This window comes from Sturnus vulgaris, chromosome W, assembly GCF_052056855.1.
Source record: "Sturnus vulgaris isolate bStuVul1 chromosome W, bStuVul1.hap1, whole genome shotgun sequence".
Taxonomy (NCBI): domain Eukaryota; kingdom Metazoa; phylum Chordata; class Aves; order Passeriformes; family Sturnidae; genus Sturnus; species Sturnus vulgaris.
Genome location: NC_142282.1, coordinates 28,125,167 through 28,197,255, shown reverse-complemented (window position 1 = coordinate 28,197,255; position 72,089 = coordinate 28,125,167). Strand labels below are relative to the sequence as shown.

Sequence of the window (72,089 nt, the reverse complement as noted above, 5' to 3'; positions counted from 1 at the left end):
GATCTGGCATGTCCCAGCAGGGAGTAGAGGTGGCCATCAACAGTGGGTGCTGTAGCTGAAACCCAGGAAGGCTGATTGAGGTCCCTGCTGTTCCCCCTCTTCCCCCTTTCCAGTGCAGCTGCTGCTGTTTCTAGCTTGGGTCAGCCCCTTTCAGTGTGACCAGAGTGTTCTGAAATCCTGGCACAGCTCCAGCATTGGCCACAGCATTGTAAGATTTTAACTCTTTTAATGCTCAAATAAGACTTTCAATCCTCCCCTGAGTTAGAGGGAAAACGAAGAAAAGAGCTAAGTTTCTTTAGATGGAAGAAGAATGAAAAGATGCTATCAAGGTTGGCTGAAAATCCTTTTTTACGTTGTAGGGATGAACTGATATTGCACTGAATATTCCTATAAACCATGGAGAAAGACATGGGGGGGGGGGGGGGGGGGGTTTGGACTGTTCAATTTAATAGACTGTTGACCAAAACGACCTGTGTTGAGAATCCTTCGCCCCGAGGAGAAAAGGGGATCTCTGTTTCTAGAGATGAAGCATGAACAGAAAGAAAAATAGATGAATAAAATTTTTGTTTTGGAACAGTTCACTCTTAAAAGTAAATACTCCATGAGTTTAACATGGCCCATAAGCACAGCTTTGGGAAAGCTGTGAAAATGGGAAAAGCTTCATGACTTGCAAGTTTTCCTGGGCGGATGCGAATAGTGAAAGTAAAGCCACAAGAGAACTGGTTTTTTCCTTCCTTGTGGAGAAGTCCCTATGGCCTGACAAGAGGAAACTTCTCTCTCTGAAGTGAACTAAAAAGGACTATTTAAGTTAAAAACTGACTGAAGTAATTTTTTGTATGTTTGTTTTGTTGTTAAAAAGGTTGAGAAAGGGAAGGAGAGAGTAGTATAAAGATCTTATTCTGAATTTGTTATTTTCTTTCTTTGTGTAGTTAATAAAGTTTTTTATACCCTTTTAAAGTTTTAGGCCTGCCTTGCTTTTGCTCCTAGTTCTGTCTCACAATAGAAAATGAGTTTATTTAATTTGGCAAATCAAAACTATAACAACTTTCTAACTTTAAAGTGCTAGAGATTCTTTTTGTCCATCACAGCTGAGTATCGGTATTAGGCAAAGATTCTTAACACAGGTGCTCTTTAGTCAAATCATCTATTAAATGGAACATTTCCATTCCCTCATGTCTTTTTACAAATTTATAGGAATATTCAGTACATCAGTTCATCCCTACAGTTTTACAAAAAGATCTTCAGCCATTTCAGCATCTTCTCATTCTCCTTCCATCTAAAAAACTTAGTTCTTACTTCACTGACTTCAGAAATCTTCTTATTCCCTTTCATATTCGAAGAAAAGGCCGGAAGTTTTGCAAATCTTATCTGAGCACTAAAGAGTTAAAGTTTAACACAACTACAAAAGTTGGGCCAGGCTCAGGCCACGCTGGGGGGGGCGGCTGAGGTGTCAATCAGCCTTTCTGGGGCTGGGCTGCAGCCCAGACTACTCATGGTCACCCCTGCTCCCCAGACAGGGCCCAACTGCCTCCCCCAGACCTTGTGGGGGCTGGGCAGGCCAGGCCCTTCTGACAGCAGCTGGAACCGGGCCCCCCACCCCAGAGCCGCAAGCCTGTGGAGGAGGAAGCCGTGAAGGTCTTATCAAGGAGCCTTTCCTCTTCCCGGCCATCGGGTCCCCCCTCATTTGCAAACAGGGCCCAAGCGGCCTCCCAAGCCTCCCCCCCGCCTGGGGGGGGGAAACTCGGGTTGATGTTACCTGCTCAGCCGCTGGAAAGACAAAGAGCCTCAGTTCCGGATTACCTCCTTCAAAATGTGTGTTCACAGAGCGAACTAACTTTCTCTAATTGGCTGTTTAAGGTGTCCCAACCCCCACAGAGGAAGTTCCTTTAGAAAGAACTTCTCTCTGAGTTTCTTCTTCCCAAGTCAACCTATCACAGGGGGGAAGTGTTCAACTTGGTAGACCATGAGCAAAAGCACCTGTGTTGAGGACCCTTTGCCCCGAGGGAAGAAGGGGATCTCTGTTCCTGGGGGTGAAGCGTGAACAGATAGAAAGAGAGATGAAGAGAACCTTTGCTTTTGAACAGTTCATTGCTAAAAATAAATACCCCATGAGTTTAACATGGCCCATAAGCACAGGTCTGGAAAGGCTGTGAAGATGGGAGGAGTTTCATGATTGCAAATTCCCGGGTGGCTGCTGTTCGTGGAAAGTGAAACCACAAGAGAACTGTTTTTCCTTCTTGTGGAGAAGTCCCTATAGCCTGACAAGGGGACACTCCTTTCCCTAGAGTGAACTGAAAAAGATTATTTTTAAGTTGGTAACTGACTGAAGTGTTTCTGTATGTTGTGTTTAAAAGGGAGAAGAAGGTGTGGAAGAGAGGAGGGGGGTCTGAAGGTTTTATTCTGAATTTATTTATGTTGTTAATAAAGTTTTCTTCATACCCTTTAAGTTTTAGGCCTGCCTTGCTTTTGCTCCTAATCCTATCTCACAGCAGAAAATGAGTATATTGAATTTGGCAAATCTAAACCACTACACTAAACTGGTGTTTCTGCCTGGTTTCCAACTGAAACCAGGACACTTTTGTAGTAATAATTATGTGCATTGATTAGCTCATCCTTTTGTGATCCTTTGAGGTTTTGCATTACAGTAAATGACACTATTCCTTAAGTTGGTGTCTGTGTCTTTGGTGTTGATCCTACCCAAAACAACGTGAGAGGCAGCTGTCCTGTCTTAGATGTCATAAACCATCAAAAATTCTTGAAGGGCCCCCTGACTCATTTCAAAGGCCTTCCACCAGAGGACTGCACGATAGTCCTCCCCCTGGGGAGGTACCTGGGTGTTCCACCTAAACCTAAATGTATATTAACCAATTGAACTCCGTGTTTTTGTCCTGGGATGATCAATAATGTTACTGTGTTCCATATCTATCAGTGCCCAAAAATTGTTACTGTATCTTTAAAACCCTGCAGCCAGGGACTTTTTGTGTGTGTACTGTCATGGGTGTTTTAAAATTGGTGCTGCCAGGCAGCTTTGAGGTCTTTGCTGCATGGTATTTGCTTCAACGACTGCTTGATCATTCCTCAGACAAAGGGTTTTTTGTACCCTTTTTGAGTTCTCCTTTTAGTTTTCTTGGGATTTTTTCCTCATCTTGGAGAGATTGCAGTTAGTGGTTTTGAGCTGCCTTAAGGTGAATTCCACAGCTGCCTGTTCACAGCCAGGGGCATTGCGCTGACAGTAGCAGATTTGCCCTGGCTCCAGGTCACCATCAGTAGCACTCAGTCAAAGAGAGCACCGAGTGGCCCCAGCCCAGCTCCTTTGCCTGGCCATGCCTGCTCTGCTGTGCCTTGCTGTGGGGACGATGTTGACCCTGGATGAGTTGTTGGTGAAGCTCCTGCCTTCCTGAGAAGGATCTGATGCCATCTTGTCCCTTTGTCTTCTAAGCCTGAGGCCACCCGTGTTGGGGGCACTGTCTTAAAAAAGGTGTTTCCTGCACTTTGGGTTTCTCTTTGTTCCCATGGAGGTGGAGGCATGAGTTTTTAGCAGTTGGATATCTAGCAGTTATTTACTTTTTTTTCTTGCCTGGTGACATTCTGTTTGTCAGTAAACTTGTTATTTTTTCGCTTGTATCTACTCGTATGTCATTCCTTAATGGTGGGAAAGGGATTGGCTGGAATCAAGGGGGAGGTTAAGCATTTCAAGTGCTCACCTCTTTAAACTGTCTCAAACCAAGACAGTTTTTTGGGCTTCCTCAACCACCGATGGGTCAAGACAGTAACCATCATGTTATAAATTACAATGTAGTTGTTGGCTTTCGCTATTTTATATTAGCTTTTGCAAATTATTATTAATAACAACGATTTTGATGTAGTAGTTTGTAATCACTTTTTAACTGCTTTTGATATAGTATAATTTGTCAGCTTTTGAGGCCAATGCCCTGGTCATGTGTAGCTTATATATATATTAGTGTGATAAACACATATTGTAATTTAGGCTTTTGCAAAATATTAAAATAGAGACTATGTAATATTAACTTTTGCAAAATGCTTTTTTTTTTTTTGTAACTAACAGACAATAGTGAGAATAACTTAGATAAGTTTGTGGAAATAGCCAAAACTGTCTGTATGATTAGATAACATTGAAGGAACCACACAGACAACATGAAAAGAAAGTATGTGAAAGACTTCTGTCACTCAATCTGCGGCTATCAATAATTTCCCGTTTCTCGTTGGGAGGAAATAACATACATGACTCCCAAAAAACAAATCTACATTATTGCACAATGGGTCAGGAGTTGAACAAAGCTGAAGAATTCCCAGAACATATAACAGAACTCCAAAGAATGTTTAAATATGTATAATCTTAATTAATGTGCATCTGATCAGTACAATGAAAAAGTGTATAAGGAAAGTAGTAATAGCTAGCAGACATCCTTTTGGCAATTTGCCAAGAACCCCCTGCACTGGATATTGTCCCTTCTATCCCCGTATAAAACTTTTTAAAAATTTAAAAAGTGAGCCTTGTTTCTCATACATCACTTAGACCTAAATTGCAACAATCAAGAATCAGCAAAGGATTCACAGGTTGTGAAAACTTTCTACTCTTACCCTTTCTTTCTTTTTCTCTTTCTTTCTTTCTTTCTTTCTTTCTTTCTTTCTTTCTTTCTTTCTTTCTTTCTTTCTTTCTTTCTTTCTTTCTTTCTGTACTGGTTTGAAAGTAAAACCAGTGAGAGACTCCAAGTCAGTAATGGAATTTAATAGGAAAAAAAGAGAAAAAAATACATGCAATAATACAAAAGAAAACCACTGAGAGTCAGAATACAACCTGACACCCTGTCAGTCAGGGTGTTGGTAGCAATCCAATTAAATGGTAGCTGCAGTCCTCCTGGATGACAGATGTGGTTCAGTTGAAGCAGTGCTCCTGTAGAAGGTGCAGTTTTCCTCCGAAGGTCCAGTGATGATGGGGAAAAGGTCCGACTTCCCTCTGGGATCCAGTGGAAAGGGCTGCTTTGGTGTTCCAAATATCAGTTTTTATCTGGGTCAGAAAGGCTTGGCTCCTGCCCCTGACTGGAGCATCTCCCAATGGGATGATGTTATCTTATCAGTCATATAGTAGGACTTAATGGCCCATTAACAGAATATATCTTCTGGAGGAAGGATGGGTTTGTGAAAAGATAAAGATGACCACCCCCCTGATTTTATCAGATGGCACATCAGCAGAGGATATCTCCACAGAGATAAGGATCACCATCCCTCCCCTTTTCAACAGATGGTGATAGAATACACATTTTTGCATTGTAACCCAGGACATAATCCACCCCTTATTCTATTACCATCTACATCATACCCAAACCAATACCCTCTTACAGATATATATATATATATAAAATACAGACGTACACACAGTTCTCACTTAAAAGTAGGTCTCCTTGCCATACACAAGGGGTTTCCCCATCTTTCTGCATTACCCACCAAGTGTAACCAGGTCCTTGAGCAAAATAATCCCACGAATTGGTTTGCCTTTGCCTGCAGTGGGATTAATCCAAACAGTCTTTCCTAAAATACCTTTCATGCGTACCACAGGGACCTTGTCCCCATCCACTGTGTGCAGGGGTTCAGAGTGGGCAGGACCAGCTCGATTGATGGACCCTCGGGTGTTAACCATCCAGGTGGCTTTGGCCAAGTTCATTTCCCAATTTCTGAAGGTTCCCCCACCTAGTGCTTTCAAGGTAGTCTTAAGGAGTCCATTACACCATTCAACTTTCCCGGCAGCTGGCGCATGGTAAGGGATATGATATATCCATTCAATACCATGTTCTTTGGCCCAGGTGTTGATAAGGCCATTCTTGAAATGGGTTCCGTTGTCTGACTCAGTTCTCTCAGAGGTACCATGCCTCCAAAGGACTTGTTTTTCTAGGCCCAAGATGGTGTTCCAGGCACTAGCATGAGGCACAGGGTAGGTTTCTAAACATCCAGTGGTTGCTTCCACCATGGTCAGTATGTAGTGCTTGCCTTGGCGGGTTTGGGGAAGGGTGATGTAGTCAATTATCCAGGCTTCCCCATACCTGCACTTCGACCATCGTCCACCTTACCACAGAGGCTTCACCCGCTTGGCCTGTTTGATTGCGGCACAGGGCTCGCAGTCGTGGATGACCTGTGAGATGCTGTCCATGGTAAGGTCCACCCCTCGGTCACGGGCCCATCGGTACGTTGCATCTCTCCCCTGATGACCAGAGGCATCATGGGCCCAACGAGCTAGGAATGATTCTCCCTTGTGCTGCCAGTCTAGATCCACCTGTGATACTTTCACCTTGGCAGCTCAGTCCACCTGCTCATTGTTGTGATGTTCTTCATTAGCCCGACTTTTGGGTAAGTGCACATCCATGTGTCGAACCTTCATGGTCAGTCTCTCTACTTGGGCAGCAATGTCCTACTGAATCTCAGCGGCACAGATGGGTTTTCCCCTGCGCTGCCAGTTGGCCTTTTTCCAGCGAGCCAGTCATCCACACAGAGCATTAGCTACCATCCATGAGTCAGTGTAGAGATAGAGCCTTGGCCACTTCTCTCTCTCAGCAATATCCAAAGCCAGCTAGACGGCTTTTAGCTCTGTGACCTGACTCGATCCAACTTGTCCCTCGGTAGCTTGCGCAACTTGTCGTGTGGGGCTCCATACTGCAGCTTTCCATTTCCGGTTAATGCCTACAATTCGGCAGGAACCATCAGTGAAGAGGGCATATCGTCTTTCAGTCTCCGGTAGCTCATTATATGGTTGGGCTTCCTCGGCATGTGCCACTTGCTCCAATTCTTCTTCAGAAGACAATCCAAAAGTCTCACCTTCAGGCCAGTTTGTAATTATTTCCAGAATCCCAGGGCGATTCCGATTTCCAATACAGGCGTGCTGAGTGATGAGGGCAATCCACTTGCTCCATGTGGTGTCAGTGGCGCGATGTGTGGAAGGCACCTTTCCCTTGAACATCCAGCCCAGTACAGGCAGTCAAGGTGCCAGAAGCAGCTGCATTTCGGTGCCAATAACTTCAGAGGCTACTTGAACTCCTTCATAGGCAGCCAAGATTTCCTTTTCTGTGGGAGTGTAGGTGGCTTCAGATCCTTTGTAGCTTCTGCTCCAGAATCCCAGTGGTCGGCCTTGCGTCTCACCAGGCACCTTCTGCCACAGGCTCCAGGACAAACCATGGCTCCCAGCTGCAGAGTAGAGCACGTTCTTCACATCTGGTCCCGTCCTGACTGGGCCAAGGGCTACTGCATGAGCAATCACCTGCTTGATCTGGGCGAAGGATTGCTGTTGTTCAGGGCCCCAATGGAAATCGTTCTTCTTGCGAGTAACCAGGTAGAGAGGGCTCACAATATGGCTGTATTCAGGAATGTGCATTCTCCAAAAGCCTATGGCACCTAGGAAGGCTTGTGTTTCCTTCTTGTTGGTAGGTGGGGACATAGCAGTGATCTTGTTAATGACCTCTGTTGGGATCTGACGATGTCCATCTTGCCCCTTGACTCCTAGAAACTGAATTTCCTGAGCCGGTCCCTTAACCTTATTTCACCCTTACCTCACCCTTCAACAGCCCCATCTGGCCTGTGCGTAAATCTGAAGGAGAATGGAGATTAACTGCGGACTATCATGCATTGAATGAAGTGACTCCACTACTGAGCACTGCTGTGCCGGACATGCTGGAACTCCAGTATGAGCTGGAGTCCAAGGCAGCAAAGTGGTACGCCACCACTGACATCGTCAATGTATTTTTCTCTATTCCTCTGGCGGTAGAGTGCAGGACTCAGTTTGCTTTCACATGGAGGGGTGGATCTAACCATGGACAGTATTTCTCATGTTATCCATGACTGTGAGACGTGCGCTGCCATCAAGCAAGCCAAGCGGGTGAAGCCCCTCTGGTATGGGGGGTGATGGTCCAAATATAAGTATGGAGAGGCCTGGAAGATTGACTACATCACACTGCCTCTAACCCGCCAGGGGAAGCGCTATGTACTGACCATGGTGGAAGCCACCACTGGATGGTTGGAGACCTACCCTGTGCCTCATGCCACTGCTCGGAACACCATCTTGGGCCTGGAAAAACAAGTTCTTTGGAGGCATGGTACCCCTGAGAGAATTGAGTCAGACAATGGGACTCATTTCAAGAACAGCCTTATAAACACCTGGGCTAGAGAACACGGCATTGAGTGGGTGTACCATATCCCCTACCATGCACCAGCTGCAGGGAAAGTTGAATGGTGCAATGGCCTGCTTAAAACCAAATTGAAGGCACTGGGTGGGGGAACTTTCAAGAACTGGGAGATTAATCTACCAAAGGCCACCTGGTTAGTGAACACCCGAGGTTCCACTAACCGAGCAGGCCCTGCCCAATCTGAGCCCTTGGGAATATCAGATGGAGATAAGGTTCCAGCGGTACACATGAGAGGTATGCTAGGAAAAACTGTTTGGGTGAATCCTGCCTCCAGCCAAGACAATCCCATCCGTGGAGTTGTATTCGCTCAAGGACCAGGTTGCACCTCGTGGGTGATGCAAAAGAATGGAGAGACCCGATGCATACCCCAAGGAGACCTTGTTTTAGGGTGAAATACCTATAGGACTGTGCCTATATCTCTAGCTGCATGTATGTATATATATGTTACGGTTTAATTTGATATAGCATATTAGTATGGGGGAATTTCAGGGGTGGATAATGTCAGGGGTTGAATGCTTTCCTTTTCTTTCTGTGGAATTTCTCCCATTGTTATGCTAAGTCGTTGTGGCTACACCTTAGGAACGATAAATGTTCTCTCGCAGGGTGGTGGGTGGAGTGGGGAGGGGGAGACCGGAAAGGGAAAGTGGGGAGAGGGGTCTGGAGTGCACTCCCTGGCTCTCTCACTTGGCTCGTGGAGGGACGGGACGCCCCGCTGCTCCGATCTGGCATCTCCCTGCCATCCCAGCGCTGAGATCCACACTCCCAGCCATTGGGCATCGCTCTGCTGCTTTCCCACCTCATCCTGCTACCTCCGGACACTCTGCCAAGCACCACGACCGACACCGTGCGGGGGGAGTCGCTCCTTCATCCCTCTCACCCCTGGGCCGCTGCCGTCATCACCCAGCCCTCTTTGACTGCATGGGACCTGCCCTGCCCCCAGAGCACCGGTAACTGAGCACAGGGAGAAAGGGCCTTGGCCAAAAGGGACTGGAACTGAGCTATACTGTTCTGTTTTGTTGTCAATTTTTACAGCTGTTGTTGTTTCTGCTATTTTGCCTTGTTAGATATCAGTAAAGAACTGTTATTCCTATCCCCATGTCTCCTGCCTGACAGCCTCTGATTTGAAAGTAAAATAATTAAAAGGGAGGGGGTTGCACTCTGCATCTCAGGAAAGGGGTTCTCGCCTTTCCTTAGAAGATACCTGTCTCTCAAACGGAGGCACTCTCGTTTTTCTCTTTTAATTTCTTTCTTTCTTTTTTACTTTTTAACTTTGTTTTTGGAGCATGCGTCTTAGCTCTTTGGGCACATTTCAGACTTTCAGATTCGTTTTTGCTGGTTTAGTGTTTTGGATTTATCACTTATCACTGGTAGCTTTGCACCCCTTATCCTGTTCGCAAGTTTTGGCTTTATTTATTATGAATCAGTCTGCCTCTTCTCCCGATTTTTGCAAGTATAGTAAATGTTGGGCATTTTTTATTGTCTTCGTTTTTTATGAACTCTATCTTACTTTTTAATTCTCTGTTTTGTTTCTGCCCTTATCTGAAAAATTTAAAGTAAATTTTTTTACTTGCTATAAGAATTTTTTATTTAGGTAATTGTTACGATAGGTGTTTTTAAATGTTTTTTCATGTTCTTTTGGCCATTAGGTTAAAATTTTTATATGTTTTTAAATTATGTAATTATAAATACATATTATAATAGATACTACAAAGTTTATACTAACTAGAACTAATAATTATAGGGTGTAGTAATGTGTTTAAAATTTTCGTTGTGGTTGGTGACTATTTAGAAATGTATCTTACTAGTGATGACTTATATTTTGTTTTAGTTTTTGTATAACTTTGTATAGTTTTTTTGTGTTATGATAAACAGTAACTCGGTTTTTTGATTATTTTTTATTTTTTAAAAGATTTTATTTAGGTGTTGATGTTTGGTTAATTGTTTTATTATTGTAAGATTTATTTTAATTGTTGTAGGTAATAATTGGTGATATATTGTGTAATTAGATTTTATTAGTTGGTGGGATAGAACAGGTGTAAAATATGAGAAGTTATATTTAATAATTTTAGTAAAGTGACAGACACGAAAATTAGAGTTATTTTTATTAGATTAAGTTATATAATAGTTATTATTTATTTTTATAAAAGTACAAGCACTTTTTAGGTATACACAGCTTTGGTCAATATATATAACTGTAATTTTTTGACTTGTATTTGGATGAATTTTAAAGTGATAGATTTTTTGTTTTGTGTTTAGACATATATTTTGGACATTAATTGTATTATTTTTGTAAATAAATTTTTGTTGTTTTCGGGTAATACAGGATTTTAGGTTTATAGTTTTTTATTTTTTATTTATTTTTTGGGCTTATATTTTATGTTTGAAGGGGTAGAGCACTGTTTTTTTATGGTTTAATTTTAGTGTGATAATGGGGTGAATGGTATGAATTGTGGCATTACGGATATTAAGTACAAAGGGAGTGGTTGCATTAGTAATGAGATTATAGGTGAAATTTATTAGGGTTTATTATGACTGGATTTTTTTTAAATTTGTGGCATTATTTTAAACTGTCGAATTTTAATTGTGAAAGTTTTTAAATTTTTTATGATTAAAGATTTTATTGATTGTATTTATAACTGTGTTACCGTATGGACTAGAAATCCTGAATATTAGAATATAAAGTGTATAAACCATAATAGTAGTAGTAATGCTAAGGCTTGAAGACTGCAGTCCCCAGAGTAGGCCCTGGGAAACTAACTTAAGAATGTGCTGTGCTGAGAGCATGCAGAACCGTTAGTGATAAGGTTAAAGTCTAAACATAAATAAAGTACTGGTGGTGGGCAGTGGCATAAGAGAGAGATTGAGGGGGAGAACACTATAGTCCTGAGGCAGTGGCGCCAGAGAGAGATTGAGGAGGAGAACACTATAGTCCTAAGATAAGCAACCATGTAGGATTTATGACGCCAAAATGCTATCTTCAAGGTGAATGTATCTACAGAAGAATGTGTACTTCTGCACATAAACCATTTGTAAAAAGGGTATAAAAAACCCTCTAAAAAGGGAACCAGCGGGATCCTGACTTGGGACGCGAGTCCGCAGGTCCCCGGGCCCTGAATAAAGCACCGCATAAACTGACACTCTGTTAGTTTGTGTTTTACTTGGGGTTTCGGGCAGCAGTTTTGGCGACCGCGGCAGGACTCCGGAGGCGGCAGGGGCGGTTCGCGAGCTGATCTATTCCACGCCGGCACCAGGTGATTTCTGGGGAGACATCAACCCGTGCCCGACCCCGCGCCTGACGGACGACTGTGAGGTAAGCCCGCAAGGTGCTTTATTCTTTATTGAAAGGGAAAGCCCGCCGATTAAGACGGGACGGTGATCCCGCACCGGGGGCAAAGGACGTCTTAAAGGTTGTGGAAAAGGAAGCCTAGGCGCTGGTCGTCAGACGCAACAGTGATTGCGCAGATCCAGCACTTGCCACTCGCGGCGACGAGAAAGGCAAGAATTGTGGTAAAGGGTGTGTGAGTGTGGAAATAATAGTAAAGTGTGTGAGTGTGAGTGTTATGATGCCTTTTAAAACCTTTAAAGTTCTGGCTAGTTCGGGGATGGAAATTCCGAATGATTCACCCTTGGGCTGTTTGTTGCAACATTGGAAGGTGGGGAAATTTGGTCAAGAACTGAATAAAAAGAAATTGATTGATTTTTGTAATCATGTGTGGCCCCAATACGAACCTGAGGGTATGCAATGGCCCCGAAATGGTACTCTAAATCCTGATATTATAACTCCTCTTATGCATTTCTTACAAAATAATGAGAAATGGGAAGAAATCCCGTATCTTGATTTGTTTTATTATTTGAAAAATAAGCCAGAGTGGCAGAAGGAGTGTGGCATCATGGTCTTAAAAACAGCAACAGATGGTTGTGCGGGCTGCAAAGGGTGGCAGAAAGGGAAGGAGTATTCTGTTAAGTTGTCAGACCCTGAGGAGGATGTTTCTCTGTTGGTAGCACCTAGTGCACCCCCCCCCCGGAAGAGAGTGAATCGAGTGAGTCGGACGAAGAGGTGAATGAGGAAGAAAAAGGGGGGGATTTAGAGAAAGGAAAAGTCGTTGATAAGCCGCGTACTCCTCTATGTGAAAGGACCCGTAGCGGGCGGGAGAAGAAGGGAAAAAGGGATGCACAATTGATGGCTCCGTTGCGGGAAGCGGTCGGACCCCACGGGGAACGAGTAATGGTGAAAGTTCCTTTTTCTCCTAATGATTTGTTAATTTGGAAGCAGTCTGTGGGGGCTTATCGGGAGGATCCTGAACGGGCGGCAAGGGTAGTGAAAATGGTGATTAAAACACAGAATCCAGACTGGAATGATTTACAGGTTTTACTGGATACAATAATGGACTCTACTGAGAAAGAGATGGTGTTTAGAGCTATGAGGGAAAAGGCACGAGAAATGATTAGGTTGCAAATAGCGGATGGTACATTAAACGATTTGGTGCCGCGGGAGGATCCAGAGTGGAATGTTAATTCAACAGGGGGTTACCATAGACTTAAGGCTTATCAAGAATTGTTGATAGAAGGAATACGGAGCGGGATACCTAAGACGTTAAACTGGTCCAAGCTGTATTCAGTAAAGCAGGAGAAAAATGAGTCCCCGTCAGCTTTCTTAGAAAGGCTTAAGGAAACTGCTCGAAAATATACCAGTTTGGAAATTGAAGGGGAATCAGGGAAATTGCAGCTAGCTTTAATTTTTATGGGACAATCCCAAGAGGATATTCGGAAAAAGTTGCAGAAATTAGAAGGGGAAGATACACGGAATTTGGATAAACTTTTAGAAGTTGCGTGGAAGGTATATAATAATAGGGAAAAAGAGACTGCTAAGAAGCAACAAGCTAGTATGTTGGCAGTACTACAGCAGATAACGGGGAATGGTATGTGGGGAGGTGGCCGGGGGCGCGGACGGGGGCGAGGAATGGCTAGGGGAGGAATTTCGATGGGTGGAAGGGGATTCCCAAACCAATTACAAATGGGACAAGGAAGAATGAGATTGGGATTGGATCAGTGTGCCTTGTGCAAGAACAGAGGACACTAGAAAAACGAATGTCCACTTAATCAAGGTATGGGATTCGGGCTGAATAGCGGGGAGGGGTTGATAAATAATTCACGTGCAGTTCGTGGAGGGCCACAAGGTGTCGCCCAAGCCTTTATGATGGGAAGCTACCAGAATCAAAGCTGACTAGATCGGGATCTGAAGGTAGTCTTAGAAGTAGACGGGGAACCATTGGAATTTAGAGTAGATACGGGGGCTACATATTCTGCTATTAACACCAAATTAGGACCTCTAAGTGATTCTACCATTCGGGTGGTAGGGGTTACAGGACAGGTGGAAGAAAGGGCATTTTTACGTCCGTTGGATATAAAGTTTGGGGGGAAAGAATTTGATCATCAATTTTTATATATGCCAAATAGCCCAGAATCATTAATAGGGAGGGATTTGTTATCAATGTTAGAGGCAAAAATAATCTTTGAAAAAGGAAGAGTAAAATTAGAAATTCCAGAAGATAATATAGCCAAATTATTTACGGTGAAAGAAGTAGAGGCAACAGAAATCCCCACAGAAATAGAACAGGCTGTGGTACCATGGGTATGGGAAATAGGGATTCCTGGAAAATCAAAAGCAGCACAACCGGTAGTTGTGGAATTGAAGGAAGGAGCACAACCCGTACGGATAAGGCAGTACCCTCTGAAACTGGAGGCTCGGAAAGGAGTAGCACCCTTAATAGATCAGTTTGTCAGTTTAGGGATATTACAGGAATGTGAATCAGAATTCAATACCCCCATATTTCCGGTAAAGAAGTCCAATGGTAAGTACAGGTTAGTTCAAGATCTGAGGGCAATTAATAATATAACAAAGGATATTCATCCAGTAGTAGCAAATCCATATACATTGCTAACAGCTGTCTCGAAGATATTTAAATGGTTCACAGTAATTGACTTGAAAGATGCATTCTTCTGTATCCCTTTGGCATTTGAAAGTAGGAAAATTTTTGCTTTCGAATGGGAAAATCCTGCTACAGGACGGAAAAGACAGCTCACCTGGACACGCTTACCACAAGGATTCAAGAATTCTCCAACCATCTTCGGAAACCAATTAGCCCGGGAACTAGAAGAATGGAGACTAACTCAGGTAAAGGAGTCACCTTCCTCATTTATTCTTTTACAGTACGTAGATGATATTTTTCTAGCCTCAACAGAAGAAGACATCTGTCGCAAACTCAGCATTGAACTCCTCAACATGCTCGGACAAGCTGGATACCGAGTGTCAAAAGAAAAGGCCCAGCTGGTAAGAACACAAGTCATTTATTTGGGATGCGAGATATCACAAGGAGTTCGGAAATTAGGGGTGAACCGGATCCAGGCCATATGTGCTATACCAACACCTCGAAATTCACAAGAGTTAAGGTCCTTTTTAGGAATGGCAGGGTGGTGTCGGTTGTGGATTCCAGAATTTGGACTAAAAGCAAAACCTCTGTATGAGGCAGTCAAGAATCCTGAATTTAAATGGAATAAAATACAAGAAAAGGCATTTCAGAACTTGAAGCAAGCCCTAAAAGAGGCACCTGCATTAAGGTTGCCAGATCTCACAAAACCCTTTCAGCTATATGTAAATGAGAGGCAAAGACTGGGGATTGGGGTGTTGACACAAAAATTGGGAACATGGAAGCGCCCGGTGGGGTACTTCTCAAAACAACTGGATCCAGTAAGCGCTGGATGGCCTGGCTGCCTTAGAGCTGTTGCTGCAACAGTGCTTCTGATACAAGAAGCTAGAAAACTAACTATGGGGCAGAAAATGGAAGTGTTTGTCCCACATATGGTAATAGCAGTGTTGGAACAAAAAGGGGGGCATTGGCTCTCCTCCAGCCGTATGCTGCAATACCAGGCAATCCTTAGGGAACATGATGATGTTGAAATGAAGGTAACTAACCATCTCAATCCAGCCGAATTTCTTAGAGCCACCCAAGAAGAAGGCAACCTGGTACACGACTGTGTGGAGACCATCGAACAGGTATACGCTACCCGCAAGGATCTAAAGGATGAGCCCTTAGACGAACCTGAATGGGAGCTGTATACCGATGGATCTAGTTTCGTGGAGAATGGAACCAGGTACGCCGGGTATGCAGTGGTAACTCTAAGACAGGTTATAGAAGCCAGAGCCTTGGCTCCCGGAACATCAGCACAACAAGCTGAAATCCAAGCCCTCATCCGAGCCTTGGAATTGAGTCAAGGGAAAAGAGTAAATATTTGGACTGATTCTAAATATGCATTTGGGGTAATACATGTACATGGGGCATTATGGAAGGAGAGAGGACTATTAAATTCACAGGGTTCGTCAATCAAACACCGAGAACAAATTGTGCAACTACTGGAAGCAGTACATAAGCCCCAGGCGGTAGCAGTAATGCATGTAAAAGGACACCAGCAGGGAGAAGAAAGAGCATTCCAGGGAAATCGTCTGGCTGACAGAGCAGCCAGACAGGCTGCTCGCGAGGTATGGACCCAAATGGCGTTGCTACCAGCACGTACCAACCCTGCGGAAGCTTTCATGGACGAAGTACCAGTATACCTACCAGAAGACGAAAAATTAGCACGGCTAGTACAAGCTAAGAAGAATGCGGCTGGATGGTATGTAACTGCCGTAGGACAAGTGATATTGCCAACAAAAATAATGAGAATGATATTAGAAATTGAACATAACAAATGCCATTGGGGAGCAGAAGCTTTAGTGCAATTTCTAAAACAAGAAATAATCTCCAATCAGATGTTAACAATGGCCAAAAGGATCAATGCAATGTGTCCAGTTTGTATTAAGAACAACCCAATGACACGTAGGCAAGTGCAAATGGGAAAATTGCAAATAGGCCCACAGCCAGGAGATTATTGGCAGATAGATTTTTCAGAATTACCAAAAGCACAGGGGTATAAGTATGTTTTAGTCTATGTATGTACCTTCTCAGGCTGGCCAGAGGCATTCCCATGTAGAACAAACCAAGCAAAAGAAGTGATTAAAACTTTACTTCGAGAAATCATCCCTAGGTTTGGAATCCCACTAGGGATGTCCTCTGATAGGGGACCTCATTTTGTGGCAGGAATAGTGCAAGAAGTGGCTAAGGTACTTGGGATAACATGGAATCTCCATACACCTTGGAGACCTCAGTCTAGTGGACAAGTGGAAAAATGAATCAGACACTAAAAGGCCAAATTAAGAAAATCTGCCAAGAAGCAAAGATACAATGGCCTCAAGCATTACCTTTAGCTCTGTTAAGGGTCAGAATCAAACCTAGAGACAAGGTAGGAGTAAGTCCGTATGAAATTTTATACGGCAAACCCTATCATGCTGCAACTTACAAAGGGGACCCTAATGTGGTGGGAGATCAGGTACTAGTAAATTACATTTTGTCTCTCAATAAGACTCTTACAGCACTACGGGGGGCGTTGCAGTGGAATCGATCTTTGCCTCTAGAGAATCCCGTCCACGATATACAGCCTGGAGACCAAGTCTACATTAAAAACTGGAATGTGGAACCACTAAAAGAAACATGGGACGGCCCCCGACAAGTGATTATGACTACATACACAGCCGTAAAGGTCCAAGGGATCGACAATTGGATACACTACACCCGAATCAAGAAAGTCCCGTCACGATGGGAAGTCCAACCTCTAACCGACACAAAACTCGTGTTCAGGGCAAGGCCTTAATTGCGATGTTAATGTTGAGCATTGCTCGTATCGGAGATGCCTTTGTTAAAGTTACTGTCCCTAAACCAACAGTGATTGTACCACAAGGGGCAAATGTAAATCTAACCTGTTTGTTTTCTGATAACCAGGGAGCTGGATTCGATGAAGTAAAGACGAAATGGAAATTGATCACTACAAATAAGGTATTTTCAGAAGAAATTGTGACAATTTGGGATATGAAACAGCAGAAAGGTAATACTACCCTAATGATCTCACACTTGCAAAAAGCCCAAGTTGGTCAATTTTCATACATGGTATGGATTAGGGAAAGTTTCGATTATGGGAACTTAAATGTAAAAATTTTGGTGGAGGGTTTTAAGACAGAAGGGCATTCTTATCCAATACAAGTAACACCCACAAGTATGAGAATTGACATGTGGGATGGTCCTTCATTGAGAATCAATTGTACTCTTAAATTAGGGAATCTTTGCAGGATGAGAAAAACTAAAATGGTCCAACAAGCAAAAGAAATGGAAAATGAGAAACAGGAATTGGGGCAAGAGAATTTGGTAGTGGGATTAATTAGGGATTTTGGGAAAATGCAAAATGTAACAGCGATAACAGCGTGTTTGCCCTTGCCAAAGGCAGCAAGTGACCCTATACCGTGGGGAATCATCCCATTAGGAGAAATGCCCCCAAAAATAGTAAATGGAACGAGGAAATGCCACAAAGAGCTACGAAATCGCACTAGAATAGTAGAAAAGGTTTATACCTATGGAAGACGGTGGTCAACCCCAAGGCAAAGATCGGAATGTTTAAAATTACCAAATTCTGTATTCACTAAAATAGGTCAATACAACAATGTTGGGTGGTGCACATTTGAAGTAAATCAGAAAAGAAGAAAACCTGTAGTAGATTATTATCATGAGATAGTGTGTCAGGAAGGGAAAGAAGAGTGGGAGCAATGGAAAGCAATTTGGGGTCCTAGCCTACTCGAACCCTATAGTTATATCGGATCAATACACTGGTGTATCGAGTGGTCAAGAAAACAGGAACATCCAGGGGCCCTCGAAGTTGAAACAGTGCACCACAACAGACTAGCCCAAATATCAGGTTGGAACTGTAGTAAAGTCATAACCTGTGATACCCCAGAATCCCAAATTGGATTGGTACCCGTTCGGGTGTTGTTGAAATGGGGATGTGAATGTCAGAGATACAACCATACAATAACGGGAGAATTAAAAGGAGCTCGGAAAGATTGTCAATCAACCACAGTACGAAGCCCCGAAAATTCAGTCTGGGTAATGGGACATGGCCAATGGACTACACATTTACCGATAGGTGGTCCGATTACTCAAATAACGTTAGGGATACCAACCTTATGTCCATTTTGGAAACAGTCCAAATTAACCAAGGAGGACCAAGAGAAAAGGACGAAAAGGGGATTAAGCCCTGAGATAGTCGAAGCAAAAAATCTAGAGAATGAATGGCACGAACCGGGGGAAAGTGTAAAATTCGGTTGGATGCTTGAATCCTTATTTGCACCTGTATCTACATATAGAAACCGAGAAATGTTATATAAATTACTAGAGCAGACAGAAAGATTGGCAGCAGTAACAAAGAAGGGATTTAGAGATCTTAATATACAATTACAAGCCACAACCAGGATGACAATCCAGAATAGAATGGCATCAAATCTGCTCTTATTAAAGGAACACGAAGTTTGTGGATATTTACAAGGAAGGAATGATCACTGTTGTGTACATATCCCAAATGTCACGAAGGAAGTAGAAAAGGATATAGGTCAATTGGAGCGAATTGAACTAAACATACATGAAGTACAAAAGAATGCAGAACATAATTGGGTTGGAGCTTTATTCAGTTCTTTAGGAATCCAGGTCTCTAGTTGGTTATCCTCAATTATTCAAAATGGAATAATGATTGTAATAATCATTGTAGTAATTGTGATTATGTATAGGTGTCTTTTAGGAATAATTGCTAAAGAAGGAACACATACACGGCAAATCATGAAGGCCCTGACTCGAAAAGAAGTGATTCAACCAACTTCCTGAAACAACCCTCCACCATCATATCTGGAAACTATCACTTGGAAGAATTGAGCATCCTTGCAGAAGGCTCTGAAGAATGCTCAAAAGGGGGGAGTTGTTACCGTATGGACTAGAAATCCTGAATATTAGAATATAAAGTGTATAAACCATAATAGTAGTAGTAATGCTAAGGCTTGAAGACTGCAGTCCCCAGAGTAGGCCCTGGGAAACTAACTTAAGAATGTGCTGTGCTGAGAGCATGCAGAACCGTTAGTGATAAGGTTAAAGTCTAAACATAAATAAAGTACTGGTGGTGGGCAGTGGCATAAGAGAGAGATTGAGGGGGAGAACACTATAGTCCTGAGGCAGTGGCGCCAGAGAGAGATTGAGGAGGAGAACACTATAGTCCTAAGATAAGCAACCATGTAGGATTTATGACGCCAAAATGCTATCTTCAAGGTGAATGTATCTACAGAAGAATGTGTACTTCTGCACATAAACCATTTGTAAAAAGGGTATAAAAAACCCTCTAAAAAGGGAACCAGCGGGATCCTGACTTGGGACGCGAGTCCGCAGGTCCCCGGGCCCTGAATAAAGCACCGCATAAACTGACACTCTGTTAGTTTGTGTTTTACTTGGGGTTTCGGGCAGCAACTGTGTTTGTATACAGTTGAGAGTTAAGGATATATTATTTTGAGCTACATGGAGTGTATTTATTATTAATTTGTGGTTTTGATTTTTTGCTTTTTTTATTTTGGTAACATGTTTGAAATTTGTTACTGGTTAGTTTTTAACATTAATAGGGTGACTGTAGGGGCTGTTTTAGTTTTATTAAATTACTAGTTGTTGTTGTTTATTTATTAATATTTTTGAATTAGTTTTATTTAAAACTTTTAGTTTTGTTTTTAATATTTTAGTAAGATTGTTTTTACTTCTGAAACGTGTGTAGTGTGCATGTTTTTGTAGCTATGTTGTTTATTTTTTAAAGGGTGTGTTTAGGAAAGAAGTGCAGACTAGCTGAACTGAGATTAATTTGCATTAGCAATTTAACTCGTTTAAGAGACTACTTTGGATTGAACAATAATTGTTGTTGGTCTGGTTTTTTAATTACATATGGATCAGCTTTATGTATTTTAGGTTTTAGTTTGGGTGGTTGGGTCTGGGCTTGAGGGCTTGTAGTTAATTTAATTGTTGTAATGGACTTAATTGTTTTAAAGATGGCATTTATTTTAAATTAAAATGTGAGTTTTATAGTATTTTGACTTTAAAGATAGATTACGGTAACAGTTTGTGTTAGAGTAAAATTATGTTAACAGCTTAATTTATTAGGACAACTGCATATTTTTTTACAGTAGTAGTTGAAATACAGATTTTATTTATTTTTATGGGTAGTTTTGTTAACTATTTGGCACTTTATTTTGATTTTTTTTGTAGTTTTTGGAAGTGTTTAACTTTTTTACAATTTTGATTTTATATATTGTTAATTATTTTTTTGGTATGTTTGATTTTTATGTATGACTAAAATTGATAAGTTTAGGTTTTTAACTACTTGCTAGTTTTTTATGTAGCTAGTGATTTGGTTAAAGGTTTTGGACTAAGGCTATTTGATATTGTTTGGGTTACTGGAAGTACTTTTTAATTTTTTAACTAAAATTATAAACAGAACAGTTTTTTAAATTAAATTTTTAAAAGTTTTTTATTGAAATGTACTTAGTTTGCTTGGGTGAATTTTAGTTTTAGTTCATTACTGTTTAGTGTTATTTTTTAGGGAGCTTTGGGAGCTTTTTTATTTGAGTGTGGTGTATTTAAGCACTTTGTTTTTTGATTGTAATTGTAGTAAAGGCGGTGAGAAGTACTTGGTATGGTTCTTTAACTGGTTTTAAGGTTTTTTTTGCAAGAGATTTAATATATATATCATTTTTAGGTTGTATGTTATGCACTGGTTTATTTTTACACTTTGAGTTTTAGTTACATGTTTTTTTATTTTTTTTTTTTTTGTTTAAAGTCACTATATATGCAGTTAGTGGTTTTTTTCATTTGGGTAGACTTTTTTGGATTTTATATGGTTTTTTACAAAGCATTTTAAAAGGGCTTAACTTTTTCTGGTTTTAGGTTTAGTTTGAATTTGCAGCAGTGCTAGAGGGAGAGCTTGGGGCTAGGGTAAATTAGTTTTTTGTTTTAGCTTTATAATTTGTTGTTTGATTAAATGATTTATTTTTTTTACTTGGCTATTTGATTGTGGGTGATATGGGGTGTGGAGTTTTTAATTTATGCTTATATGTTGGCTTGTTTGTTGTACTATTTTTGAGCTAAAATGTGACTCTGAGGACACGATGGTTGGAACTTTGAAGGGTGGTATTATTTTTTGTAATAGTATTTTTGTTACTTTTTGAGCTTTTATAGTTTTTGGTAGGGAAAGTTTGCCGTTATTTTGAAAAGGTATTTGTTAGTACTAGTAAATATTGATACCCCTCTTTTCTTGGAAGTCTTGAAAAATTAATTTGCTATTGTTGTTCAGGCCCCTGGCCTTCTTAAATTTTGTTAAATTTTGGTTTGGGGATGTTTTTGGGTTTAGTTTGGATGCAAAGATTACACTGTTGGGTTATTTGAGTGACAGTGGGATATAATTTTTGAGTAACAATTTTTAAAATTAAGTAGTTATACAAGGTTTTTACTTTTAAGTGTGTTTTTTGGTGTTTTTTGTTTTATTAGTGACTATAATAAATTAGAGGGGATGACTAGCCTCCCTTATCCTTTTTTAGTAACAGTTTATTTTTTTGTTTTGTATTTTTTACTTTTAATTAGTTGTTTATTTTTTATTATATACTGGTTTATTTTTATTAGCTGCTTTATAATTTTTTTAAGGGCTAATACTAGAGGATTAGAGGGGGGTCTAATTTTACAATTTCTTTTCTATTTAAGGTGATCTTTTAGAGTAAAAAATATATTTGTATAAGAAACTTCGCATGCTCCAAAAGCACAGTTAAAAAGTTCAAGTGCAATTAAAATTTTAAAAGCCTTCATCAAAGAGACCCTCGATGACCCCTAAATTGAAGAAGCGCAAGCGCAAGAGGACTTTTGGTTCATTTGAATACAAAGCGAAGGTAAGCAAGATTAGGCGAGGCTAGAACATGAATGTGTATTAAGAGTATTGTGTAATCCTAAGATTTTAGGGAATGAAATAAAAGAGTACCTTAAAGTTTTGGTGTGCATGCTTTAAAAAGAATTATCCCTGTGCACCTCAGCCCTGAATAAATGCATACCTACTTTATAACTCTCATTTCTTACGAGTTATAGAGTCTTGAAACTTCATTTCATTTTCCTTCTCTTCTCAAAAAACAGCATTAACTGTAACAAGGTATTATAATGTAAAATTCCAGTAGGTGGCTACTTTATTATTTAATTTATATAGTGGCCACTACTGGCCACAATATTTTAAAAACATTTTCTTGTTTTTTGTACTTACTATTTCTTCTCAATGGGCTAAAACACACTCTAGTGGACTAGTTTTAAAAATTTTTTTACTGGTTTTTGTTTCTATATTAAGACTATTAATATTTACCTTTTTTTTTTTTTTTTAAACAACTACTTTTTTGTCCTTATTTAGGGATTCAAATAGATTGGGCACTCTGAGTTTTATTTAATTTTGGTGATTTTTTTAACACTACGAATATGAGAGTAACCTTCTTTGCAATGTAGCACCCAAAGTTAATGAATTTTTAAAAGTTGAGCCTAGACTACTTAGGGAGAAGGACTTGTTTGTTTGTCTAGGCAGAATACACACACACACACACGCAGCATCCCTCACGCAGCATCTTTCACGCTTGGGCCAATCAGCACTTACTGCACACTGCACTCACTTCAGGTACTCTAGTTGCCCTGGAAACAAGCGAAACGGACGAAATCATTTCATTTTCACAATTAAAACTGTGAAAACACAGCATGTTTGGACTTTGGAAATCACAAAATAGCAGTAATAAAACAGAGATTTACTCGACTCACTTCCAGGGTCGCTGGTGGCTGCTTTATTGGTCAGGGAATTTCCCCTGCCAGCTCCCCTAGCCGGTATTCTTTCACTGCCAGCCCCTTAGCTGGACTGGAGGCCACTCATAAGCTCAGACTTTATTTACACAGGGTCTATGCCTACACACAAAGACGTTTCAATGCGACTTACTGGCTGCCCCTCTAGTCAAGCGTATATGACTTACAGGCTCCCAGGCTCCCTAAATTTGATACATACTGTTTATCAGCGGGCCAGCAGGTCGTTCGCTCTCCCGGATAGAGCGAGCCAAGTCACGGAGTCCCTCCAGGAAAATCCCAGGGCGCCCCTCAGGGAGTCTGCTCCCGGCCCCTCTCTCGCAGCCAGACAGAGATCTCCTGCCTGGCTCGCCAAATGATATGCGGAAAAGCCTCTATAACTCGTAAGAAATGAGAGTTATAAAGTAGGTATGCATTTATTCAGGGCTGAGGTGCACGGGGATAATTCTTTTTAAAGCATGAACACCAAAACTTTAAGGTACTCTTTTATTTCATTCCCTAAAATCTTAGGATTACACAATACTCTTAATACACATTCGTGTTCCAGCCTCGCCTAATCTTGCTTACCTTCGCTTTGTATTCAAATGAACCAAAAGTCCTCTTGCGCTTGCGCTTCTTCAATTTAGGGGTCGTCGAGGGTCTCTTTGATGAAGGCTTTTAAAATTTTAATTGCACTTGAACTTTTTAACTGTGTTTTTGGAGCATGAGTCTTAGCTCTTTGGGCACATTTCAGACTTTCAGATTCGTTTTTGCTGGTTTAGGGTTTTGGATTTATCACTTATCACTGGTAGCTTTGCACCCCTTACTCTCTTTGCAAGTTTTGGCTTTATTTATTACGAAGCAGTCTGCTTCTCCTCCCGATTTTTGCAAGTATAGTAAATGTTAGGCATTTTTCATTGCCTTGGTTTTTTATGAACTTCCTTACTTTTCAATTCCCTGTCTCACACTCTCCTTCTTTCTCTCATCCTTTCTTTCTTTTTCTTTCTCTCTTTCTTTCTCTGTTTCTTTCTCTCTTTCTTTGTTTCCCTCTTTCTCTCTCTTTCACTTTCATTCTTTCTCTTTCTTTCTCTTTCTCTTTCTTTCTTTTTCTTTCTGACATTTTCTTTCTCTCTTATTAGTTTTTTCTTTCTCTCTCTTTCTCTCTTGTTTTTTTCTTTCTCACTTTTTCTGTCATATTTTTTCTTTCTTTCTGTCTCTTGTTCTATTTTCTTTCTTTCTCTCTCTCATTCTTTTTTCTTTTTGTCTTTCTCTTTCACTCTCTCTCTTTCTATGTCTCATTCTTTCTTCTCTCTTTCTTTCCCTCTCTAATTCTTTTTTATTTCTCTCTTTCTTTCGTTCTCTCTCTCATTCTTTTCTCTTCCCCCCCTTTCTTTCTCTCTCTTTCTCTCTCATTCTTTTCTATTTCTATTTCTATTTCTATTTCTATTTCTATTTCTATTTCTATTTCTATTTCTATTTCTATTTCTATTTCTATTTCTATTTCTATTTCTATTTCTATTTCTATTTCTATCTCTCTTATTCTTGTTTCTTTCTCTCTCTTTCTCTCTCTCATTCTTTTCTCTTTCCCTCCCATTCTTTCTCACTTTCTCTCTCTCATTCTTTTTTCTTTCTTTCTCTTTCTCTCTTATTCTTTTTCTTTCTTTCTTTCTTTCTTTCTTTCTTTCTTTCTTTCTATTTCTTTTCTTTCTTTCTCTCTCGTTTTTTCTCTCTTTCTCTTTCTCCTATTCTTTTTCTTTCTCTCTTTCTCTCTCTGTTTCTCTTTCTTTTTTTCTCTCTTTCGCTCTCATTCTTTTTTCTTTTTCTTTATTTCTTTTTTCTCTCTTATTCTTTTTTCTCTCTCTTTCTCTTTCTCTTTTTCTTTTTTCTTTCTCTTTTTCTTTCCCTTCCTTCCTTCCTTCCTTCCTTCCTTCCTTCCTTCCTTCCTTCCTTCCTTCCTTCCTTCCTTCCTTCCTTCCTTCCTTCCTTCCTTCCTTCCTTCCTTCCTTCCTTCCTTCTTTCTTCTTTCTTCTTTTAAATTTTCTTACGTGATGTTTTTTGCTTTTATATTGCTTTATTACTACAGATAAAAGTAACCAAAATGGCTGCGTACATGTTTTCCATTGCAATCAAGTAATTCTATAATAAACCCTACATGTATATTTTTACAAATACCAATCATTCAATGTCATTTCTCTCTAATCCACCTCATGGGATCTATTTAAAGGAATCTGGGTTCCCTTGCCTTCTTGGGTTGGTTGTAACAGCCACTTTTTAATACTTCTAGTAGCATCAAATACAATAGTGAAACTTGGATATCAGTCTGCAGTGGCAAATATTCTCAGGATTATGGTTCATACTTATTGAGAGTGTTTTTCTTTATTATTTTAATCTGATACTAGTTAAGCATCCCACACAACAAAGTAGTTCTTATACCAAAAGAGTTAATTCAATTTTTACTGTGCCTGTGAATTTCCAGCAGAGAAACAAGGCATGCAAAAACTGCTTTCCAGCAAGGACGGTTGGGAGATAAGAAGACATCTGGATCAAGAATGCAGTAATAGACAAAACAAAGGACTGAATCTGGGAACTTGGAGAGGGATTTATGGAAATGGGTAAATTGTAATATGCATGTAGCAACTGTATATAAGTAATCCTCTTGCAGAATCACGTGTCCTTGTAAGGTTAGGCGTATTGCTCATTGGACCTCAGGCCTGAATAAATGATTCACTTTTGTACTGGTTTGAAAGCAAAATCAATGAGAGACTACAAGTCAGAAATACAATTTAACAGGGAAAAAATACATGCAATAGTACAAAAGAAAAAACACTGACAGAGTCAGAATACAACCTGACACTCTGCTAGTTAGGGTGGTGGTAGCAGTCCAGATGAAGTGGTCTTGTTGAAGTAGTGATCCCATAGAAAGGTCTGGTAGCTCTTGTCCTCTGGAAATCAGTGGGTAAGGGCTGCTTGTTCTGTCCTAAACCCCAGATTATATCCAGATGGGGATGTTTGGCTCTTCCCCCCTGGGTGGAGCATCTCACAATGTGCTGATGTCATTCTATGAGTCATGCGGTGGGTCCTTGATTTCCCATTAAACAGAAATGGCTCCCTAAGGGAGTTATCTATGAGTCATGGGGCAAGGCATTGACGGGCCCATTAACAGGAGATAGTCCAGGGGAAGGAGACAAGGAAAACACTGCCCCTCCTGGTTTCAACAGTTCATGACGATGGTAATAGAATACATACTTTTAGGAGCATCTTTACATTGTAACCTAGGATAGCTCTTTAACACCACATTAGTGTTAAGGAGCCTTATTCCCATATTTCAGAGATTTGGTGACATTTCCTCTGGCTAATCATGACAGAATTTATTTAGAAATCCTCTATCCTACTGGAAATAATTGTATGCTTAATTTTGAAAGTCCAAAATTGCATTATAGCTAAATGTGTGTATGTGTGAAATCTGAAATGCATGGAGATAGTGGACTGTTAGCTCAAAAATTAAAAAAAAAATAAAAGAAAACTAAGGTAATAGTTAAAAGAGTAACACATAGAAATGAACCTTATTTTACAGTCCAAAAAAATTCTAAAAAATTTGAAGGTTAACTCATCATATCCAGCTTTGATTCTGTACATGGATGGCTTTTCATATAACCTAAATGGACATCGCATCATGGCCTTTGCAGTTGCTACAGAAACTGAAGTGTTAATAAGGAAGCAATTGATCCCCAAAGTGCATGTATTGGGTTTGCCTGGCAAGGTTTCTGGTGGGGACAGGAATGGGCTACAGGAGTGTCGCTGTAGCTGTAGCAGCAGTAAAGAAATCACAGGGGCACGTCTTCCTCTCAGAGGTAGAAGAAGCTCTTTATTGTAGAAATACACATATTTTATAGACTACTTCACTGAACCAAGAATAGGATCAGCTTATTGGTCCAAGGAAGGCAACACCTCTTATAAACATGCTTTTACCAAAACATCACGTCTCACATGCATACAATGTCAACAACAGCAGGTGCAACTTTTGTTTTTACTTTTGTTATTAATTCTTTCCTTTCTGTTTCCTTCAAATGCCTGGGAAAACTCTTCTTTCCCAGGCTCCAATACCCACACAGGGGTAGCTTCTGTGAAAAGCTGCTAGAAGCTTCCCCTATGTCCAGCTGGCTCCAAAACAACATATTTAAGAAGGAGGGGTGAGGGGGGGGAAATACTGCTTTAGAACAGTAGAAGCCGAAGAAAGGAATGAGAATATGTGAGAGAAACAACTGTGCAGATACCTAGGTCAGTTAAGGAGAAGGGAAAGGAGGTGCTCCAGGTGCCAGAGCCCATGGTGAAGACCATAGTGAGACACACTGTTCCCCTGCAGCCCATTGAGGTTAGCAGTGGAGCAGATATCCATCTGTAGCCCATGGAGGATCCCATGCCCGAGAAGGTGGATGCACCCAAAGGAGGTTGTCACACTGTGGGAAGCCCACTCTGGAGCAGGCTCCTGGCAGGACCTGTGACCCTGTGGGGCATCCAAGCTGGAGCAGTCTGTTCCTGAATGACTACACGCTGTGGAAGGGACCCACTTTGGAGCTCTTTGGAAAGAACTGCAACCTGTGAGAGGGACCGCACACTGGAGGAGGGGAAGAGTGTGAGGAGTCCTCCTGATGAGGAGGAAGGAATGGCAGAGAACAGGTGATGAACTGACCACAACTCTCATTCCACGTCCCCCTGTGCTGCTCAGGGGGAGGGAATAGAGAATTCAGGAGTAAAATTAAGGAGGGGGGAGAAGGGGGATTTAGATTTGGTCTTATTTCTCATTATCCTACTTTTTGATTAGCAATAAATTAATTTCCTTGAGTCAAGTCCAGAATTCCCATACGTTGCCTAAGCTAGCTGTCAATTGCTATCAGAAAAACTGCCTGCATGCAAGCTATGTACACACAGAGAAAATCTAGTGATACCCTGATACCTGGATCACTCCAACCTCCCATGTCTTTTTCCACAGTTTATAGGAATTTTTAATGTAGTACAGTCCATCCCTATAGCTTACAAAAGGATTTTCAGCCTAAATTCACGGCATCTCCTCATTCTCCTTCCATCTGGTACTTGACTTCTGTTTCACTGACTTTAGTGTATCATCTCTATTCTTTTTCCTTTCATTCAAGGGAGGATTGAAGGTCTGCAAGTCTTATCTGAGCATTGGAAGGGTTAAAATCTCCCATGGAGGATGCAGAGGCTGGGCCAGGCCATGCTGGAGCTGTGCCAGGATCTGAGAACACTCAACCCACGCTGGGAGGGTGGGGATGGGGGACGACTAGGATCTCAATCAGCCTCACTGGGGCTCAGCTGCAGCACCCACTGCCCATGGCCACCCCTCCTCTCTGCCAGGACATGCCAGCTTTCTAGACAGGGGTCCCAGCTGCCCCTCTCCCAGGCCGTGTGGGCTGTTCCGGGGGAGTAAGGCCCCACTGAGCTGTGCCACACGGGGGAGGAGGGAGTGCTAGAATCTTAGCAATGGGCCTCTCCTCCCCCTGGCCATCGACGCCCCTGGTTGAAAATGGGGCCCGGTGGCCTCCTGAGCCCACCCCTCTCAGCCCAGGCGAGGGGCCCAGGCCAGATCAATGTTACCTTGTGAGAGGCAGAAATTTAAAGAGGGCTTTCTTCCCGTTTACTTGCTTCAAAATGTGATTCACAGACCAAACTAACTTCTCTGATTGGTTTCTCAGGCTGTCAACAACTAAACCAACCTCCAATTGGTCCCATCAATTCACAGAGGAAGTTCTCATGGAGAAAAGCTTTGAATGTGCCCTCCTCTCAGGTGTCTTCAATGCATAACCAGCACAAGACCCAAAATGTTTGTCTTGACACCGAACAAAATGTTTGTCATTTTGAAATAAATCCCAATGAAACACCTGAAACTGTACTTGTATATGTTGGAAATGGATGTGTTTGTATGAGAACCATTTGTGATTCTATATTTATAGATAACATATATAGATATGTATAGATATATACAATCACTCTGTATTTGTAATTTTGCTGAAATTATGGGATGTGCCTATAACTATTCAACTCCTGTCTCATCCCACCAGTTATTGTGATCTAACTACACATTGTGTCAAGATTTATTACCTACCCCCTATTGGAATGAATCTCACATTGGTAAAAATGGTGTTGCAACATGATGACCTGTGTCAATTGCTAAAATGAGTTTAAGACAACAGACGTCCTGATTGCCATCCATCATGATGCAGAGAAGATACACCGTATCCTATAGAGTGAAGAAAGAGAATATCACTAGTGGGAAACTCTCCTTGGATGGCCACCAACAGGAACTGGAGCTTTGAATTTGATGTTACATCCCATTGTAGCTTTGTTAGTTCTGACTTGACTCCTGATGCACTCAACTCCTTGACCAAACTAGTGGTAGTTAAGTTCAGGCTCTAAAGGAAGTAAAGGCCTAGGTTGTAACCAGGCCAAGAACTTCATTGGTTCCAATTTGTTCTCTGAAAGCCCAAACAGGAAAAGGGTGACATGGTGAGTATTGTTCATGGAAATATTGATCATGCGATTAGCACATGAATAGCAGATGGCTCTTCCAAGACTCATTTATCAAGGAACAAAGTTGTGGGTACAAGGAATCTCATGCATACCTTTTTCATCTAATTTAATTTGACTATGAGCCGATCACTTTATTCCATAAATACGACAGCCCAGGTAAGCCTTCTTTGAACTCTCCCTAGTAAGCAATTGGCTGCATGGGGATGATCTCCCCTTGAGCTGGGACACCTCTCAAGGTTGCTCCATGAGGCTGACACCTCTTACAAACTGCAGATCTTTGGTAAGTAATTGATATTGCACATAATATTGTATTATAGTGCATTAAGAACTTTGTATTGGTGTGTTGGTTCTGAGCAGCCTGGTTTTTGGTAGCGGGGGGGGCCACAGAGGTGGCTTCTGTGAGAAGCTGATAGAAGCTTCCACTATGTCCAGCAGAGCCAATCCCTGATGGCCCTGAAGATGGATGTGCTGCTGGCCAAGTCTGGGCCAATTAGAGATGATGGTAGCACCTCTGTGATAACATTTAAGAAGAAAATCAAAACAAATTGGGGCACAGTTTTCCAGCTCTGACTCTGTTAGCAATAAATTCACTTTGCACCTCTAAGATGAGCCTGTTTTGCCCTTGGAGTGTTTTATCCTGGTCCTTATCTCAACTCATGAAGCCTTCCTTAAATTTTTCTCTCCTGTTGATGCCTTTTCCTCTGGTCATAAAAATATGAGCCAGACACAGTTCGGGTGATAAAAAGGGTTACCTTTATAAAAGAATCCTCAGGTGCACAGCTTGTTAGGTGTTAGATGCACCCACTGTGTGACACATGTGCAATTTTTATAGATTCTGTAAATTAGCATATCTGACAAGAGTCCCTCAATTAGCTACATGTCCGGTGAAGTAACCCCTCCAATTCTAGTACCTTTTAAATTCTCCCCTCCCTCAGATGAGATCCATGGCCTCTTTACAAATATATGTCTCGAAAAGCTGTTTTCAGCCTTGGTTTCTAAGGAGATGCAAGATAGCATAGGGGTCCTGGAATTTGTTTTGTCTTCCTGCCTAGGAAATGCTAAAGCTAAGCTACAATAAAAAGCTACAAAGCTACAAATATGTGTTAAGAACACAGAGAATATATAAAAGGAAAAGGTAAAAACCAAAACGGCATCACTCTGCCCAGCTGTAGCAGGGGAGGGTGAGTGAGCAGCTTTCATGGGTGCCTGGCAATTGGCCAGTGTCAAACCATGACAATTGGTTACTTTGACTTTGCATTGATAACTTTGAATCATTATTATATACTCTGCAGTAAGCAATAGAGTGAACCTTGCCATCAAATTTTTTAAAGCCTCACTTTTACATCCCATTTACATAAAACCACTTTTGCTTATACCTTTGTCAGTGGTTCTTTAGGCGGACTAAATCACTTCCTCGTGACATATCCTCAACTTATTGAAGAGTTGCTAACTTTAGGCCATTGGGCAGCAGGGCTCTAGTTAATACAGGAACACTATGGGCCTGTGGGAAGGATAAAATATACAAATTTCAGCCTCATTTTCCTATTAAGGATTTTGTATATTTTGCCCTTCCCCTGTATATTTCATATCTTTATCTCCTTACTTTTAGTGCATGGAATTATGGAATCATAGAATCATTGAATGGATTGGGTTGGGAAGGACCTTAAAGATCATCTAGTTCCAACCCCTGTGCCATGGGCAAGGATGCCATTAAGTAGCTCTGATGCCTTAAAGAACCTAGAAATGAAACAACATACTTTCAAGATAATATTAGTATAGGAGGTATATAAAGGCTGGTCTTTATTGGAGGCCTCCAGGGGCAGATATGGAAAATGTCCTCAAAAGCCCAACCCTCCATGGGGTGAATATAGATTTATAAGTTTAGCAAATTAGCATAATTGACAAAAAGCACCAATTAGATACATTAGAGGTGATGCAATTTCGCCCAGTTCAACCCCTTCTAAATTCTCCCCCCTCAGATGGGAACTAAACTTTGGTGATGAAAATGTGTCTTGAAAAGCTGTTTTTTGGCCTTGGTTCTCAGAAAGAACCAAGATAGGATAGGGGCTTTGGAATGTATTTTGTCTTTCTGCCTATCAGGGTAGCAAAAAGGTAGGGAAAACTAGCTACACATAATAGGCTACAGAGCTACAAATATATGTGTAAAGAATATAGAGAATATATAAAAGGAAAAAGCAAAAATCATTTGGCATCGGTTCAGGTTGCTCAAAGCCCCCATCCAACCTGGCCTTGAACACTTAGGGGATAGGGCATCCACAACTTCTCTGGGCAAACTGTTCCAGTGCTTCACCACCCTCTGAGTAAAGAATTTCTTCCTAATATCTAATCTAAACCTGACCTCTTTCAGTTTAAAAACATTGCCTCTTGTCCTGTCACTATCTGTCCATATGAAAAGTCCCTCTACCTCCTTTGTAAGAACCCCCTTAAGGTACAGGAAGGCCACAGTGAGGTTTCCCCAGAGCCTTCTCTTCTCCAGGCTGAACAACCCCAGTCTTTGTAGGAGAGGTGCTCCAGCCCTCTGATCATCTTTGTGGCTCTCCTTTGGACCCACTCTGACAGGTCCATGTCTTTCTTGTGCTGAGGACACCAGACTTGGACACAGTAGAATCATAGAATAGAGTCATAGAATCATTTAGGTTGGAAAAGACCTCCAGGCTCATTGAGTCCAACCTTTGACTGATCACGACCCTGTCAACAAGACCATAGCACTAAGTCCCACGTCCAGTTGTTTCTTGAACACTTCCAGGAATAGGGGCTCTGCTACTTGCCTAGGGAGCCTGTTCCAATGCTTGACAACCCTTTCTGTGAAGAAATTCTTTCTGATGCTCAACCTGATACTCCCATGGCACAGCTTGAGGCTATGTCCTCTTGTCCTGTCACTGATTGCCTGGGAGAACAGGCTGACCCCCATTGTACTACAACGTCATTTCAGGTAGTTGTAGAGTTGGATAAGGTCCCCCGTGAGCCTCCTTTTCTCCAGACTAAACAATCCCAGCTCCCTCAGCTGTTTTTCATAGGACTTACCCTCTGGACCCTTTACCAGCTCCATTGCCCTTCTCTGGGCATGCTCCAGCACCTCAATGTCTTTCTTGAAGTGAGGAACCCAGAACTGGTCACAGTACTCAAGGTGCAGCCTCACCAGTGCCAAGTACAGGGAGACAATCACTTCCCTTGTCCTTCTGGTGTCTTGGTTTGAAAGACAGGTGTCTGCCAAGAAAGGCAGGAGTCTCCTTTTAAAATGGAGAATGTAAACTCCCTCCCTCCAAATTATTATAATTTTGAAATTAAGGAGCTCTCAGGCAAAGATATGGAAATAGGAATAGCAATACTTTACTAGGAAAATTAAAATAGAAATACAGTATTACATAGAACAAACCCAACAACACTGACAGTCAGAATACAACCTGACATCCTGTCAGTCAGGGTGTTGGTAGCAGTCCAATTGAATGGTGGCTGCAATCCTCCTGGAGTGACAGATGTGGTTCAGTTGAAGCAGTGGTCCTGTAGAAGGGTGCAGTTTTCCTCCAAAAGTCCAGCAATGATGTGGAAAGGTCTGTTTTTTCCTCTGGAATCCAGTGGAAAAAGGCTGCCTTGGTGTTCCAGATCTCAGTTTTTATCTGGGTAGGAAAGGCTTGGCTCCTCCCCCTGGCTGGAACATCTCCAAATGGGATGATGTAATTTTATCAGTCATACAGTGGGACTCAATGGCCCATTAACAGACGATATCTTCCTGGAGGAAGGATGGGTTGTGGAAAACATAAAGAACACTGCCCCACCTGGTTTTAACAGATGGTGATAGAATACACACCTCCGGTCACATCCTGCATTGCAACCCAAGACATGCTGGCCACACTATGTCTGATACAAGCCAGGATGCCATTGGGCTTCTTGGCAACAGTAGGCACATTATCGGCTCACATTCAGCTGGCTGTTGACCAGCATCCCTGCGTCCTTTTCTGCTGAGCTGCTTTCCAGCCACTCTTCATGCAGCCTGTAGTGATGCATGGGGTTGTGACCCAAGTCCAGGACCTGTAACTTTGCCTTGTTGAACCTCATATAATTGTCCTCATCCCATCGATCCAGCCTGTCTAGATCCCTCTGCAGTGTTCTTACCCTCCAGCAGATCACTCACCTTAGTGTCATCCACAAACTTACTGAGGGTTCACTCGACCCCCTCATCCAGATCATCAGCAAAGATATTAAAGACAACTGACCCTAAGAGTAGAGGGGGAAAATCCCTTCCCTCAGCCTGTTAGCCACATGTCTTTTGATGCAGCCCAGGATGTGATTTGCCTTCTGGGCTGCAAGAACACACTGTTGGCTCATGTCCAGCTTTTCATCCACAAGAATCCTCAAGTCCTCTGCAGGGCTGTTCTCAATTACTTCTCCGAGTCTATACTCATGTCTGGGTGCAGCATCTTCCACTTGGACTTGTTGAACTTCATGAGGTTCTCATGGGTCCACTTCTCAGGCTTGTCCAGGTTCCCCTGGATGGCATCCCTTCCCTCTCTTGTGTCAACTGCACTGCTCAGCTTTGTGTCATCTGCAAATTCACTGAGGGTGCACTTGATCTCAATGTCTATGTCACTGATGAATATAGTGAAGAGCAACAGTCCCAAGACAGTGATCCATCCATCAAATCCATGTCCCTCCAATTTGGAGACAAGAACAGTGTCAGAAAGATCAGCAACATAAAGAGATAAATAGTGCAGGCAACAAATTCCGTGATCCACACAAAAGCTTCCACTTAATAATTACTACAGGTATAGCATGCACAATTAAAAATTGGCATTGTCTGATGCTCCACATTGGGTGCCACAAAAGGCTGTACTGGGTTGACCTGGGCTGGCCACCATGTAGCCACCAAGCTGCTCTCTCACTCTGTGTATAGCACTATGTACAAGTGTTCCTGGGTATACTCTGTCAGTCAAAGGTGCAAATCTTACCAAAGAGGTGTCCCTGCTTTGGGGAGGAGAGAGGAACAAGCCCATCAACTTCTCTGAAAGGTGGTTGTATTCTCATGCTCTGCCATGGAGGAATTCAAATGTCAGTTTATACTTTTGGGAAAAGTAGAGGTGAGAATGTAGTCAAATATTCTGTAACTGCTGTTATAAATGGGGGGAGGGGCATCCACTTTATATGTACATGAGATATCTAGAGTTAGAAAGAGATTACAAAGACTGTGGGTCTTGCACAAAGGCACAATAGAACCATGACACCTTAGTATCACTCCTTCTTCCACCTGGCTGATTGCAGCAATAAGGGTCCTCTGGCCTCTGCCTCATAATCCATCATCCCCATCAGCAGTCCATCATGCCCACAGCAATCCCTTCACCACATATCTCATGGCCTATGTCATGGCTGTAGGTCTCATTCCTAAAGGCATTGTCTCAGTTATCCCTTCTCTGCCACATTTCTGTCTCTTATTCATGGCTTCCTCCTTTACTTATTATCTCTTGGTGTAGTAAAAAGGTCCTAATCAGATAACCTTATTGAAGCATACCCATACAATATCATATCTCAAAAATCCTTCAGTTCTGGTGGTCTGATTATCTCATGCTTTTGTCTTTCATTCCCTTTTACTCTAAAAAATAACATACATTTTCCATAATAGTTACACTTTGTTTTCTATACGCCCATGTTTTCATTTGGTATCTCAAGTACTATTGAGTTAATCTCATCAAACACTTACTACATTATGATAATCATCCTCATTTTGCAGAAAGGTAAAAATAAAAGCAAAAAAGCAAGTAACTTGTTAATGGTAATAGAATTAGTGGCAGAGCTGAAACCAGATGTGAGCTGAAAATAGATGACACTACCCTTATTGTTAGGATACAGTAATACTTTGGTTTGATAAAATAGAATACAGCAGCTGTCTTGTGATGATGCTTTCAACCATGCTCCATTGTATCTACATTATCTGGGTTTTTTCATTAGTCAGGTATTGTAGCACCATCATTATTTCAGACAAATATAAATTCGATGAAAGAAGTCCAGTTACAGCCTCTTAAGCTGTCTTGGTTTGAAAGACAGGTATTTGCTAAGGAAAGGCAAGAACCCCTTTCCTAAGATGCAGATTGCAACCCCCTCCCTTTTAATTATTTTAGTTTCAAATGAGAGGCCTTCAGGCAGGAGATGTGGGGATAGGAATAACAGTTCTTTACTGATATCTAACATGGCAAAAAACAACAACAGCTATAAAAATTGACAACAGAACAGAACAATATAACTCAGTTCCAGTCCCTTTTGGCCACAGGCCGTCTCCCTGTGCTCAGTTACCGGTGCTGTGGGCAGGGCAGGTCCCGCGCAGTTGAAGAGGGCTGGAGTGATGGCGGCAGCAGTCCAGGGGTGAGAGGGATGGGGAAGTGTTGGAGTCAGTAAGTCAGGAGTCTCTCTGAATCCTTCAGGGAGAGATCAGAATGCAGGGATTGAGTTTAAACCTTTGGATGGATTGAAGTATATTAGGCCTCTTTCATATAAGGTAGAAGTGTAGACTTAGGTTATAACATAAGAGAAAGAAAATAAGTAAATGGAATAAGTTTTAAGTGCTTTTAGTGAGCAAAAGGTCTTAGATACCTGAGAAGTAGTACATGTTCTAGTAAAGGTTAAAAAACATGCTAGTGATTCCTTAGTGGCTCCAAGAACTTAGCATTAGACATAATAGTTAGAGTTAAGAATATTGCTTACATTTTTCAGTTAGAACAAGATAGGCCATGAATGTAATTTATACTTAGCTTGGCGTGTTAAGAAACTAGAATTCTAATAGGTTAAGAAGTAGTGGTCCGAGTCTGGTCTGATTCTACGTCTTAGTTTGCTCGTAAGTTTCTATAAAAGAAGAGGCTTGGAAAGAGCCATTGCTTTTAGCCATTGCTTTTATGCCACAGCTTTTGCTCTGCTTTTGCTTGGCTGCGCTGAAACCAACACCCGAGAAGAAGATAGGAGCTGCCCGGCTCCTCCGGCCCTGCTGGGACCACGGGGAGCCTCTGCTTCTGTTTGGGACTTTGTGCTAGAACCTGGAATGGACTTTGATAGCTTTGACTCTGCATTTCAGACTGATGTGCTTCTGCAATAAATAACTTTACAGCAACTATTAGCCGCTTTGCTTTTTACATAAAAGAAGAAGTAGCCCAACAGTGTGGGTGTACAGGAGGCACCCGGAGGTCACCCCTGACACCTCACAGGGAAGCGGCTACCCCTCACGGTGTCGGTCGTGGTGCTCGGCAGAGAGTCTGGAGGTAGTAGGATGAGGCGGGAAAGCAGCAGAGCAATGCCCAATGGCTGGGAGTGTGGATCTCAGCGCTGGGATGGCAGGGGAGATGCCAGATCGGAGTACCGGGGCGTCCCGTCCCTCCACGAGCCAAGCGAGAGAGAGTCCCAGCCTGCCCAGACCCCCATCCCACCTTTCCTTTTCTGGTCTCCCCCCCTCCCTCTCCATTCACCCCCCTGGGAGAGAACAATATCTTATTGTTTTAAGGTGTAGCCACAACTACTTAGCATAACAATGGGAGAAATTCCACAGAAAGAAAAGGGAAGCATTCAACCCCCAACACATGCCAAGGTATATTTGGTCAATTGGGTCAATGGATTTGAGAATAAGCAAGAGCTAAGGAATTATATGTGTATTGGAGGGGAAAAGACTGCAAAGAGTATTCACTCCCTCTCAATAGGACGGGGAGAAAATAGGATATAAAAGGTCATTGTTGGGGGTTGAATGCTTCCCTTTTCTTTCTGTGGAATTTCTCCCATTGTTATGCCCCAGAGCCTGATCCTGTCCCAGAGACTAGGAAGGTTAGCCCAGAGCCTGACCCTGTTCCAGAGACTAGGGATATTACCCCGGAATTTGACCCTGCCCCACAGCCCACCTCGGAAAGGAAACACCCAGAATGGGTGGGGGTGCTAGCAAAGGAGATACGTGAGATGGGCCAGATGCTGAAGGAGTACCTCTCCCCAGCTGGTGAGAAACCCTCCCCCTGCCTTAAAGAGGGAGACTCTGACTGTGCAGCAGTGGGACCCACAGATGTTACATCTGTCCAGGTTCCAGCTGAACTGCAAGGGCACTCACAGCCAGCAGCAGTTGCCCCCGTGGAAACTAGGAAGTCTAAGATGAAAACAAGGCACCTAGATAATAAGGGTCAGGAAGGGGGCCCCTCACAACCAGCAGGGGAGCCAGAAGTTGAGATCATCACTGAGTCCCTGTCATATGAGAGTCTCGGTAACCTGCGAAAAGACATTGTACGACAGGGCCGTGAGCCTTTTACAACCTGGTTATTGCGGGTCTGGGACCTTATGGGTACAGGTGTGCAACTGGATGGTACTGAGGCAAGGAATTTGGGAGCCCTGACCCAGGACTCAGGTGTGGACCAGGTATTTGTAAGGGAGACAGGTCTCCTTTCCCTCTGGGAGCGACTTTTAATGAGTGTGAGAGAGAGATTTGTCCACAGGGAAAGAATGCAGGAGTACCACCAGAGAACACGTTGGAATACCCTTGAGGAAGGGATCCAAAAGCTGAGAGAAGTGGCAGTACTGGAGGTGCTCTTTGGGAGGGATGGACAGCATGACAATGACCCTGACAAGGTCAGGTGCACAGGACAGATGTTGTGGAATCTGGCAAACCTGGGCCCATGTCAATATACCCCCTTTATTGCAATGATTAATGCTGATACCAACCAAGTGACAGTGGGTTCTGTTGCCAACAGGCTCAGGAATTTTCAGAGTATGATGGCTGGCCCAGTGCAGGCTCATGTCTCTGCTGTGGCTAAGGACCTCAGAGTGGACTTTAAGGAGGAGAAGAAAGAGATAACGGAAGAGGTGAGGAAGATCAGTGCAGCACCAGTGCAAGTCATGGACCCCAAAAGTAGAGCCCAACGACCCCCAGCTAGGGAGAGAGGGTACACCCCACGTGCTGACCTGTGTTTTTTTCTATGTGACCACGGGGAAGACATGAGAAGGTGGGATGGGAAACCCACTTCTGTCCTGGCAGCACGGGTGTGTCAGCGCAGGGAGGGGAACACTAACAGAGGGAACTCCACTAAAGTGAAGGTAGCCTCAGCCTCCCATGACCAAGGTGCAGGGTATTACAGAAGGGAGGATGATCTGTCAGATCCCCTTGAAGGAACCTCCAGTATGTATGCCCAGGAGAGAAATAATAACCAGGGCTAGAGGGGCCCTGCCTCTAGCCAGGGAGAGGCACGGGAAAACCGGATCTTTTGGACGGTGTGGATCCAATGGCCGGGCACATCAGAGCCACAGGAACACAGTGCATTGGTTGACACTGGTTCACAATGTACATTAATACCATCGGGACATGTCGGGGAGGAACCTGTTTCAATTGCTGGGGTTACGGGGGGATCTCAGGAATTGACTTTGCTGGAGGCTGAGGTGAGCCTGACTGGGAAAGAGTGGCAGAAACATCCAATTGTGACTGGCCCAGAAGCACCATGTATCCTAGGCATAGCCTTCCTCAGGAACGGCTATTACAAAGACCCAAAGGGACTCAGGTGGGCTTTTGGAATAGCTGCTGTGGCAGCAGAGGGCATTAAGCAGTTGAACACCCTGCCTGGGCTATCAGAAAACCCATCTGCAGTGGGACTCCTCAGGGTGAAAGAGCAACAAGTGCCAATTGCTACCTCAACAGTGCACCGCCGGCAGTACCGGATGAATCGAGATGCCGTGATCCCCATACACAAGATGATCCGTGAGCTGGAGAGCCAAGGGGTGGTCAGCAAAACCCACTCACCCTTCAACAGCCCCATCTGGCCTGTGCGTAAATCTGAAGGAGAATGGAGATTAACCGTGGACTATCATGCATTGAATGAGGTGACTCCACCGCTGAGCACTGCTGTGCCGGACATGCTGGAACTCCAATACGAGCTGGAGTCCAAGGCAGCAAAGTGGTACGCCACCATTGACATCGCCAATGCATTTTTCTCTATTCCTCTGGCAGTAGAGTGCAGGACTCAGTTTGCTTTCACATGGAGGGGTGTGCAGTACATGTGGAACTGACTGCCCCAGGGGCGGAAACACAGCCCCACCATCTGTCATGGATTGATCCAGGCTACACTGGAGAAGGGTGGAGCTCCAGAACATCTGCAGCACATAGATTACATCATTGTGTGGGGGGACACAGCAATTGAGGTATTTCAGAAAGGAAAAAAGATCATACAGATTCTGCTGGGAGCTGGCCTTGCCATTAAAAAGAGCAAAGTCAAAGGGCCTGCCCAGGAGATCCAGTTCCTGGGAATAAAGTGGCAAGATGGACGGCGCCAGATTCCCAGTGAGGTCATCAATAAGATCACTGCAATGTCTCCACCAACCAGCAAGAAGGAAACACAAGCTTTCCTAGGTGCCATAGGCTTTTGGAGAATGCACATTCCTGAATACAGCCAGATCGTGAGCCCTCTTTACCTGGTCACCCGCAAGAAGAACGATTTCCACTGTGGCCCTGAGCAGCAGCAAGCCTTTGCCCAGATCAAGCAGGAGATTGCTCATGCAGCAGCCCTTGGCCCAGTCAGGATGGGACCAGATGTGAAGAACGTGCTCTACTCTGCAGCCGGGAACCATGGTCTGTCCTGGAGCCTGTGGCAGAAGGTGCCTGGTGAGATGCGAGGCCGACCACTGGGATTCTGGAGTCAAAGCTACAGAGGGTCCGAAGCCAACTATACTCCGACAGAGAGGGAGATCTTGGCCTCCTATGAAGGAGTTCAAGCTGCCTCTGAGGTGGTTGGCACAGAAACACAACTCCTCCTGGCACCCCGACTGCCAGTGCTGGGGTGGCTGTTTAAAGGAAAGGTTCCCTCAACCCACCATGCCACTGAAGCCACATGGAGTAAATGGATTGCCCTCATCACACAACGCGCCCGTATTGGAAACCCGGATCCCCCTAGGATTTTGGAGATAATTACCAACTGGCCGGAAGGGGAAGACTTTGGCCTTGCCGATGAAGAGGAACAGCAAGAAGTGGCCGATGAGGCCCCATCTTATAATCAACTGCCAGCAGATGAAACATGCTATGCTCTTTTCACTGATGGTTCCTGCCGCATCATGGGGATGAACCGGAAGTGGAAAGCAGCCGTATGGAGCCCCACACGACAGGTTGCACAAGCTACCGAAGGAGAAGGTGGATCGAGTCAACTTGCTGAACTCAATGCTGTTCAGCTGGCCCTGGACATTGCTGAAAGAGAGAAATGGCCAAAACTCTACCTTTACACTGATTCATGGGTGGTAGCCAATGCTCTGTGGGGTTGGCTGGAAAGGTGGGAAAAGGCTGACTGGCAAGGTAGGGGAAAACCAATCTGAGCTGCCAATGAATGGTAAGACATTGCCACCTGGGTAGAGAAGCTGCCTGTGAAAGTCCGTCATGTAGATGCCCATGTCCCCAAGAGTCGGGCTAATGAGGAACACCGACACAATGAGCAGGTAGATCAGGCGGCACAGATAGAGGTGTCGAAGATAGATTTAGACTGGCAGCACAAGGGAGAGTTGTTCCTGGCTCGATGGGCCCATGATGCCTCAGGCCACAAGGGCAGAGACGCCACCTATAAGTGGGCACGAGACCGAGGGGTGGATCTAACCATGGACAGTATTTCTCATGTTATCCATGACTGTGAGACGTGCGCTGCCATCAAGCAAGCCAAGCGGGTGAAGCCCCTCTGGTATGGGGGGTGATGGTCCAAATATAAGTATGGAGAGGCCTGGAAGATTGACTACATCACACTGCCTCTAACCTGCCAGGGGAAGCGCTATGTACTGACCATGGTGGAAGCCACCACTGGATGGTTGGAGACCTACCCTGCGCCTCATGCCACTGCTCGGAACACCATCTTGGGCCTGGAAAAACAAGTTCTTTGGAGGCATGGTACCCCTGAGAGAATTGAGTCAGACAATGGGACTCATTTCAAGAACAGCCTTATAAACACCTGGGCTAGAGAACACGGCATTGAGTGGGTGTACCATATCCCCTACCATGCACCAGCTGCAGGGAAAGTTGAACTGTGCAATGGCCTGCTTAAAACCAAATTGAAGGCACTGGGTGGGGGAATTTTCAAGAACTGGGAGATTAATCTACAAAAGGCCACATGGTTAGTGAACACCCGAGGTTCCACTAATCGAGCAGGCCCTGCCCAATCGGAGTCCTTGGGAATATCAGATCAAGATAAGTTTCCGGTGGTACACATGAGAGGTATGCTAGGAAAAACTGTTTGGGTAAATCCTGCATCCAGCCAAGATAATCCCATCCGTGGAGTTGTATTCACTCAAGGACCAGGCTGCACCTCGTGGGTGATGCAAAAGAATGGAGAGACCCGATGCATACCCCAAGGAGACCTTGTTTTAGGGTGAAATACCTATAGGACTGTGCCTGTATCTCTAACTGCATGTATGTATATATATGTAACGGTTTAATTTGATATAGCATATTAGTATGGGAGAAATTCAGGGGTGGATAATGTTGGGGGTTGAATTGTTCCCTTTTCTTTCTGTGGAATTTCTCCCATTGTTATGCTAAGTAATTGTGGCTACACCTTAGGAATGATAAATGTTCTCTTGCAGGGGGGTGGGTGGAGGGGGAGGGGGGGGACCAGAAAAGGAAAGGTGGGAGAGGCGTCTGGAGTGGGCTGGGACTCTCTATTGCTTGGCCCGTGGAGTGGGAGGACGGCCCGGGCTCCGATCTGGCATCTCCCCTGCCATCCCAGCGCTGAGATCCATGTTCCCTGCCGTTGGACATTGCTCTGCTGCTCTCCCACCTCATCCTACTGCCTCCGGACACTCTGCCGAGTACCATGACCGACACCGTGAGGGGGGAGTCGCTCCCCCATCCCTCTCAGCCCTGGGCCGCTGCCACCACCACTCCAGCCCTCTTCAACTGCGTGGGACCTGCCCTTCTCACAGCACCGGTAACTGAGCACAGGGAGAAAGGGCTTTGGCCAAAGGGACTGGAACTGAGCTATACTGTTCTGTTTTGTTGTCAATTTTTATAGCTGTTGGTTATTTCTGCTATTTTGCCTTGTTAGATATCAGTAAAGAACTGTTATTCCTATCCCCATATCTCCTGCCTGAAGGCCTCTGATTTGATACTAAAATAATTAAAAGGGAGGGGTTGCTCTCTGCATCTCAGGAAAGGTGTTCTTGCCTTTCCTTAGAAGATACCTGTCTTTCAAACGGAGACATTTACAAATTTCCTTTTTATCTTGATAAGACAACGGCTGGTAGCTTCTCTTGCCATTTTTCCTTCCAATATAAACAACAGGAGCAACTAAGGATATGTTTTCTTCCTCCTGGTTCTGACTTCCAGGAAATTCCCCTATTCCCCCATGCCCCTGGAGGCTAGGAAGCATTCCACCCCCCTCCCCCTGGGGTCTGGGACGAAGCTGGGCACCCCCTCCTGCTTTGGGCCAGGGGGTCTGTTCACCCCCCCCCTGCCGTAAGGATACTGTCTTCCCCCCAGGGGCTTTGAGCTGGGTCTTCCCCACCCCCATCCCCCCAGCGCGGGGGGCCTCTACCCTCTTCCCCACAGCTGCAGCAGCGTGGGGGATGGGCCCTTTCTCCCCTGCCCCCGTTTCCGTAGCAACCATGGGGGCATGCATGTGAAACGGAGCAGGGGAGGGGGCAGGGCTTCTCGGCTGGGAGGGGCAACCGTGGTAACCAGGTTTGCAACACATGGGGGCGAGGTTACAGGGTGACGTCATGCAGGGTGGGCTCTTGGATCGTGAGGGGGCGGGGCGGCCACAGGCAGGAATGGGTTATGGGCGGGGAATGGGTTGAGGGCAGGGACGAGAAGGTACAAGGGATTGTGGGATGAAGGAGCCAACACGTGTCTGCCGCCATATTGGAACCCTCTCGGGGGACGAGCCACATGGCCAGCACCCGTGTGGATCTGGCCCCCGGCCTCCTCAGGTTTAGCCATGTGGCCGGTGCCCTGAGGTGAAGGGAAGTCACTTTTAGAGCTTTCTGAGCAATGTTCTTGAGAAAAGGCTGTCAGGAGAGAGGGATATAGGGAAATTTATCTGACAACCTGTGCAAAATTGTCAGGACCGGAGTACCGGGGGGGGGGGGGCTCGGGGTCCCAGAGCAACTATGGGCAGGCTGGGTGCTCTGCGGTTCCCGGGGTGACCTGCGAGTCCCCCCCAGTTCTATGGTAGAGGAGTTTGGAGAAAGGGAAGGAGAATCTAAGGGGCTTTGCTGCTGCTGTGTGTTATTTTCTCTCTGAATTAATTGTTTTCGAATTTGCAAGAATATCGGGATGAACAGTGTGATAAATGTGATTCGTGCTAATTAAATTGTAACTATATTAACAAAATTGTATTTAGATCAATAAAAGACTATTGTTACCGAGTGAAAGGGGGGGAGATGGGTGAGACAGGATAAAAGACATCTTCCAGATGTTGGGAGTCGAAGAAGGAGGTTAGAAGAAAGTCAGATAAGAATAGTAGAAGGACGGAGGTCTGATAAGCAGCATCTAGAAATAGAGCTTCAACCTTGAAGCTGTCAAAAATGGAATGATTCCAAGCATGGGACTTAATTAAAGTCATGTTATGGAAAACATCTGCTCAGTCACACAGGGCGCCTGCGCTACCTGCAGGTCACACCTCGGTCACTGATGAAGATGATGAGCCTTCACCGGAAATAAGACCCTCAAAAGGATGAGAGACCCCCTAACCCATTAGTAGAGCATGCGCCGTGCAGTATAGTTACGTAAATTTTAGGAATAGAAACTAGGAGGAGCTTTCTAGAAACTTCTGTAACTTACAGTATATAAGTGGGATTGTTGGCCTGAATGCTTTGGTACGTGAGGAATGGGAGCCACTCCCCGTATCCCCGGTCGGAGGGGGGCCCCTCCCCGGTCGGTTTTGCTTATGCTTTATATGAACCTCAATTATACTAAATTACTTTCTGCCAAATTTTGTATATTCTTAAATATATGTACTTTGATTGTTTCATCTCCAATACTTTAATTGTAATCTCCAATACTTTGATTGTATTCATTTTGTTACTATTAAAAACTTACTATTAAATTTAATCTTGTTGCTTGATAAATTGGGAAAAATAAAACATCATTCATAACAAACAGAGTGGCCGTTTCATTTCCATTTTCCACTTTTAATGTTAATATATTACCTATTTGATCCCTAAATAAAACCAAATTTATATTTTGCATGTTAAAATCCGAAATTTCAGCACACAGCCAACAGACAAAGTGTTCCAATCGTTTTTTAGAGACTATAACATCTCCAGCACTTAAAATTTCCCTTAGCTGGGATAATAAACTCTTTTGCTCTGCAGAAAGACGTGTGCCCATGATGTTTAAAAACAATCTGCAGTTTATCTACCCCAATCTGCAGTTAAAACACAGACAAAAGCTGCCGTTCATACTTCCCAATCCCTGGCCGAAAAATACACACGGCGCCGGGGCTGCATCACTGCCAATCGCCTGTGCCGCCTTCTCCCGGTCGCCGCTGGCACTGGCAAAGCCCTGCCGCGCTGCCGCCGCTGTGTCGGCAAAAGCCGCGTGCGCCGGGCTGCCGAGCCGCCCCCGCAGAAGTGGCGAGCCGCCTCTTTCGCAAGTGGCGCCGCGCTGCCGAAATGCCGCCGCGTGCACCCGCCGAGCGGCGCCGGGCCCCGCAGGGGCCGCCGCTCCTACGAGCACGCCGCGTATGGCGCGCCCCTCGGGGGTAGCCGCACGTGTCCCGCCCCACGGTGTGCCCGGGAGACCCTCCCTGCTGTAACTGGGGGCTGTTTTTCGCGGTCCCCGCCTAACACGAAGATATCTTACCCCTCCTTGCGGATCTCGGCTGTTTGTGAATGCTGCAGTGAGTCCACGTTCTGGAAATCAACTCGTTCGGCGCAGAAGCGAGCTACTGATTTCGTCCTTAAGTCTCCTGGCTGCACAAAAAGCAGCTCAGAGAGATTTAAGGTAGTTAGTTGGACAGTCCAAAAGGCTTACTGAATCCCCGCAATGGGACTTCCAGCCAGTTGTAGGCTCTCTAACTTTCGTGAAAGCCAAACGCTGGACGCCAACTGCAGTAAATCCGGGGACCCCCTCCTACTCCCGGGCTAACTCGGTTTCAGGAGAAGGCTCCTGGATCCCTGCATGAACGAGGTAAAAAATCAAAAGCGGCTCTTCTTCTCGGGATATGTTTCAAGATTTATTCTGGAGGGATTCCTGGAGAGCAAGAGAGTGAATACAAGAAACGCTCGAGTATTCAAACCTTGGCCACGGAGGAGGGGTTGGCTTCTGGCCAACCAGGAGAGGTCATAGGGGAAAGGGGAAGGGACCACACCATAAGACAAACCATAAAGGGGGGTTTGGAGAAAAAACATTGAATTACAACAGGTGACAAACTGTCCAAAACCACCATGCCCTGTGTCCCTGTGCTGTAGGTGGGAAGGAAGGAGGGTTGGGGAAAGAAAAGGTGGTTTTTTAAGGGCTTATTTTACTTCTCATTATCCTCCTCTGACTTTGTTAGTAATAAAATTCATTTTGTACTTTTAAGTTGAGCCTGTTTTGCCCTTGGAGTGTTTTCTTCCAGTCCTTATTTCAACTCATGAACCCTTCCTTACTTTTTCCTCTCCTCTCCCCAGCTGTGGCAGAGGAGGGTAAGTAAGCAGCTTTCCTGGGTGCCTGGCATTTGGCCAGTGTCAAACCACAACACCCGTGCTCTGTCAGTGAGCACAAATAGCTGGGACAGAGCGAGGCCAGGACAGCTGACCTGAACTGGCCAATGGAATATTCCATACTAGAGAGCATCATGCTCAATATATAAACTGGGAGGAGTTGGCCAGGAGGGGTCAATTGCTGCTTGTGAATAAAACTCAAGAAAAACCAGTGATGCAGAATTCTTCTGCCTCTTTTCGTTTTCTCCTTTTTTGTTGATATTATTAGTAGTAGTATTACTATATTTTACTTTAATTCAGTTATTAAACTGTTGTTATCTCAACCCACGGGTTTTACCTTTTTCCAGTTCTCTTTCCCATCCCACAAGTGATGCACAATATAATTACTCACCACCTGCTGACTGATGACCAGCCCATGTGGTGGTGCATTTCCCCCACATTTCCAGGACACACTGCAATCTGAGTAATGCTCATTAGGCCTTGGCCTTGACAAATAGCACCTGGGCTCAACTCCTCTTGAGCTTATCATAAACAGTCTGCTCATAGGAACTGCTGCTGTCTAAAGAGCATTGTTTTCCTTATGAACAGCCTTGGAAATTATTTTTCTTGCCTGAATAGCATAACATTCCTATTCTCACACTTTCAAAGAAAGTGCCAACCCAAATTGTGGCCAGGATAAAACATTGTTATCACTAAAGCCCACTCTCTTGCCACCCTATAAACAGCAGTCCAAAATGAGGCCCTTTGAGCTCTCCTGGACCACAGTCGGCTGCAACCAGCAATCTGCCTCTGAGTGGGGCCTCTCAGAGCCAGCAAACTCTCAGGTTTGCTATACTTGGAGGATTGCTGAACCACGATGAGTCCTAGGTTGATACCCTCATTCCTCGATCCCTGACCACCCGTAGGGAGATGCAAAGGCATCCAAAGTGAGTATTTCACTGACCTCTGAGGGGAGTTTTTCACAGGTACCTTGCTTGCACTGACTCTGGGTACATAAACGTGGATATGCTATAACAAATCTGGGAGAAATAATGCTTTCTTAGATGTTTAAGTATCTTAGATATCTCAGTAAGTTAGACCTGTAAGTAAGGTTAAGTTATAGTTATAAGCTAAGTTAAATGCTGCTAAGTGTTGTTATTTTGTTAAGTTGCTTCAAAGTCATAGGTTAAGTGCTGTTAAGTGTTATTCGTTTGTTAAATTGTTAAAGTTAAGCTATAATTTAAGCTTAAGTCATAAGTTAAGTTAGGTAGAAGTGTTGTTTCTTTGTTGAATTTTTAGGCTTAAGGTATAAGTACTGTTAAGTTTGAGAGCTGCTAAGCTTTTAGGCCATGTTCCTTTTTATCCTTGTTCTCAATATCCTTTTATCACACACCCACATCCACACCCACACACCCCTACATAGTTCTCAGGTCATTTCTGTTTTGATTGCCTGGATTTTATTTGGGTTTGTTGTTGCTTGTTTTTCCTTGGTGTGCCTTATCTCTCCTGTAAGTAGTAAATCTTGCCAACCAACTTTGTCATGCTGTCACTTAATATTAAATCTGCTTTTTGTTCATACCCTTGCCAATGATTTTTTAAAGTGATCTCAAACACTGGTCCCTAACAGTCCATCCCCAAGCAGCAATCCAAGAAAAGGGTCATGATCTACACATATTTGATCAAGAAAAGGAGAATGTTAATTAAAGATTTTCTTTGGATGACTTCTAGGATGATTTTAGATGATGGAAAACTATCCTTCACAGGAGGAAATTATTGACATGATGTGATACAAACAAGGACTGTAAAAAACCAAGAGCATTACTCTTGTGTTTTGGTACCATACCATGCTAATCTGTAGCAAAGTAGTATAATAGGAACCATTCTTTACTTGAAGAGCCTTTTCCTAATGTCCAATCTGAACGTTCCCGGATGCAACTTCATCACACTTCCTCGTGTGTTATTACTGGTCACCAGAGAAAGGTGATCAGCACCCTGTCCCTTTACTGCCCCTCTTGAGGAAGTTGTAGACTGGTCAGCCTTCAGCCTTCTTTAAACATCCCAGGACACAGTTGGCCCTTTTTTCTGCCAGGGCACACTGTTGACTCATTGACTTGCCATAAAGCCAAACCTCCAGATCTCTTTCCACAGGGCTGCTCTCCAGCATCTCATCCCCGAATTTGTATGTATAACCAGGATTACCCCATCCCAAGTGGAGAATCTGGCACTTGGTCTTGTTAAATTTAATATGACTGGTGATTGCCCATCTCTCTAGTCTATCTAGATCTCTCTGTAAGGTCTCTCTACCCTCAAGGGAGTCCACAGCTCCTCCTAGTTTAGTATCATCTCAAGTTTGCTTAATATACATTCGATTCCTGCAACTGGATAGTTTATAAAAACATTGAAGAGCACTGGCCCTAAAACTGAGCCCTGGGGGATCCCACTGATGACTGACTGCCAGCCTGATATGAGTCTAGGTCTGGCTGAGTTGGAGTTCATTTTCCCATAGCAGACTTCACAGTGCTGTGCTTTGCATTGGTTGCTAGAAGGGTGTTGGTAACATACCAGTGTTTTGGCTACTGCTGAGCAGCACTGGCAGTGTTAACACTGTCTCTCCAACATTCCACCCTGTAAGAGACACCCCCAACAGTAGGCTAGGGGTAGGCAAGATCCTGAGATAGGACATAAACAAGGCAGCTGAGGCAACTGTTATAAATGGAGTGAGAGAGCTTAGACAAGTCCTGGCTTTGACTCAGATTTCTGACAGTAGCTCTGTTTGAGGCGGCCTGCACCCTAAATGATTCTTGCTCCCAAGTTCTTAAGAATGGCTGATTAAGTCTATTACAAAATGAATTATTTGTTGAATAGACACAAGATTAGCAGACAGAAGACTTTAAACAGACTACTTACTTCACAGGATAAAACAAAAAGAACTACTAGTAGATAAAAATAACAGTGCATAATAAAAAGGTGCCTATATTACAGCTAGTGAAGAAATAGTATAGGTTAGGAATGATACGCGGGAAAGGCTCTATAACTCATAAGAAATGAGAGTTATAAAGTAGGTATGCATTTATTCAGAGCTGAGGTGCACGGTGATAATTCTTCCTAAAGCATGCACACCGAAACTTCAAACTACTGTTCTATTTATTCCCTAAAAGCCTAGGATTACACAATACCCCTAATACATATTCATGTCTTAGCCCCGCCTAGTCCCGCCTACCCTCGTTTTGTATTCAAATGAACCAAAAAGTCCTCTTGCACTTGCGCTTCCCCAATTCAGGGTTCGTCAGGGGTCTCTGATGAAGGCTTCCAAACTCTTCATCGCACTTGAACTTTTCAACTTTGTCTTTGGAGCATGCGTCTTAGTCATTTGGGCACATTCCAGACCTTGAGATTAGTTCTTGCTGGTTTAGGGTTTTGGATTTATCACTTATCACTGGTAGCCTTGCACCCCTCACCCTGTTTGCAAGTCCTGGCTCCATTTATCACAAAGCAGTCTGCCTCTCCTCCCGATTTTTGCAAGCATAGTAAATGTCAGGCATTCCTCATTGCCTTGGTTTTTGATTAACTATTCCTTACTTTTCAATTCCCTGTCTCATTTCCCCTCTTTTCTGGAAAATTTAAAGTAAATTTTATTACTTGCTATAAGGATTCTGTACCTAGCCAATTGTTACAATAGGTGTCTCTCAATGCCTTTCCATGAACTTTTGACAATGATGTTAAAATTGCTATGCATTTCAACATTTTCTAATTCTATAAAGCTTATACTAATTAAAACCAATATTACAATTATACAAACAGAACAGTTGTCTTAATTAAATTCTTAAAAGTTCTTGATTGAAATGTACTTATTTTGCTCGGGTGAATTTTAGTTTATCATCACCTGGTGGTACTTTTTAGGGAGCTTTGGGAGCTTTTTTCACTCGAGTGTGGTGTGTCTAAGCACTTTGTTCTTTGATCTTAATTGCAGTAAAGGTGGTGAGAAGTACTTGGTATGTTTTTTCCCACTGTGGTTTTAAGGTTTTTTTGCAAGAGACTTAACATATACATAATTTTAGGCTGTATGCTATGCACTGGTCCATCAAGCCCTCCACTTTGAGTTCTAGCTACATGATTTTCTATTTTTCTAAGTTGTTTACTTAAAGCCACCATATATGCAGTTAGCATTTCTTCCCCTGCCTGGGTAGACATTCCTTTTTGGTCTCCATATGGTCTCCCATACAGCATCTTAAAATGGCTTAACTTTTCTTTGGTTCTAGGTTTAGTCCGAATCTGCAGCAGTGCCAGAGGGAGAGGAGAGCTTGGGGCCAGGGCAAGTTAGCTTCCTGCCCTAGCCTTACAATTTGTTGTTTGATTAAATAATTCATTTTCTCCACTTGGCCACTTGACTGAGGGTGATATGGGGTGTGGTGTTTTTAATTTATGCCCAAATGTTGTGAGAGGAATGTTAAATTTGTCTTTACAAATGAGTTGTGGATCAGCCTATAGATAAGGCTAGCACTGAGAGATAAAAGAAACAATGGGATGGATTCCACTGATTGATGAATGGAAAGAGATATTTGCCTTTACAAACAAACTGTAGGGCTGCTGATAAATGAAATTGGATATCGAAAGATGAAAGAAGCAACGGGGGGAAAACTATGAATTCTATAAGAATTAAAAATTAAAAGGGAGGGTTATACATTAGAGGGGAATTTCAGGTATCAGGCGTTCTGGGAAGTCTGTGCCTCTCAAGTACCTAAGCCAATGGGGAAAGAGAGAGGGAAATGCGGCCGGGAAAATAGGATAAAAAGGAGGCTGCGTCCTCCGAAAATTTGAGAGATCCCAGGGGAATGTCCCATGGCCTCTCCCTTTATTCGAATAAAGCAAAAAGGACTCCTCTGTCTCCTTTTTGGACATAAACCTCTGGTGTTTGTGGATTAATTTTCCTGACAATTTGGGGGCTCGTCCGGGATCTTTCCACCGTCCGGGGCGGCGGGCGGCGAGCGGAGCTGAAGGCGCGCCTCACCCAGTTTCGGTGATCAGCTCCCCTTGGTGCCGGCTGGCACCGGGCGATTGATTGGGTTCCCGAGACTGTCCAGGAGACAGACGAGTGGCGGACCAGGGGGGTCCGTGAAGAGTCCGCAGGGAAGGACCACTGAAAATCTCACCGGTGAGTAAAATGGGATCTTCGGGGAGCAAACCTGGGAGGGCACCAATGGAGGGTAGCACAGGTAAACCTGGGAGGGCACCCATGGAGGGTAGCACAGGTAAAACGGGGCACCCAGAGAGGGTTGGAAAGGTAAAGCCGCGAAGGGGCCCCGGCAAATGGGATGACGATCCCATAATACCCCCGGAGAGTCCCTTGGGGAGAATGCTGAGGTCTTGGGACAGATTGTATATTCACCCAGAAGTAACTATGGAAATGATGGTAAAATATTGTTATTTTGTGTGGCCAGAGTATAAGCTGGCAAGGGGACTTATATGGCCACCTTATGGAACAGATAAAATTCATTTGTGTAGAATTTTGTGGAGGTATCTAGAGGAGAATTGGAAAGGATGGATTGAAAGGGAATGTGGATTAATATGGGTCAGACAAGAAACAAGAGTAATTTATGTGTTAAGAAAAAAAGGAGAAGAGGAAAAAGAGGAGGAAGAGGAAAGTGGTGAGGATTGGGATGTTTTTCAGCACCTTCCCCCGTCTTGTCCTCCAGTGTTGCCAGCTGCAGGTCGTCTGTATCCTCAACTTTCAGAGCAGGGGGATCAGGAAAATGTTATTCCTACAGCCCCACCTGAAAAGGATAATGGTGTAGGGGGAGGGGAGCAGCATGTTGTATCACCCCCCAGAACTAGAAGAGGAACTCAGTTTAGGGCATCAGAAGTCCCCCAAGAGACAGGGGTACACCAGATGCCACTCCGTCAAGTTCCTTTGGGGGGTCAAGGGGGAGGATTTGGGTTTGTAATTGTACCACTCACTACCCAGGATATAAGAGGGTTGAAAAAAGAATTACCCCCATATTTGGATGATCCCATAGGGGTGGGGGAAAAGATAGAGGAATATTTGGGAAATGCGGATTATACATGGAAGGATTGGGATTTTCTTTTGGGAATTTTGTTTGGGTCATCAGAGAAACGAATGATTTTGCAGAAAGCTCGGCAGCTGTGGGAGGATGAACACCCACAAGCAGCAGGGGGGGCTGGACCCAATGCACCTACGGTGGATGATGCCATCCCCCAGGCAGACCCCCAGTGGGACCCAAATAACCAGGCCAGTCTGGCTCGCCTTCGCGATTACCGTGCTTATTTGATCAGGGCAATCAAGTCAGCGGCTCCCAGAACTAACAACATAGCTAAGGCTATGTCGTTAGAGCAGGAGAAACAGGAAAGCCCCTCTCATTGGTTGGAGAGGATTAGGGATGCCTTGAGGAAGCACGGGGGGATGGATCCTGAAGGGCCAGCCTTTAACACATTGCTTAAAGTACAATTTGTTACTAAAGCCTGGCCTGATATACGGAAAGGAGTACAGAAAGATGAGGAGTGGCAGAATAAGCCTCTAGAGGAATTGGTTAGAAAAACACAACAGATATATGTAAGAAGGGATGAGGAAAAGGCAAAAGCTAAAGCAAAGATGATGGCAGAGTTTTTGCAGCCCCAGAGGAGTAAACCGCAGGGTCCAACGGGTCCCCAGCGACAGAGGGGACGGGGTCGGCCACAAGGAAGTGGCAGAGGGATTCCCTCCTCGGCAGGGGACAGCCGACCCAAACAGCGGCTGGGGAAGAACCAGTGTGCTATCTGCAGGTCAGAAGGGCATTGGAAAAACGAGTGTCCGCAGAAACAACTGGACCCTCAGGAGGAGGAAGTCCAGAGGATAATGGAAATGGATTGTTAGGGGTGTCAGGGGCTCCTATTATACCAAGGACCCACCACTCAGGAGCCCTTGATAACTTTTAAGGTGGGTCCGGATCGAGAGGAGGTGTGTTTTTTGGTAGACACGGGGGCCTCTCGGTCCACCTTAAATTTTATACCTAAGGGGGGGGAAATTGTCAAAAAGATCCTTGGTTATTCAAGGAGTAAGCGGGAAGGATGAGCGAGTGCATTTTATTCAACCGCTGTTAATAGATGTGGGGGACAGATTTGAACTGCATGAATTCTTGTTTGTTCCTAATTGTGATTGTAATTTACTGGGAAGAGATTTGATGGCTAGAATGGGAATGCAAATTAGCATTGTAAGAAGTGACACGGAGTCCGAAACTGTGATATCTTTGTGTAAAATGTCTGAAAAGGCTTATGCTAAAATAAATCCGGAAGTATGGGCAGCTCCAGGGAAATATGGGAAACTGGACATAGAGCCTCTCCAAATTACTTTGAAGCAACCAGGACAAGTGGTGTCTAAAAAGCAATACCCTCTTTCAAGGGAGGGAAAGAAGGGGTTACAGCCTGTTATTGAGTCCCTGCTAAAAGCAGGTCTTTTAGAGCCGTGTATGTCTCCCTATAACACTCCTATCCTGCCGGTTAAGAAACCAGATGGAACCTACAGAATGGTGCAGGATTTAAGAATAATAAATGAGATTGTCAAACCAAGGCATCCCACAGTTCCAGATCCATACACAATCCTAAATCAAATCCCTTCTTCACATCAGTATTATTCTGTACTGGATTTGAAGGATGCTTTCTGGGGGTGTCCAATCACAGAAGATAGTAAACAGTATTTTGCTTTTGAGTGGGAACAGGAGGAAGGAGGGAAAATGATAAAACAACAATTGACATGGACAGTACTCCCTCAAGGATATACAGAGTCACCAGTTCTGTTTGGGCAAGCTTTGCAGAAAATATTAAGAGAGTTTACTCCACCCTTAGGAGTCAAGTTGTTGCAGTATGTAGATGATTTGCTCTTATCAGGGGAACAGGAAAAGGTGGTTGAAGAGGCTACTGTAAAGCTGCTTAATTTTCTTCCAAAAAAGGGACTTAGAGTATCCAAAAAGAAAGCACAGTTAGTAGAAAAGAAGGTCAAATATTTGGGACACATTCTGTCCGAAGGGTTACGGTGTATTGATCCAGAAAGGATACAAGGGATTTTACAGGTACCATTACCCCAGACTAAAAAGGAGTTACGGCAGTTTTTAGGGTTGGTGGGGTACTGTAGAGCATGGATCGAGGATTTTTCTGTGGTGGCCAGACCTTTATATAACTTTTTAACTCAAAACAGTCCTAATGTTGTGGTATGGACACCAGAAGGAGAGAAAAGCTTTAAGAAATTAAAAGACAAATTGGTTAAGGCCCCAGTCTTGGCTCTTCCAGACGCAGAAAAAGAATTTCAGCTATATGTGGATGTCAAACAGGGTCATGCTAAAGGAATTTTGGTACAAGAGCATGGGGGAACACGAAGGCCTGTTGCCTATTTTTCTAAGTTGTTAGACCCGGTGGCCAGAGGCTGGCCCCATTGTCTGCAGAACTGTGCAGCCACAGCTCTGATGGTGGCTGAGGCCCGAAAGCTGACAAGGGGAGGGTATCTCATTGTTAAAGTCCCACATCAGATTAAAGCTTTGTTAACTGAGAGAGCCTCTAAGTGGATGACGAGTGCTCGATTATTACAGTATGAATCTTGTTTAATGGAACAGGAGGATTTAGAATTTAAAGGTGGGGAAATTTTTAATCCAGCCTCTTATTTAAATGGCCCTGGAGAAAAGGGGGGCCAGGAAGAAATCCATGATTGTATCCAGGTTATAGACCTCCAGACACGGGCTAGGGAAGATCTACGGGATATTCCCTGGCCTGAGGGAGAGAATGTGTTCATTGATGGGTCCTCCAAGGTGGTAGAAGGGAAACGATTTACAGGATACTCTATCGTGAATGGGAAGCAATTAAGGGAAGGGGGGAGGTTACCAGCCACTTGGTCAGCTCAGACAGCAGAGCTGTACGCGCTTGTGAGAGCCTGTGAATTATACCAGGACAAGACAGTAAATATATTTACTGATTCTAAATATGCATATGGGGTAATACATGCATTTGGAAAACTATGGGAAGAAAGAGGTTTATTAAGCTGCAGAGGAAAGACATTAGCTCACGAGAACTTAATCTCTCGCCTATTGGAGGCAGTGAATTTACCAAAAACGGTGGCGATAATCCACATTAAGGGGCATCAGGCAGGATGGTCGGAGGAGGCAATAGGAAACCGACTGGCTGATGAAGAAGCTCGCAAAGCTGCATTGTTGCCAGAAGTCTCTAAGATCCTGCCTATGCTCCCAGTAACTGCACCGCTGCCAGAGAAACTCTCTTTTCCACCAGAGGAACTTGAGATAATTAAAAAGAGTGGGGCAGAGAAAAGAGAAAATAATTGGTTTACAAAGGATGGTAAGCAGTGGATACCAAAAGCTCTAGCCTTACAATTGTTAAAACAGCTTCATGAAGGGAGTCATTGGGGCTCCCGAGGACTGGCAGAAGCCTTCCTCAAAATGTACGCTGCTGTTGGTCTCTTTAGCCTGGCAAAGCGAGCCACTGAAGGCTGTTTGACTTGTGCTAAAACCAACAACAAAGTTACAAAGAAACTGGCCAGGGGAGGGAGGCGTTGGGCAGTACGTCCCTTCCAGAGATGCCAGGTGGATTTTACTGAAATGCCTCGAGTGGCAAGATTTAAATATCTTCTGGTAATAGTATGTCAATTAACCGGGTGGCCAGAAGCATTTCCAACTGTGTCAGCAACTACAGGATCAGTTGTTAAAATATTTTTGGAACAAATAATTCCAAGATATGGGATGGTGGAAGCAATAGATTCAGATAGGGGAACTCATTTTACAGGAAAAATTCTTCAAGGAGTTATGACTGCTTTAGGGATACAGTGGAACCTCCATACCCCCTGGCATCCACAAAGTTCAGGCCAGGTTGAGAGAATGAATGGAGAAATAAAGAAACATCTCCTAAAGCTGGTGATAGAAACTAAAATGCCATGGGTACGGCTCCTGCCCCTGGCTTTAGCAAGGATAAGAGCCAGACCCAGGGGAGATATTCAGTTATCTCCCTTTGAATTGATGTTTGGAATTCCTTACCCTTGTAATTCTCAGCCTAGTGGGGGGATAGAGATAAGTGATGTGTATTTAAAACAATATGTGGCTCGGATACTGTCTCTTGTGAAATCTCTTCGACAGGAAGCTCAGCTGGCACAGACCCTGCCTTTGGACTTTGCTGTTCACAACATCCAACCGGGAGACTGGGTCCTAGTTAAGGAGTGGAAAGAAGCACCACTGGTGGCGAAGTGGCGTGGACCTTTCCAGGTGTTGCTGACCACAGAAACAGCCGTCAAGACAGCTGAACACGGGTGGACCCATCACACTCGGGTCAAGGTCTCTGCAGCCCCAGAGATTTGGACATCTCAGCTGGAGGAGAAGGACGGGAAGCCGCGACTGACACTCCGCAGGAGTGGACTGGAGCAGTAACCAGTGCGTCGACATCGGGGGAAGCCTCGTGTGCCCACCCACAGAGTGCCTGCTGAAATAGTCTGTGTGGGCATCCCTCCTCTCAGATCTCCAGGCATTGGGGGCCAACCCTTGCTGTCATTGTTTTCTTTATGTTAAGCCGTTTCTGTGCCTTCGCTCGCCACAGGTGGTGTGAAAGACAAAGTGAAAGTAAAAATTAAGTTAGGAAATTAGATTACACAATCAGAATGTTTCTCTTAATAATGTTACCTTTATATTATCAGTTAGGTTGGGGCCAAGAATGGGAAAATAATTTTTTGACCTTAGGAGAAGAAGTAGCAAAAACCTTTAACCTTAGCAATTGTTGGGTCTGTGGAGGGCCAGGGGGATCTGAAAACTGGCCATGGGTGGCCAGCCCAGTTGAACCTAAATGGTGGATTAGCACCCTGAGTGAGGTCCGTAATGGAACAGGATTTTGGGAGGAAGAAGGAAGTCCATGGCGGCTTCATTCTTCTGAAAGAGGCACTTACTGTCTAAATAGGACAGGAAGCATAAACATGGGAAAAAGCGTTTGTGACTGGACTTTATCTTTGGGTTTAGATTGTTGGACCCCCAACTGCCTTCCTTATGATTGTTCCAGATATCAAGGCAGATGGAATCAAACGCATGTTAAGCTCACAAATGGTAGCTGGGTAAAGTGCTCCTATCATAATTACCAGAAAGATTTAAAAGGCTGTAAAGCAGTGGGGAAGGATAAGTTTTTTGACCCCTTATTTTTAAGCTGTCCCCGAGATAATTCCACAAGTAGCACACATGTTATCCGTGACTACCAGTGGAAATGGCAACATCGAAATGGAACTCGAACCCTTTTTAATAGGTTCTGGTCCAAATCTAACAAAACAGATCTGGGATGTAATTGCAGGTGGAAACCTCATGTGGGAGCTTGGAAATGCAACTACTGTGATTCTTATGGTGGGGCGACCATTGTTGGGGGACCACTGGGCCCAGGGAGTAAGCTGTATTTTGACTCTCCAATTGACCATGAAAATTGGGAAGGTCCCTTTGCCAATGGGACCTGGGCTTTAAAGGGGCATTACTGGATTTGTGGCCAACATGCATATCGCAGGTTACCCCCAAACTGGTCAGGAATATGTTATGTGGGGTATATCAGACCACTGTTCTTTCTGCTACCACAGGTTCAGGGAAATCACTTAGGAATCAAGGTATATGATGATCTAATTAGAGAAAAGCGGTCAATTGATGTATCCCTGGCTGGAGGGAGCACCCAAAGATGGGGTGATGATGAATGGCCACCTGAACGAATCATACAACACTACGGACCAGCCACTTGGAATCCTAATGAATTAATATCAGGTGCCAGAGAACCCATTTATAATCTAAACCGGATAATTAGGTTACAAGCTGTCTTTGAAATAGTAAGTAACCAGACAGCTACAGCTCTTGACCTTCTTGCTGACCAGGCTACTCAGATGAGAACTGCAATATTTCAACACCGGATGGTATTAGACTATTTATTAGCAGAAGAAGGGGGAGTGTGTGGCAAATTTAACGACTCAAACTGCTGTTTGCAAACAGATGACAATGGAAAGGTCGTGAAGCAAATAGCAAAAGAAATAAGAAAATTAGCTCATGTGCCAGTCCAAACATGGAAAGGATGGGAATGGGACATGTTTTCTTGGCTACCTGGTGGACTATGGGTTAAACAACTACTTTTTTTCCTCTTATGTGCTGTAGCAACTCTAATATTTTTACCATGCATGATCCCTTGCTTAGTACAACTTATTCAACATGTGATCAAAGGGATGCAGGTAATAGCCACGCCTACTGATCCAGAGATGGTTACAAAAGGACAGAAATTGATGTCGCTCCAAATAATTACAAAACCAAAAAGAACTCAGGAACAAGAAATTAAGTCAATGATAGCTAAAGTTTGTAAAGACAATTATTAAACAAATAAAAGAGGAGGGATTGAGAGGAATGTTAAATTTGTCTTTACAAATGAGTTGTGGATCAGCCTATAGATAAGGCTAGCACTGAGAGATAAAAGAAACAATGGGATGGATTCCACTGATTGATGAATGGAAAGAGATATTTGCCTTTACAAACAAACTGTAGGGCTGCTGATAAATGAAATTGGATATCGAAAGATGAAAGAAGCAACGGGGGGAAAACTATGAATTCTATAAGAATTAAAAATTAAAAGGGAGGGTTATACATTAGAGGGGAATTTCAGGTATCAGGCGTTCTGGGAAGTCTGTGCCTCTCAAGTACCTAAGCCAATGGGGAAAGAGAGAGGGAAATGCGGCCGGGAAAATAGGATAAAAAGGAGGCTGCGTCCTCCGAAAATTTGAGAGATCCCAGGGGAATGTCCCATGGCCTCTCCCTTTATTCGAATAAAGCAAAAAGGACTCCTCTGTCTCCTTTTTGGACATAAACCTCTGGTGTTTGTGGATTAATTTTCCTGACAGTTGGCTTGTTTGTTGCACTATTTTTGAGATAAAATGTGACCCTCTATCTGAGGATATGATAGTTGCAATTTTGAAGTGTGGTATTATCTTCTGTAACAGTACCTTTTTTACTTCTTGAGCTTTTGCAGTTTTGGTGAAGAAAGCCTCTGGCCATTCTGAAAAGGTATTTGTTGGCACTAGTAAATATTGATACCCCTCCTTTTCTTAGAAGTTTTGAAAAATCAATTTGCCCTTGTTGCCCAGGCCCGTGGCCTTTTCCAATTTTGCTAAGTTTTGGTTTGGGGATGTTTTTGGGTTTAGTCTGGAGGCAAAGATCACACTGCCGGGTCACTTGAGTGACAGTGGCATATAATTTTTGAGCAACAATTATTTCAATTAAGTAGTTATACAAGGCCTCTATTCCTCAGTGTGTTTTTTGGTGTTTTTCCTTTAATAGTGACCACAATAAATTAGAGGAGATGACTAGCCTCCTTTTTCTTTTTTTAGTAACAGCCCATCCCTCTTGGTTATATTTTCCTCTTTGACTTTTAATTAGTTCTCTATCCTCTTTATTATATACTGGTTTACCTTTAAGGGAAATTTGTCCAGTCAGAATTAAGGCTCCCTCAGCTGCTACCTCACCTTTTGTAGCTTCTTTTGCCTCTCTGTCCGCCAGCTCATTTCCTTCTTCTAATTTTGAGCTCATCTTCTGGTGTGCCTTAATATGCATGATTGCTACTTTTTCAGGTAGCTGAACCGCTTCTAGTAGTTGCATTATTTCCTGTGCATGTTTGATGTTTTTCTCTTGCGATTTCAACAGTCTTTTTTCCTTCTAAATGGCTCCATGTGCATGTACAACCCCAAATGCATATTTTGAATTTGTATAAATATTTATTTTTTTCTTTTGCTATTTCTAAGGCACGAGTTAGAGCAATTATTTCTGCTTTTTGTGCAGAGGTGCTTATTGGTAAAGGTTTAGACTTTATTACCTCTTTGCAGGTGGTACCTGCATACTCGGCATGTCGTTTTCCACTGATGACGTAGCTGCTTTCATTAGTGAACCAGGTTTTTGCATCATCAAGGGGAGTGTCCTTCAGGTCTGAGCGGCTGGAATAGGTGGCTTCGATAGTTTCCAGGTAGTCATGGTGTACTGGCTCCCCTTGGTTTCCACTGAGGAAAGAAGCTGGGTTGACAATGTTAGTTACCACTATTCTTACATCATCTTGTTCTGCTATAATGACTTGGTATTTTAGGAATTTTTGTGGGGAAAGCCAGTGGCCACCTTTCACTTCCAGCACTGCAGACACTCTGTGAGACACTAGCACAGTCATTTTTTGGCCCAAGGTGAATTTGCATGCTTCCAGGATGTTTAGCACAATTGCTGCTATGGCTCGGAGGCATCCCGGACAGCCCTTGGCTGTCATGTCTAGCTGCTTAGAAAAGTAAGCAACTGCCCTTCGAGATGGGCTCAGATCTTGGGCTAGTATTTCCAGGGCAATCCCTTGTTTTTCATGGGAAAATAGGAAGAATGGTTTACTTACATTTGGCAGTCCCAGAGTTGGGGCCGACATAAGAGCCTTCTTGAGTTGTTCGAAGGTTTGTGTGGCCTCTTTTGTGTTGTGTTGCGTTGTTTAATGTTAATTTTCCTTCTGTGTTGATGGTTCGTCCCAGTTTCTTTCCCCTAAGTTAAGTACATAATGGGTTTTCCCTTTCCCGCCTTTGTCCTAGTCAGTCATCCTAAACCCCTCCCCTTTATCTGGAACCTTCCCTGTCCCTCACCCTAAACCCTGCCCCACGGGATGTCAATCCTTTGTAGCCCCTCCCTTTGTTCTAGAAGTTTCTGTGTCAAGCATTCCCTTTTGTATCCATGATTGGTTATATTGTATGTATCCCCACCCTCGGTTTACCTTATTGGCTCAATGTACCCCTTTCCCCGCCTTCTGTACCTCCCCCCGTTAACCGTTATTGGCCAAAGTTTTGTGCCTTCCCCTTGCTCCTCCCCCGTACTTAAGCCTGTGTAGAACCCCTCAAACTGCCTTTTGCGGTTCCCTCTCCCAACCTCCTGACCTGTTACCTCTTCCTTCAATAAATCCCTTCCCGCAGAACCGTAAAAGGTCTCTCCTGCGCCTCTTTGTCCCTCCCTGACGACTCGCCCAGGCGTAGCTGTTGCTACACCTCTTCTGCGGCTCCCAGAGTGGTGCCAGGGAGGGGCCACTCAATGACGCAGGCTTCCCGGAACTAGCCAGTAGCCCAGGTGAGGTGGGCAGTGGGTGGAAGAAACGTCAGTGACCAACCCCTCCTTTGCTTCCATCTTGGAGCCATCCAGGCAGAGGCCACGACTGTGTTGCTAGGGTGTGGCTTTTATAGGCCTTTCATAGGCCTCACAATAAATACCCGTTTTATTCTCCTCAACACTGTGTGTAGCGTCTGTTCCAGCTCCTCAAGGCATCAGAGCTGGCGACCCAGGTGGGACAGTGAAGGCATCTGGAAAACCCCCTGGACTGAAGTTCTGCTAGCAGCCCCGAAAAGGCCCAGCAGAGGTCCAGAGGTGTCAGAGCCAAGAACCCTGGGGACAGAGGCACGTGAGTCACCAAATAAAAGGGTATTCTGTTTAGCATCTGGGTTAGGTGCTAGGAGGGTTTGTGGATTACAATTTTGTATATTCTAAATTTGTTTGGGGAACCTTAGAGTTCCAAGTAGAATTGTTTTGCTCTTTATCCCTCTTCTTAAGGAGCAGGTTTAAATTGCAGCACCTCTCCTCTAAAGCCAGAAGGTGGCATAGCATTTGCGCTGTGACTCTGAGGGTTGTGAGTTCTACCCCGAGTCTGTGTTTGTGTCTCTTACTCTTTATTTTTGGGCATCAGAATGGGTTGTGCATTTTCGGGTGAACATGATAATGGTAGTATTCCAAGGGATAGCCCCTTGGGGTTAATATTGAAAAACTGGGCGAATCTAATCGGGGAAGAGTCTATACTTTCAAAACCTAAGCTTATTAGACTCTCGGAGAAAATCTGGCCAACATATGAACTAGATAATGGAGAAACGTGGCCTAAAGTTGGGAGTTTAGATCGAAAATTAATATCAAGTTTAATATCCCGAATATGCGGAGATAGATTCTTTGAAGAATTAGAGTATGCTCGACTTTTTATGGTATTAGCATGTAAGCAGGACCAAGATAGAAAGAAAGAACATATATTAGTCTTAAAAAAAAAAAGAGTCACCTTTCAGTAGTATATATAAAAACCCAGAGGAGGCGGAGACAGATCTCGTTGCTTCTGCCATGAGGACAGGATCGGTCCCAGCCGCGCTGGGCGGGGGCCCAAGCCAGGGCGCAGGCTTCGGCCGCGGTGCAGCCTCAGGCCGGGGCGCGGGCTCAGGCCAGGGCACGGCCCCTCCTCTGGCACTGCCACAAAGGGGGGCTGGGGCCGACACATGTCAGGCGGGGCCCTGGTCAGTGAAGGAGGAGGAGGAAGGCGGGACGGGGCAGCAATGGACACTGCCCCCGCCGCCACCTCCGGCAGCAGCCCGAGGGGTGAGGAAGGGGGGAGGAGAGAGCCAGTGTGTGCAGCCTCCAGCACCCTCCCGAGGGGAGAGTCTGGGGGGCAGGGCCTTTTACAGGGAAGGCGGAGAGGGAACCTCCCATAGGGGGAGCGGCGCCTCCTCGGTTTTCAGGCCTGTGAGATACCATTGCAACACCGAAGGTCAAGGAGCTGCCTCGGAAGGTGAAATCATCAAAGATTGCAGACACACAGCCCGGCAGCGGAGTCACAACCGGTCTTGTATGATGCTTTCTAGTATTGGGACTAGCCGAGATAGACTCTTTGCTACAACAGTCAGACAGCTCTTACTCAAATGAGTCTGAGGAGGAAGAGGAGGATGAGGAAATGGACGAGATTATTGCTGCCTTAAACAGGCGGAGAAGGGGAAAGATAGCAAAAAAGGTCCTCAGAGAGCGTAGCCCAATTGCTCACCGCACTAGATCGAAAAGGGAGAGGGACAGAGAACCAGTTTTGCAAGCCCCTTTACGACAGGCAGTCGGTAATCAGGGGCCAGTATATGTGAAAGTACCATACTCCCTTATAGAGTTAGAACTGTGGAAAACTACCATAGGAAAATATAAAGAGAACCCAAATAAAGTGGCAAAATTGGTGGAACAGGCTATTAACTCACAAAACCCTGACTGGGAAGACCTGAACTCCATGTTAGATACATTACTCGATCCCACTGAGAGACACGTGGTTAATAAAGCCATCACAACCTCAGTGGAGGGGAACATAGCCAGTGGATTGCTTCAAGGCACTGTCACTCAGCTATTTCCCCTTGTGAATCCTGGGTGGGATCCAAATATACCAGAACATATGGCGAGGCTAAAACAATATCAAAGTCTTGTAGTATATAGGTTAAAACATGGTGTACCTAAAGCTATAAATTGATCAAAGCTTTATGAAGTAAGACAACATTATGATGAATCACCCACTGATTTTTGAACAGGTTAAGAGAAACTGCCATCAAATATACTGACCTAGACCCTGAATCAGCTGATGGTAAAGCACATCTGGTTTTGTTGTTTATGGGTCAGGCTTCAAATGATAAAAGAAGGAAGCTGCAGAAGGTAGAGGGGGTCCGAGATATGGAGAGACTGCTAGAGGTTGCCTGGAAAATGTTTCGAGATAGACGTTCAACTGAAAGAGTTAAATCTGTTAAATCCCAACCCAGTAAGAAGGCAACTCAGGAAAAGTCACCCAAAAAAACTTCCCCTACAGAGAAGGACCAGTGTGCATACTGTAGAAAGTGGGGACATTGGAAAAAGGATTGTCCAGTGTTAAAAGGAAAATCCTCAGTTCCCCAGCTCCCAATAGTACAAACCTCAAGTGGCTCAGGCTCCGAGTGATGGAGACCGAGGGCTCTTCCCCCAGCAGAGCGCTTGGTTATAACTAAGCTGGGGAAAGATGACATCGAGTTTTTGGTAGATACAGGAGCAGCATATTCTGTATTAAATACCTTAGAAGGGGAACTGAGTCACGACACTGTACATGTTGTTGGGGCGACTGGGGTAAGTGAAACACGGCCTTTCTTCCAACCTTTAAAATTGAAGTTGGGGAAGCATTGGGTAACCCATCAATTCCTTTATATGCCTAACTCCCCTAAACCATTGCTGGGGAGGGACCTACTGGAAAAATTGGAAGCAGAGATCAAATTCAAAAAGGGAAAGGGTGTACAGGTTGTGATTCCTGAATCTAAATTTGTCCAAGTTGCTGCACTTTTTATACAGGAAAAATGCAGTGAAATTCCTGCTGAAGTAGAAAATGTGGTAGATCCAATAGTGTGGACCAGTGATATCCCAGGAAGATCCAAACGGGCAGAACCAGTGAGTATTGCACTCAAACCAGGAGCTACACCGGTAAGGCAAAAACAATACCCTTTAAAATTAGAGAATCATAAGGGATTGGCACCTATAATTGAGAAATTTCTACAACATGGTTTGTTAGTACAGTGTGAGTCTAAATTCAATACCCCCATTTTAACTGTCAAAAAAGCAGACGGTAAGAGTTACCAATTAGTACAAGATTTAAGAGCAATCAGCAAAATTACAGAGGATATACACCCAGTAGTAGCCAATCCCTACACTCTCTTGACCACACTGACAGACGAGTTAGGGTGGTTTACTGTTATAGATCTGAAGGATGCCTTTTTCTGCATTCCTGTGCATAAAAACAGTCAAGACCTTTTTGCTTTTGAGTGGGAAAATCCCGAGACAGGGAGGAAATGTCAACTTACCTGGAGATTTTTACCCCAAGGTTTCAAGAACAGCCCTATCATATTTGGAAACCAACTAGCAAAGGAATTGGAAAATTGGAAAAGACAAGAGCCAGAGGGAGTTATTCTTCAATACATGGATGGCATCTTGATTGCAGCCAGGACCAGAGTTGACTGCATACGATTCACTGTAAGTTTATTAAATTTCTTGGGATTGAGTGGGTACAGAGTCTCTAAAGACAAAGTACAGATTGCTAAAGAAGCAGTAGTCTATTTGGGACTTGAGATCTTCCGTGGACACTGACAGCTTAGCAAGGAACGAAAAGAAGCTATCTGTCGACTCCCAGAACCCCATACTGTAAGAGAGATGCAAGCTTTCCTGGGAATGGCAGGTTGGTGTCGTTTGTGGATAGCAAATTATGGATTACTGGTAAAACCCTTATATGGGGCATTAAAAGCAGCCGAGAAAGGAATTATCCCATGGACTGAACATGCTAGAGCAGCTTTTAAACAGCTGCAACACTCTCTAATGTCAGCTCCAGCACTGGGACTGCCAGATCTAACAAAACCTTTTGAACTTTTTACATATGATTGACAGAGTATGGCTCTGGGGGTACTAGCACAGCGTCTAGGGAACCAGCAGAGGGCTGTGGCCTATTTTTCCAAACAGCTAGACAGTGTTGCCCAAGGTTGGCCGGAGTGCCTAAAGGCAGTGACAGCCACTGTCATTTTGATCCAGGAGGCCTGAAAACTCACGCTTGGGAGACACATTGTAGTGTATGTACCCCATGCAGTAGCATCTGTCCTTGAGCAAAAGGGGGGACATTGACTGTCCAGCAACTGGATGCTGAAATACCAATCACTGCTATTAAAACAGGATGATGTTACCCTGAAAACGACTTCTGTTGTTAACCCTGCCATGTTTCTGTCCTCCATCTCAATTTACAATGAGCCAGAGCATGACTGCTTGCAAATAATTGAAGAGGTCTATTCCAGCCGACCAGATCTGAGAGAGGGGAAAAAAGGTAAATATATGGACTGACTCTAAGTATGCATTTAGTGTTGTCCATGCCCATGGAGCCATCTGGAAGGAGAGAGGACTCTTGAACGCTCAAGGTAATCAGATCAAGCATGCTGAGCAAATCCTTGCCCTCTTAGAGAGCATTAAAAAACCTGCAAAAGTAGCTGTTCTACATTGTAGAAGTCACCAAAAGGGAAAATCCACTCCAGAATTGGGAAACTGCTTTGCTGATAAAACGGCAAGAAGGATTGCAGAAAAAGGTATTCTTGCAGTGGTTCCACAGAAAGAGATTGATTTGTCATGGTACACCCCGAAATATGACCAAGTGGACCACAAACTAATAAAATTTCTCAAGGCTGAAATTACAGAGAGTGGATGGGCTGTTATACCAATGTTGGGGGTTGAATGCTTCGTTTTTCTTTCTGTGGAATTTCTCCCATTGTTATGCTAAGTAATTGTGGCTACACCCTAAAACGACAGATAATGTTCTCTCGTAGGGGGGTGGCTGGAGGGGGAGGGGGGGGGAACCGGAAAAGGAAAGGTGGGATAGGGGGGTCTGGAGCGGTCCTCGCTCTCTCGCTTGGCTCCTGGAGTGGGAAGACAACCTGGGCTCTGCTCTGGCATCTTCCCCTGTCATCCCAGCGCTGAGATCCACGCTCCCTGCCTTTGGACATCGCTCCGCTGCTCTCCCAGCTCACCCTACTACCTCCGGACACTCTGCTGAGCACCACGACCGACACCGTGAGGGGGAGTAACTTTCCCCATCCCCTCTCTCTCCCCTGGGCCGCGGCCGCCATCACCCAGCCCTCTTCAACTGCGCGGGACCTGCCCTGCCCCCACAGCACCGGTAACAGCACAGGGAGACGGCCTGCGGCCAGAAGGGACTGGAGCGGAGCTAGACTGTTCTGTTGCCAATTTTTATAGCTGTTGTTGTTTTTTCTGCTTTGTTAAATACCAGTAAAGAACTGTTATTCTCATCCCCATATCTCCTGCCTGAAGGTGTCTGAATTGGACCTAAAATAATTAAAAGGGAAGGGGGTTGCACTCTGCATCGCAGAAAAGGGGCTCCTGCCTTGCCTTAGACCATACCTGTCTTTCAAACCGAGACAACCAACAAACCAGGTGGTAGTCCCACCCCTGATCCTACGGGAGTTAGTACAAAGAGAACACAAAACCACACATTTCGGGGTTAAAAACCTTTTGAAACATCTGAAAAAGGTAGTAATAGGAAAGGGAATGACCGATATTATACAATCAGTAGCAAGTAAATGCAAAATTTGTTCTAAGAACAACCCTGACACAAGGAAAAGAGTTGTGTTAGGAGTAACAAAGGCAGGGGATCTTCCTGGGGATTACTGGCAAATAGATTTTGCGGAGTTACCATGCAAAGAGGGATACCGGTATGTACTGGTATTAGTTGACACCTTCAGTGGATGGCCAGAAGCTTACCCTTGTTGCACTAACACAGCCAAGGAGGTAGTGTAAGTCTTAATCATATAATTCCAAGGTTCGGGGTTCCCTTGGGAATGTCACCAGATAGGGGACCACACTTTGTAGCTACAGTGGTTAAAGAAGTTAGTCGGGTTTTGGGAATTATTTGGCATCTGCATACACCCTATAGACTTCAAGAAAGTGGTAAAGTTGAACGCATGAATGGAACTCTTAAAAGACAAATTAGTCAAATTTTCCAGGAAACATCTATGACATGGGTTCAGGCCCTACCTATAGCTTTGTTGAGAATCCATATACAACCCAGATGAAGGGATAACATTAGTCCCTATGAAATATTGTATGGTAGACCATATCAAATCCCGCACGTTCCAGGTGAAATTCATATAAAGGGGAAACGTGATCTACAGTGTTACTTAATGGCTTTAAGTTCCACTTTGCAGAAACTTCAGAGTTACATTGTGTTATCCAGACCCATAGGACTGGACACACCTGCACATCCATTCCAGCCTGGAGACTGGGTCTATGTGAAGTGGTGGGACAGTGATCCTCTGCAAGCCAAGTGGAAAGGACCATTTAAAGTCCTGCTGACTACCTTCACCACAGTCAAAGTTGCTGGCAGAGGACCCTGGATTCACTACTCCAGAATTAAGAAAGCTTCTGCTCCCGAATAATTGTAACAACAAAAACTGATGGAAATAATATTTTAAGTGATTCCTCTTCTGTGTCTAATTACTGCTCTTTTCTATAATAGTTGATTGTGTAGAATACTATTCTTGTTAGATATTGAGATGTTTATTGTTATTAAGTTTATGTTTATTATGTATTCACTATTAGATATTTATCTAATGTTAGATATTTCTCATTATTAGGTACTTATTTGTCATTAAATACTTGTTGTCAGTAATATTTAGAATAGAGACTCAACAAGGTAAAAGCCTTGTCGAGCCTCTAAAGGGGGGAAATTGATACCTCTAAGTTTTAAGTTTTCTGTTCTGTTCTGCTTGGATGTGCTTTTCCGTTGTGCTTGGGTGATGAAGACAAAACAGTCCGATTCCAGCTAGGGACTCAAGGACAGTATCTTTAAACTTCAAGCCCTAAGCATAAACAACGTGAAAAGAGGAGGGCGGACTCGCAAGCAAGCAAGGAGGATGAAACTTCCCTATTTGAGACTATTAATTGGATAGTTGACTCCTGCATGCAAATCGACTGAAACCTATAAAGGTGTGAGAACTCGTGACCAACCCCTCCTTTGTGGCTTTGACCCTTTGAGTCTTTAACCTTTCATCCGGACTAGCTCAGATGTTAGGGTGAAGCCTCATGGATCGGCCACGTGAACGTAAATAAAAGATAACAAAAGAGGCTCTTTCCCTCTGGGGAGGTTGCAGGGGTTTATTTCTTGTGGTTCCCCAGGAGCAAAAGGGGAGAAAAAGGGAAAGAGGGAGAAAGAGGCAAAGAGAGGGTGAAAGTGCGAGGGAAAGAGAGTGAGGTCAGGGGGCACAGGTCTTTTCTAGGGTCTGAAAGGGGGACGAGAAGAAATTGGATCATGGCCAGGAGGGGAGAGGGACCAGACCACAGGACATTGCAGGGGTCACGGAATCTACCATTTCCGATACATCTAGGGAGTTGCAACACTCCTTTGCTTCCATCTTGGAGCCATCCAGGCAGGGGCCACGACTGTGGCACTTATATTGCTAGGGTGTGGCTTTTGTAGGCCTTTCGTAGGCCTCACAATAAATACCCATTTTATTCTCCTCAACACTGTGTGTAGCCTCTGTTCCAGCTCTTCAAGGCATCAACATGAATCAAGAGTGCTGGTGTCTTTGTCTCGAACCCGGCACCCACACAGCTACCCAACCAATGTAACAGGAGACGATAGGGGATACAGTATCATAACATCACCCCAGGAGAACCCTCAGTTTGCTCCTCTCAACTCTTGTTTATACTTTTTGGGGCCTGAGACAGTAGTGTCCTTGAGTTACAGGCCTAGAGGGATTGTTTTGTCTGAATAAAATGGGAGAACTGTAGCTGACAAGCTATAGAGTTATACTCTAAAGCAGTACAGGATTTGAAAAATATAAAAGTTAAAATTCTAAGGCATCATCCTTCCTTACTTCTTAGCAGTAATGCTTAGCCCTACATCCTGATCCTTCTCGATATCACTGAGAAAATTGCTCATAAATGGACTATGATCAGACCTGCTAAACTTGAATTTGTTGCTTGTTAACACAGAGGGTCTCATGAGTGGAGATTGAAGCAGCTTGGAAAAAAAACAGACATCATTGCGTCTTCTAGCAGGATCCATCTTTATTACACATACTTCAGTATTTATGTTTCTACAATGGGAAAGTTTAGGGAAAGTTTTGGGAAAGTTTTGGGGAAGCACAGAAGGAAAGACAAAACAGCTACTCCACCAAGCATTTGAGCATTTGTCAGAGTAGATGTTTCTGCCCTTATCAGCCATTCACTCAAACGTGACACCGCCCAGTGTTCTGGATGGTAAAAGAAAAACATTCACTAATGGTGTTTATGGCTGTAGTCATTCCTCTGGTATGCACCTTTCCCAAGAGAACAGAAAGCGTTATCAAAGTCAAGATAAACAGTGAGAGGCTGCTCTTTTACACTGAGCTTTCAGCAAGGCCAGGATGCCCCTAGCAGGCTGCTTCCTCTTCAGAGATTGCATGTGACCATCATCAGGACCACCAAATTCAAAGATACTTCACTGCCTTAGGTGTAGGATCTGCCCCTTGGCAAAGTCAAGCTTAAGACAATTGCTCTTCAGACTTATTTCAGATGGACTTCTGAGCAGAGCAGAGTTTTTAAGTCAAGGCTAGAAGTGAATGTGAGGAGCCTGGCCTCTAGGTCTCACTAGGACAGAATTTTAGCATATGTGGGGACATCATTGAGGACCCATGTATGCACTAAGTCTGCGAGTGAGAAGAAATCCTCCACCATCAGGGAAAAACTGCATCCTCTTCTTCCTGCAGTCCTGCTGGGAGTTGAAGGAGTGAAACAAGCTTGATGAGAGAGCATTGGTGGCACCTGTCCCAGGGAGTATGAGCCCTGGCCTACACAGGCAGGGGGGAAAGGTGAAACACAAGCCAGGGAGAGAATGAGACTATAGCAACAAGATGTGGAGGGCTGACCTTGGCTGGACACCAGGTGCCCACCAAGCCACTCTATCATTCCCCCTTCTCAGCTGGACAGAGGAGAGAAAATAAGATGGAAAACAACTTGTAAGTTCAGATAAGGCAGTTTACTAAATCAAAAGGCAGTGTGAGCACAAGCAAAGAGAAAAAAAAAAAAAGGTTTCATTCCCTACTTCCCATCAGCAAGTGATGTTCAGACAATTCCCAGCAGTTTCTCAGAAAGGCAAATATTGTAAAATAACATGTCTTCCCCTTCATCTTCCTTTTCTTAGCATTTATATCTAAGCTAACCTCATATGGTATGGAATATCCCTTTGGTTAATTTGGATAAGCTGGCCTAGTTGTGTCCCCTCCCAGGATCTTGCCACCCTGAGCCCCTTGATGGTGGGGGTAAAGTTGTGGAGACAGCACTGATGCCGTGCCAGCGCTGCTCAACAGTACCCAAAACACTCGTGCATTATCAATACCTTTCTAGTTATCAATGCAAAGCATAGCACTGTGAGGGATGCTAATGGAAAACAAACTCCAACTCAGCCAGACGCAATACACAAGAGCAGGTCTGCAGGGCCTGCTGAGATGATGACACCTGCAGAGACCACATGCTCAAGGGATGGGGCAGCTTCAGTCTGACACAGGCAAGGTAGAGAGGTCCACACTAGACCAGGGTCAGCTAAGGCAGCAGGTCCAGTGCCCAGATCCAGCTGCTCCAAACTTAACAGTGGTAGGGTGTGACGTTGACTGGCGCAGTGCCCGAGACAGAAGACACTACACTCCGTAATCCATGTGACAAAAAGCCTTTATTCCCCTCTGACTTCACTTTAAATACCCTTTTTAATGTTCCCGGGTAAGCACCTGTGATTGGTTCAAAGTTCAGGCTGCTCAGCTCTCTGACCAATAGCTCTCTGCAGCTTGGGCTGGAACTCATTGGGTCACATCCTTGTGTGTCTCCAATTCTGTCCTATCTCTGTTCTCTGGGGGCCTGTCTATTAGGCCAGGCCGCTTCTCTTATCTGTGGTCAGATTAACTGCCCTGTACAAGCCAGCTCGCACTGTGACAGCAGGGATCAGGATTCAGGTAGGAACTCTCTAGCTAGGTGCAGCTCACTACAAAAAAAAAGCTAACTTTTTGGCATTCCTTTCTGGATAACGATCTGCAGTGTGAATTGCCCTTTGCAAACAATTGATTTTTTCCTATGTCTGTCTGATTTTTGGAGGAGACGGGAGAAAGTAAAAAACGCACCTCAAAACATATAGATTTATTTTTTTTCTGTGTGTGTCTCTATCCTGTGATCCCTTCTTCCTCCCTCCTCCATGCCTGGAGACAAGCTCTAGCCTGTACTATGGAAACAGAACCATCTAGGCTGATGCTGCACTGCCTATCAGAACAAACTGTATGTGCTAAAGTGTAGCAGACTCCTGCTTGTGGTGGTTTCAGTTTGAAACTAGGCAGAAATACTAATTTTGTATAGTGGTTTTCGTTTGTTAATTTGAGATTTTTTGGCTAATGTACTAATTTATGTGGTGGGTTTTAGTGTTGTTAAATTGTAAGTATATATAAAATAATTATTTTTTTGTTGTTGTTGTGAGACAGGGTTAGGAGGAAGGTAAAGTAGGTTTAAATGTTGAAGGCTATACAGAAAATTTTATTATTAGAAATTAAAAGAAAAAATAATAAGAATTAGAATAAAACTTTTAGAACACTTTTCCTCCCTCTACACTTTTT

The 72,089-nt window shown here is 43.9% G+C and overlaps 3 long non-coding RNA genes across 5 annotated transcripts; 1 reads left to right on the top strand and 2 right to left on the bottom strand.

Moving 5' to 3' along the window:
* Positions 1–26,823: 26,823 nt before the first annotated feature.
* On the bottom strand, positions 26,824–45,436 carry LOC148220079 (uncharacterized). Its single transcript, XR_015798839.1, has 2 exons — positions 45,315–45,436; positions 26,824–35,949 (listed from the first exon to the last, which is right to left on the bottom strand). It is a non-coding gene; the product is annotated as an uncharacterized LOC148220079 (long non-coding RNA).
* Positions 45,437–45,502: 66 nt separating this feature from the next.
* LOC148220077 (uncharacterized) lies at positions 45,503–66,260 on the top strand. Of its 3 annotated transcripts, XR_015798838.1 has the most exons (5): positions 45,503–45,641; positions 56,257–61,245; positions 61,416–61,573; positions 64,264–64,359; positions 64,790–66,260. It is a non-coding gene; the product is annotated as an uncharacterized LOC148220077 (long non-coding RNA). The 3 variants fall into 3 exon arrangements; XR_015798837.1 differs by having other exon boundaries at positions 61,428–61,573; positions 64,264–66,260; XR_015798836.1 differs by having other exon boundaries at positions 64,264–66,260.
* Positions 60,054–62,349, bottom strand: LOC148220078 (uncharacterized). Its single transcript, XR_015798842.1, has 3 exons — positions 62,213–62,349; positions 60,533–60,672; positions 60,054–60,174 (listed from the first exon to the last, which is right to left on the bottom strand). It is a non-coding gene; the product is annotated as an uncharacterized LOC148220078 (long non-coding RNA).
* Positions 66,261–72,089: the final 5,829 nt, after the last annotated feature.